This window comes from Pipistrellus kuhlii, unplaced genomic scaffold, assembly GCF_014108245.1.
Source record: "Pipistrellus kuhlii isolate mPipKuh1 unplaced genomic scaffold, mPipKuh1.p scaffold_m20_p_14, whole genome shotgun sequence".
Taxonomy (NCBI): Eukaryota; Metazoa; Chordata; class Mammalia; order Chiroptera; family Vespertilionidae; genus Pipistrellus; species Pipistrellus kuhlii.
Window position 1 is genome coordinate 30,819,520 of NW_023425449.1, and position 72,089 is coordinate 30,891,608.

General features: G+C 38.9%; 1 protein-coding gene, 1 long non-coding RNA gene and 1 other non-coding gene across 3 annotated transcripts; 2 read left to right on the forward strand and 1 right to left on the reverse strand.

Annotated features, from left to right (window-relative positions):
* Positions 1–6,108: 6,108 nt before the first annotated feature.
* VCPIP1 (valosin containing protein interacting protein 1) lies at positions 6,109–31,788 on the reverse strand. The gene is made up of 3 exons (XM_036437035.2): positions 28,787–31,788; positions 21,896–21,982; positions 6,109–11,483 (listed from the first exon to the last, which is right to left on the reverse strand). Exons 1-3 carry the CDS (start codon positions 31,500–31,502, stop codon positions 10,615–10,617), a joined length of 3,672 nt encoding a protein of 1,223 aa, XP_036292928.1. The 5' UTR covers positions 31,503–31,788; the 3' UTR covers positions 6,109–10,614.
* A 240-nt stretch (positions 31,789–32,028) lies between these two features.
* Positions 32,029–47,038, forward strand: LOC118718340. The gene is made up of 3 exons (XR_006741582.1): positions 32,029–32,262; positions 45,666–45,848; positions 46,792–47,038. It is a non-coding gene; the product is annotated as an uncharacterized LOC118718340 (long non-coding RNA).
* An 8,863-nt stretch (positions 47,039–55,901) lies between these two features.
* On the forward strand, positions 55,902–56,040 carry LOC118718728. The gene has a single exon (XR_004987907.1). It is a non-coding gene; the product is annotated as a small nucleolar RNA SNORA62/SNORA6 family (small nucleolar RNA).
* Positions 56,041–72,089: the final 16,049 nt, after the last annotated feature.

Below are 72,089 nucleotides of genomic sequence, written 5' to 3' on the forward strand. Positions count from 1 at the left end.
CTCAAACTCCTTTCAAGCCTGCTCCTTACATGTTGGCATTCCCAATATTGCATTTTTAGTTTTCTTCTTTACACTCTTCCTAGGCAATCTGAGCCACTCTATAATTTTAGTCATATGCTATGATTCACACATCTTTACTTCTAATCCCAGTCCACCTCCTGAGCTTCATCTTTCTTTATCTGGAAACATGTCCCAAGATCAAACTCACTTCCTATCCTACAATCTGTAACTATTCCTGGACCCTATCCCAAATTAGTAGCAGCACCATCCAGCCTTTCAAGTCAAAACCTGAGAGTCCAGGTTGACCTTTTTGCTCTCTCTATTACCCTCTCTTCTCCATTCCCACAGGCGCTTATCTCTGACCTCGTTACAACAAGTCTCTCATCCTCATCTTGTCCAATCTAATATATCCTCCACATGACCACCTGAGGAATCTTTAAAACAAATTTAAATATCTGCCTTGGGGAAGCTCCAACTTCTAGTTGTTGTCTCAGAAAGAAGAGAAAGAAAAAAAAGCCCTCTCCTTTGACATTTGGGGTCACCTCAGCTGTTTATCAATTTAGGCAAACTATAGGTTACTTTTAAAGCAATTACAGCTACAGAACATTTTTCGAACACCATAAACCTTGATGATGTAAAAGTAATAGTATAGCTAATAAAAGGTAGGAAGTAGAGCCCTGGCTGATGTGGCTCAATTGGTGGGAGCTTCCTCCCATACAGCAAAAGGTGGCAGTTCCTTTCAATTCTCAGGGTGCATGCAAGAAGCAACCAATCTCTCTCCCTCAAATTTCTTTTTTAATTTAAAAATAAAAATAAAAGTTAGAAAATAGAATGGAAAAATAAAGGATCTTAGAAAATGTGGAAATGCTAATTTCCTCATTTTACATACTGGAGAGTTAAGAGATGTGTAAAATTGGTGGCTCAATAAATAGAGATAAATATATTAAGTTATAAAGATAACCTAAAAAGGCAAGAGAACTCATATTTCATAGTTGGTAAATCAAGAGGATGAGAGGAGGGGGAACAGGGAAATGGAGATATCTGCAATACTACTAATAAAAAATACTTTAAAACTAAAGAGGCACTTAAAGTGTAAAAAATTATTTAAAAAATAATAATAGATAAGTGCTATCTAAAGTTAATAAATCAAGACATTAGACCTATAAGCATCTTATTTCAGTTATAGAGGTAACTGCCAAAAGGGAAAATGATGATTTAGCAGTTGAGATGGGGAGCTGATTGTCTTTCCCTAGTTGAATTTTTTTAACCATGTACATGCATTCCTTTGAGAATAATTTTTAAAAAGGAAAACAAGGGCTATTTTAATGAAAACTTTCATGGACTATTTTTTCAGATATTTCTTTTTCTAATCACTTCACTGTACCAAAAATAAGTTTAATAACATTGTAAAGTTTACTAAAGAAAAAGGCAAAGTCATTTGCCATAAGATAACTAAATGATAATCTTAACTTAAAAAGCAATATTGTAAGCATAACTTAAAGTATACATTGGTTACAGCAACTTAGGCAGCACTACTGCTTAATGGAAACAGAGGTGTCAGATACTAGAACAGGATCATGAGAAGCCAGAAGAATTGTAATTAATCTTCCTATAATCCTGATAATGTTGAAAGAAATCAGAATAATTGAGAGACACTAGCTCCTAATTTGATTCTTGCTTTACTATTTTGCTTACATTTTTGTTATATATCTATGCACCTAATTTACACTGGTCATATTCTGTAGCAGAGATATCTTTTAGTTTCGAAAGATAAACTCATGTTTCTGAAGTTGGCTATATACACTGAATTTAGAATCTCATTCTGTTACAATTGGTTTTTCTTTCCTTAGCAACCCTATTTGCACAAGTCTTCTCAAACCTTTTTTATCCTTACCACCCTCTTACAGGATTTAGGGTCTACAGTGTGGCAAATATAAGTACCCCACTCAATTTTGCTTGGACTGACCTAGTAAATAAAATATTTTTGGAGGAGCTGAATCTTGCCAATTTGATTTATACTTCCTATTAATTCTTTAGGTCTTAGCAAAGTACCTGACACATGTTAGATGCCATAGAAATAAGTTTTCTAGGTGATATGCACATAGCCTATCAACTGTACATGGAAAATCTCCCCACGAAAGCAACAGACCAACTTAGTAAATGACAATAATTATTCTAGGTTCTTTAAGAGAGGTGGTTTGACTTTTATCTAACCAATGGTTCTTAAATTTACCCAATTTAATCATTTAGGAAGTTCTGAAACCTTTCCTTAAAGCACCTCCAAATTTTGAGGAAGAAAACAAACCCAAGAAGGAAGAACTCAAGAAGATTGGGGTTCAGGAAGGGAACTTGTAAGAAATGAAATTAAAGATAGGCACTATAATTCAAACCAGGTTGATGTACCTGTACACAAGATAGAGTTAACAACATGTTTATAGACATGTGTTCACCAAATTTCACTCCTTTGTTAAATTATAAATGTAGCACTGAGCACAGCCCATGGAATCATGAACTTCTTTAGGTTTAAATGCCAGGTCTGCCACCTTTTAACATCAGGATCATAGGTAAACTACATAACCTACCTGAGCCTGTTTCCTGAAAGATTGTGACAGTGACGATACCCCACCATAAAGAATTGTTTTGAGAGTTAAACTAATTATTTGCATGTTGTGTTTTGCCTATTGCAAAGATATAGGGAAAGGCCCTAATTGGTTTGGCTCAGTGAATAGAGCATCGGCCTGCGGACTGAAGGGCCCCAGGTTTGATTCCAGCCTTGGTTGCGGGCACATCCCCAGTAGATGTGCAAGAGGCAGCTGATCGATGGCTTCTCTCTCATCAATGTTTCTAACTATCACTCTCCCTCTCTGTAAAAAATCAATTTGTATATATATATATATATATATATATATATATATATATATATATATATATATATTTTTTTTTTTTTTAAGATATAGGGGAAGGTTTATTAAATTACTAGAGGCATGGTACACGAATTTGTGCACCAGTGGGGTCCCTTGGTCTCACCTGTGGGATCAGGCTGAAACTAGCTCTCTGACATTCCCCGAGGAGTCCTGGATTGTGAGAGGACACAGGCCAGGCCGAGGGACTCCACCAGTGTACAATCGAGGCCGGGGAGGGACATGGGAGTTTGGCCAGTCAGGGGAGGAACCACGGAAGGGCTCCAGGGCATGTCTGGCCTGTCTCACTCAGTCCCAATCGGATGGACCCCAGCAGCACGCTAACCTACCAAAGTGTCTGCCCCCTGGTGGTCAATGCCATCATAGCAACTAGTCAGCTGGTCAACTGTCTACCTGCTGGTGGTCAGTGCACATCATAGTGAGTGGTTGAGCAGCCTTAGAATATCATTAGCATATTATGCTTTGATAGGTTGAATGGCCAACCAGATGATTGGACACTTTGCATATTAGGCTTTTATTATATAGGATAGTTATTATGAATTTTTATTGCTTATCTCCATCATTGGACTGTAAGCTCTAAAAGCCACATAGAATTTGTCTCATTTAGAATTATTTCTCTAGTTCATAAAACAGAAAACAGAGCATTTGATCAGTGCTTAATAGACTGTTTTATTTTTATTTTTATATATTTTATTGATTTTTTTTTACAGAGAAAAAGAGAGAGGGATAGAGAGCTAGAAACATCGATGAGAGAGAATCATTGATCAGCTGCCTCTTGCACCCCCCCCCCCACCAGGGATATGCCCGCAACCAATGTACATGCCCTTGACCGGAATCGGACCCGGGACCTTTCAGTCCGCAGGCCAACACTCTATCCACAGAGCCAAACCGGTTTCGGCTTAATAGACTGTTTTAAATGAATGACTCAATATGTTGATTCCATAAATTAAGTCATTTTATAGGCAGACCTCATCCTATACATATTTCTTTCTATAACAGGAATAATCCCCCCACCCCCCAGATTCTTACACAATCTGTTTTTAGAAAAAGAATTATGTAGTAGGATAAATGGATCAAAGACAGTTTTAGTTCCAACCAGGAAAAGTACAAGTTTTCCCTAGCTGGGTTGATTCAGTGGACTGAAGGGTCCCAGGTTTGATTCCAGCCAAAGGCACATGCCTGAGTTGTGGGCTTGATCCCCAGTAGGGGGCATGCAGGAGGCAGCTGATCAATGATTCTCTCTCATCATCGATGTTTCAATCTCTCCCTTTTCCTCTCTGAAATCAATAAATATATTTTTTTTTTAAAGAAAAAGAGTACAAGTTTGAAAAGCCCATAAGTTTTCCTCCTCAGTATACCATATATAATTTTAAAAATCAAATATTACTTCAGCCCTTTCAGTGTGGCTCAGTGGTTGAGCTTGACCCATGAACCAAGAGGTTCCCAGTTCAATTCCCAGCCGGGACACATGCCTAAGGTGTGTGCTCGATCCCAGTAAGGGGGTGTGTGGGAGGCAGCCAATCAATGTTTCTGTCTCTGTCCCTTGCCCTTTTACTTTCTAAAAAAAAAAAAAATCAATATTTTTTTAAATTAAGTATCTATTTCAAGCTTTCCATATGCATTTTTAATGATTAGAGTCAGAATTGCCGTTACTCGAGTTTGAAAATGCAAATCAATAAAAATAAAATCCATACTGAACTGTCATAAGTATGATGTTTATCATTTTACTCACTGAAGTTTTTGAGAGTTCTAAATTATATGGTATGTAACCAGTGGCCTGCATGTAAAGATCTCAAGTCCAAGTTTGGAACAAGTATAGCCAAAGCATAAAGCAAAGCTATTTGTTTAGTTTACTTGAAACTCACACACATATCACTTGTTTAATCAGCACTATGCTATCAGCAAGTGCGACCACAATGACATGACCAAGCAGAACAAGAAGGTAAATACTGTAGAACATGATTATAGTAGAAATAGAGGACTTGAAAGGCTCCATGACTTGCCTTTGTTCACAGAACATGTTAGAGCACAGCGGTCAATTCTCCAGATTTCCAGTATTGCATGTGGTAATAAAGCTTTGCGTAAATACCTGAACATACAACCATTCAATTTTTAGTTCATTAACTGTGTACCACAGAGTTTTAATGTAATGAAACAGTTTAAATAACGTGACCTACACATGAGGATTTATCCCACTTAAACCACAGAATTCTTTTGATAATACAAATTTAAAAAATTTGAATGTTTACTATGTCAGGTACTGTCCTAATAACCTATATTAACTCATTTAATCCTCACAACCCCAAGTATAGTGGTGTGCCAGGACTCATGTCCGAGGCTACGCCCTAACTGCTGAGTGAATCTACTCTAACAAAGTGGGTATGAAGCATATACACTAAAACTTAAAGTCTGTCATGCTGATTGTTAAACTATACAAATGTATTTTAGTGCTATTTTTTATATTTTCCTCCTTTTCCTCATTATCTCTAACGAGTGTTTTTTAAAAAACAGCACGAAGCCAAGTTTTATTAGAACATGTCTTTCTCTTTAAATACTCAGTAAGCCTGGCTGGTATAGCTCAGTGGATTGAGCATCATCCCATGGACCAAGAGGTCCCAGGTTCGATTCCCAGTCAGGGCACATGCCCAGGTTGCATGCTCAATCTCAAACAGGGATGTGCAGCAGGCAGCTGACCTATGTACCTCTCTCATCAATGTTTATCTCCTCCACTGCTCTCTGAAATCAATAAAAATATTAAAAATACTCAGTAAGCATTACATGACCCAATTATGTAATATGTCTGGAGAAATTTTGCTCCTCTTTTCTAATTGGATTTGTTTCATTTGCATCGAAATCTGACTTAGGAAATTACTGTCTTTATGTGATAACCTACTTAAAATAATTTTTAAAATTTTATTATACTAAGAATTCATTTATAAAACAACTACATTTCCATGCATTATAATATTAAGGTATGTCCTGGCCAGGTAGCTTAGTTGGTTAGAGTGTTGTCAAATACACCAAAGGTTGCAGGTTTGATCCTCAGTGAGGGCACATACAAGAATCAACCAATAAATGCATCAATATGTGGAACAACAAAATTGATGTTTCTCTCTAAAATCAATCACTAAATAATGTGTCATTCCAGGAAACTAAAAAATAACAATTTTAAAAAGCTACTGTGAAGTTGAGGGGAAAATCAGTATGTATTTTATTTTATTGATATAAAAGAAAACTACAAATACTGTACAGTGAGGTGTGCTGTAGAACACTATACAGTTATAATAAACTATTACCAATTATTTATTACTCAAATGTAATATATACAAGCAATCACAAAATCAGAAAATAATGGGTAACAGCCAGTGCCTTAGGGATGATGTAACATCTATACTATTTTATTGAGCAGTTAAAGCACTTGCCATTATTTCCAAATATTCTCACTATTACTGATTTTTACATATACTAAATAACATTTCCCTCCAAAAAGTAGACTCTCCAGCTCTTGGCACTAACTCTTAAAGTCAAATAGACCTGAAAATATTGATAACCTTTTCAGTCTTTTATTGCTCCACCACAGGCATAAAGGCTCAGGAAGGGACTTGTGCATCCTAAAGAAAAGTATGCAACACCTTAAAATTTTAAATACTAAGTACTTGATACTCACAAGCAGATAACATCAACTAAAACTTTTTTTTTGTAGTTTTTCTTTCTTTTACAAGAGAATAATCATTGTATTAATATTATACTACAAAAGCATGTAGACTCCATAATTTAAAATTAAATGTCAGATATACAAGTAATGGCATTTTCTCCAATAATTCACAATTTTTACAATTTCTGCTATTTTGGAACAAAGGTTAAAATTCCCACGATTTAAGTATGAACTGAAACACTTAGCATCTTAGAGAATTATTAAGAATGACAGAACTTACAATTAACTGTAAATCTTACAATTGGTGAGATAGCTCCCCTTTGTTATTTTATTTCTTAAGTAAACATTCTACTATGGTATGTTTTCAAGTGAATAGTTCTGGCTTGAAATATTAACTTTTTAAATTAACTGTGAAGTGCCTTGAAGTTGTAATAATTTTGTTAAATTATATAACCTTGTAATGTCTACCCAACTTACTTAGAGCATGTATGTACCTCACTACTACTATTATAAAAGGTCATTTTAAGTTCATATTAAGGTGAGTGGAGTTTAACCTGATTTTTGCAAAGTCTTTTATGAAAATCTTAATATGGGAACTTTGAGAACCTTGAAACTCAAAATCTGCTCTGCCATATTTAACTATGGGCCAATTAAAATTCCTATTGAAAAGTTAAGACAAATCTGGACTGGTATTTTATAGTCACTGGAGTCCCAGTGCACAAACTCTGTGCACAGGTACAGCCCCTAGGCCTGGCCTGTGATCAGGGCCAATTGGGGCCTTCCTTTGTTCCGCGCTGCCCCCTGGTGGTCAGAGCACATCATAGCAAGTGGTCAGACTCCCAAGGGGACAATTTGCATATTAGCCTTTTATTATATAGGATTATACTGACCAAATCAAGATGACAGAGGTTACAAGTTTATTTCATATCTAAAGGCTAGTTATTAGTGAGGTCTAAGTTTTTAAGAGAAATGTTTACCAATAGCCAGTATTACTAGATAACTACATAAAATACTTTTTTATAAACTTTGCATTTGGTAGCTAATGTGATGTCAGTACAATTCTCAAAAACCTGTCATTAGTAGTATGAGTTGCTAGCAAGTGATCTTCCCTGAGGTAAGAGACCATATGCAAAAGTCTGCTCATTTCCAATGAAGTTAGATACTCAAAGATAATGGCAATAAGGACCTGTGGCTGGAAATCACAGATGCATTTCAAGCAGAAGGCTTAATTGTAAAACCAAACTAGAAAGTTATCAGAAATTATATAGCAAATTTGCTAAGTTTCTCAGGTCATTATCCTGACACACAGTGAAAGAGGGTGAAATGGATCTTATGCTTGCCCTTAGACTAGTTCCTGAATAACCATTCCCTTGTAGTTCATTATATTCTAGCTTTTATTTGGCAACTGTCTTGTTTTTCTTCAGTATCAACCAGTTTCTCATTATCAGCATACTGGACATACTCTATCTTCAATTCTACCTGGACTTTGGGTCATCAATTCAAATTTGATATGTTTAACTGTAAAATGGATTAGTGAAGGAAAAAATTTTACTTTGACTTTCAGTGAAACACTGCAAACAGAATTGTTATAGTTTGTTACACCTAGGGCTAAAAATATTAACTGATTTATGATCTCCAGTTCTGGTGATCGTAAATAGTACTAAAAATAATCATTCTTTAGTCCTGCATTTTATTACAATAACCATATGAAAGGATGATATTTAAGAATTTAAATTTTCTAAAACTTCTTTGTAAAGATGATACCTGGGCTCACCTCTCAAACACCATTGATTACCCCAACCAAATTTCAGCAGCTTTAAAATAATTTTAAGAAATTTAATTATTCTCAGAATCAAGCCTTTTATTCTTTATCATGGGAGAACCAAAACTATTATAATACTTATACCTAACTGGCTTCTAAATAGCATTGCTGTGGTGAGAGAATTTAATATGTTTTAGAGATTAAACCCTTTGAAATGTTCACAGGTACATTCTAATTTGAATAAATAAAAGTATTTAATAGGGTGTTTGGTATTTTTTACTTCATACTATGAGAGTGTATTTGTCAGTAATTAACTAAACATATTAAGCCACAGGTGAAGAAAGTATTTGTTAAAGAAAAGGAGATTATATAATTTACCTGGTAGCAGTGCATTTTGCTTGTTAAAGTTTTCTTATATTTAAACTAAAAAAAGGGAGGCGTATTTCAATGGCTGAAAAGGCCAAAATTATAGTGGTTAGTGATATTTGTAACTTTTAGTTTAATACACAGAAGTCACCTATACTAAATGGGAAATATTAGTTGGCAGCTGCAGTTCTTTATGCAAATCTAGTGCACAATATAAAAATTCTACACTTCTCTGCTATTTAGATATAAAGACACTTCAAATTTACAAAAATGGAGAAAAACTTTTTTTTAAATGTGATAAACCCAATTTTATATCTTGGTCAGATGTAACCTGCGAATATGTAGATTTTCTATTCTTTCCTTATTCCAAATGGACTAGCTTATTTAGTAAGCAGATTCAGTCAGAGATACTTTCAGAGAAAGAAAAACAAAGCCTCCCTTATTTGGAAACACAAGTTAAAGTACTGTCTATATTCGTTATGAATCAACAGGTTGAGATTTTTAAACACCTGATAATTATACTCCCTGACGTACGTTTTCTTAAAATGAATACACAATTCTGCATCTGTTACATGTGTAAACAGACAGCCAGGCTTTGCTCTAGATAAGAAATTGTATTAACAGACATTTTGTCTTTCATCCATTCTAATTCAAATTAATTTCAGTGAACAGAAGAAAAAGATGTATTGAAATGTACATTCAGTATACAGGTTTGCAAAATAGAATAAAATAGTGGGATACCAATCTCAGGATAAACATTGTGTCTTTAAGGAATAAGCATGAAAGCTGCTTCTTGAAACTGGCACTACGATTTGATGAATACAAATGCCCAGTTGATCAGGGTATGAGGCAGTAAAATTTATATCCAAATCCAAGTGAAGCCAACAAGTAAAGAAAACTTTATGGATTCGGGGGGAGGGGGGGGAGTTTTGGTTCAAAGGAGGGGAGGTGTTAAAGATACTTAGCATATATATATATAAGTTTACATACCACTGATCAAAATCGTAGAAAAATGTAACTCATTCATAAAGAAAAATTCTCATTTATAAATTGTGAATCTGACAAACTCTGAAATTAGAGATTAACTACTGCTACAATAATTTTTACATTTTTCTACTACACTTTGCAATCAACTTTTCTGCAAGATTAAAGAAAAAAACAAATTTGGTGGTACTTGACTAGGCCAGGATTCAAAAAATAATGGTAACATATTATCCACAACAGAGCACACTATTGGCTGTGTTGACTCAAACAGCAACATTACTGAGTCACATTGACTTTATCATTCTAGAACAGGTATTTTCCCCATAACCTTGCTCAAATCAGCAAAATGTTTTATCATTACATTCTATCCTCAAGATATTTTCACCAAGAATACTATCTCTATGAATGTTTACGTTCACAGAAATGTCAAGATCCTATTATCTAAAAAACCCTTTTTATGAATTTTAAGATACAATTTAGTTCAGATAACCTTCAAATTTATATAAATCTTTGAGTCTAGGAAATATGTGGGATGGTTACATCAACAGTAGCAAATCTCATTCCCTCCCAGTCCTAGCTTTTTTAGAAATCAAACATGTTTAGCAAGAGAATTTTTATGTCTGAAACATTAAGACTTTCATAAAATTAAGATTACAAAGAACTTCCAAGGAACCACATATATGGAAAAAACTCATCTCAGCAGATCTAGTAACTAATTTGTAGGAATTCAGAGCCAGCCTGGGCAGCAGTATATTAAAAGCTATTGCCAATCACACACTTGCTATCATGCACTGAATAACAAGATATAATCTTTGAATTGTATACGTACAAGAAAGATATTTAATGACTAATCAAATTATGTGGCCCAGCCAACAAATATTACATATTCACAATAAACATTCTGCCTTTATTAGCCTCTAATTAAATCAAGAGTGATCCATTGGCTCAGTTGTGTTTGTCATCTCAGCATCTTGACTATCCATCTCTTCAGGCTCATCCACGGAATTTCCCTTTTGTGCTTTTGACCTTGTGGCAAATGCTGCTCCCAGTGCCTCTGCCACACAGCTTTCAGTTGTTTCTGTATTCAGATTTTCAGTGCCACCAGTTAAAGAAAAAGATTCAGGTAAGCCAGTCTGAAGACTCCCAGACTTCACAGAACTCATAACTTCTCCTTTCCTTTGAGGAAGATCAGATGTTGACTGCTCTGTACTTTGATCCCTCAAGTGCTTGTCCATTGAAGCCTGAATAGAAGAAACCATTTCCTGCAATTTTTTTCGCTGGGCCTCAACCAATTCAGGATCCAGCTGCCTGCCGTCTCTCGTGGTAACTACTCCAGGAGCTATTCGAATAAGCTCACTGTTACCTGGAGTAGCTGTGAATATAGGAGGCTCTGTTTTAATGGAACTATTACCAAAGTCTGTCCCTGTGTTATGCTTCCTTACAACTGGAGTTTCCCTAGCTCTTGGATCAAGTTGTAGGTTACTGGATGCAGTTCCTAGAGAATGCCCTTTTCCCTGAAAGGCAGTTACATTATGAAGTTGATCAGATTTCTTTTTCACTACACCACCACTACCTAGTTTTAATAGCCCATGTGAGGGACTTGATTCCCTACTTCTTGTAGTAGCCTCTGCTCGAACCTGACTTACAGCCTCTTTAACTAAGTCTTCCACATCAGGACCGATGGGAAAATGTCCTGCAGCATCCACACACAACTCCAGTCTATCTTCAGAAGCATTATAGACAAAGGTTTTGCCAGGTAGATGTGGAAAAGTACAATGCTTGCCATCAGCCATACCTAAAGAAGGGGAAAGATAAATAACATATTAAAATGTTACTTTAAAAGTACAATAAGGACAATTTTAGGTGAAATAGTAAATTTTCAATAATTTACAGATTACAGCTTTTAAAACAAAATTAGGAAATAAATTACTATCAATATAATTTAATACTACAAAAAAAAAATATTACCATAGACCTTAAAGTAGTTCCTGGGGAGATGTTTAAAAGAACATATCATTTTTGCATTATGTTTATATAAGAGAATGTCCTATTTTTAAGAGACTTGTCTATGTCCCCTCCCTGTGACCAGGCTGGCCAGACCCCACCCATGCACAAATTCATGCACCGGGCCTCTAACACACACACACACACACACACACACACACACACACACACACTCACAGTGGCCAGATTATTATGCATTCAAAGATCATAATTTGGCCACTTGGTGTATAGCTTCTAGACTTTTTACATTATTTAAATACTTAAAATATGTATTTTTTAAAAATCAATGCAAATATTTTAAGTATTGTAGTCCCTTTTAAGCATAATTATAACTTATAATAGAGGCCCAATGCACGAAGATTCATGCAAGAATGGGCCTTCCTTCCCACGCTGCCCAGAGGCCCAGAGCAGCTAGGGTGATGCAGAATGCCTGCATTGACATCATGATGACAACACAAGCATCCTGCCCCCTGCCGCTCAGCACCTACATAAGCAAATTAACCCATCTTTGTTGGGTTAATTTGCATACCCATTCCTGATTGGCTGGTGGGCATTGTAAAGGTACGGTCAATTTGCATCTTACTCTTTTATCAGTGTTCAGGCCACATGCGGCCCGCAGAGGAGTCTGATCTGGCCCGCCAGGTTTTTTGGGCAGTGAGCGCAGCCGAGGTGTTACAGTAGAAATTAGTAGTTCATATAGTCCGGCCCTCCAGCTCTCTGAGGGACTGTGATCTGGCCCCCACTTTAAAAAGTTTGAGGACCCCTGGAATAGTCCTTTGAATTTTAAGAATCAAGGTCTATTAAAATTTTTATATCACATATCAACAATTCCATTACACATATAGACCAAAAGACATGTATAGTAACATAGCTACACTCTTCCTTACATCCCCAAACTATAAAATACCAAAAATGCATCAGAAAAATGGATGAATTATATTAAAACTAGGGACTGGGTGAGACGGGCCAGACATGCCCCAGAGCCAACCTCTGTGGTCCCTCCCTGGCCAGCCGCACCTAGGGTGGCGCCGTAGCTTGAACGGTGTCTGTGGAGTGAGTAGGGACCTTCCGGCAGGTTGGGTGGTTGGGTCCCTTGGCCTGGCCTGCAGAGATCAGGCCAAAACTGGCTCTCCAAAATCCCGAGGGGTCCTGGATTGTGAGTGGACAGTTCTCGAGTGACACCCCCCAGAATCGGGCTCCCTCCTCTCTGGTTCCTGGGTGCATCACCCAAGAACCGCTGCTGCCAAGTCACCAGTTTGGCAGCTCCTGCATGAGTGTCTGCCCCCTGGTAATCAGTGTGTATCATAGGTACTGGCCAGTTGGTTGGACAATTGCTTAGCCATATATATATATATATATATATATATATATATATATAATCTCGAGTAGCCAGATTATTATGATCTCTGAATGCATAATAATCTGACCACTCAGTGTACTGCATCTTAGTTATCTAATCATTAGGTGATGGTAATTTAGGTGGATTCCACTTCTGACTGACCATGTATGTATGTATATGTATGCATATATATATATATATATATATATATATATATATATATATATATATATATGCCAAGTGACCAAACAGCGGAATGACCAGAACCAGTGGCTATGACGCATACTACAGTGGCCAACTGGCCCAATTAGGGGCAGGGCTGGCCAGCCAACCCCCACAACCAATCCTCCCTGCCAGCCCCCTCCCCCCGCCCCCCAATCACTGAAGTGTGCCCTTCAGTAATTCTAAGTAAGTAAATGCTCTCCAGCCTTCATAGACCGGGAATCTGAATGACAAGTGATCAAGAGAAAAACTGCTCACGGTCTGGACCATTAGGCAGGTGTCCAGGAGAAGTGCCCAGCACAACCACCATCTTCCTGTGTTCTCTCTCCACTGCTTACTACCGAAGAGGGCAGCCACATCACACCACAGCCCCTCTTTAGAGGGTTTGTCAGCAGGGAACTAACCCACATTATCTGTCTAGGGAGAAGCTTAGAAACAGAAGCTCTAAGTGTCCCTGACACTAAAGCGCCTTTGAAGCTTCAACTCATCTGAAAGGCAACAGCAAATGTGTATACACCCTGCAAAGATCTTTAACACTAATAACTACCCCTGGCTGGCCCAGCCCCAATCAGCTCTCTCCCACCCTGATTAGGGGCAGGCCAGCCAGAACCCACCCATGCACTAATTTGTGTACTGGGCCTCTAGTCTAAATACACTGAGTGGCCAGATTATTATCTCTAAACCCATAATAATCTGGCCACTCAGTGTGTGTGTGTGTGTGTGTGTGTGTGTGTGTGTATTAGGCCCAATGAATGAATTTGTGCATAGGTGGGTCCAGCCAGCCTGGCCAGGGGGAGGGGACATGGGCAGTTGGCCAGCCTGCATACTGGTCGAACTCCTGGTCGAGGGGACAATTTGCATATTAGCCTTTTATTATACAGGATATATACTGGTGGCCAGTGTATATAAAAGGCTAATATGCTAAGTGTCCCTGGGCTCATCTGACCAGTCGCTATGATGTGCACGGTCTGGACCATTAGGCAGGTGTCAGAAACTGCCAAGGTGCAGTATCTTGGCAGCGGCAGTTCTTGGGTGACATACCCTGAAACCAGAGAGGAAGGAACCAGATTCCTTGCGGGGCCATGTGATTCCACCTTTGACTGTGGGTCATGTTGTTGCTGGGACTCTGAATCTGGTTTACTGCACACTTACATTTGTGTTCTACATCCTGTACAACTTTGCAGAGTGCCCTCTCATACTCTGGGACCCCTCGGGAGATGTTGGAGAGCTGGTTTCGGCCCAATCCCTGCAGGCCAGACCAAGAGACCCCACCTGCTGGAGTTATCCTGCTCACTCTGCAGATGCCCCTTGAGCCACACCACCACCCCAGGTGAAGTGGGCCAGGGAGGGATCACAGGAGGTTGGCTCTAAGTCCAGCCCATCTCACCCAGACCCACCCCGCCAGCCACCTTCTAATTAATTTCCTTGCACGGGGTCACTAGTTATGTATAATGCTATTATGAACATTTCTGTACAGGTCTTGTGTGGACATGTTTTCATTTCTCTTGGGTTTACATCTAAGAGTGGAGCTGCTGGGTTGTAGAGTTTAGTCTGTTAAATCTTTCCAGGAACTACCAAACTGTTTTCCCAAGCAGCTGCACCATTTTACATTCCCAGCAGTGTATGAGGATTCCAACTTATCTATTGTACATCCTTGCCCACACTTCTTATTTTCTGACTTTTTAAAAAATATATATTTTATTGATTTTTTACAAAGAGGAAGGGAGAGAGATAGAGAGCTAGAAACGTCAATGAGAGAGAAACATCGACCAGCCGCCTCCTGCAACACCCCCCACTGGGGATGTGCCCGTAACCAACATACGACTGGAATTGAACCCGGGACCTTTCAGTCCGCAGACCGACACTCTACCACTGAACCAAACAGGTTTCGACATTTTCTGACTTTTTAATGGTACTCATTCTAGTGAGTGTGATGTACTATCACATTGTGGTTTTGATTTGCATTTCCCTGATGTTGAAGCATCAGTTCACATGCTTCTTGGCTTTTTATGTATTTTCTTTGGAGAAATGTCTATTCAGGTCTTTTGTCCATTTTTTTTTGTTGCTGTTGTTACCTTCACCTGAGGATATTTTTTTCCATTGACTTTTTAGAGAGAGTGGAAAGGAGTGAGAGATGGGAGAGAGAAACATCGATGTGAGAGAGACATAGCAATTGGTTGCCTCCTACACTCTCCCCAACTGGATCAAAACTGAAACCAAAGTACAATATGTGTCCTTGACTGGGAATTGAACCCGAGACCCTTAGGTGCAAAGGCCAATGCTCTATCCACAGAGCCACAACGGCCAAGGCTCCTTTGTCCATTTTTAATTGGGTTTTTGAGAGTTCTTTATGTTTTAGGTACAAATCTATCATCAGATATAATTTGCAAAAATGTTCACCTAGTCATGGGGTGTCTTTTCAAATTCTTTTTTTTTAAATATGTTTTTATTGACCTGACAGAGAGAAAGGGAAAAAGATAGAGAGATAGAAACATCAATGAGTGAGAGAAATGTTGATCAGTTGCCTCCTGCGTGCCCCATATTGGGGATTAAGCCCAAAACCTGGGCATGTGCCCAGACCAGGAATCAAACCGTCACTGTCAACCTCTTGGTGCATGGGACAACACTCAACCAACTGGGCCAAACCAGCCAGGGATCTTTTTACTTTCTTGTGGTGTCCTTTGCAACACAAAAGTTGGTTTGTAATTTATCTACTTTTTTCCTTTTGTGCTTGTACTTTTGGTGTCATACTAAGGTTTTGCCTAATTCAAAGTCAAAAAGTTGTCTTCTAAGATTTTTCTAGTTTTAGATCTTATATTCAGGTTTTAATAGAGTTTGAGTTATTTTGGTATTTGGTGTGAGGCAGGGTCAATTTTAGTATTTTTCATGTGGACATAACACTTATCCTATTACCATTTGTTAAAAAGAAACTATTCCTTTTCCCATTATCATAATCCTAATTAAATATTTACTTTTTAAAAATCATTCACTGGTATCAATATATTTCAGAAGGCAGAATAAAGTGAAAGAGGGAAAGTTAAAATAAAAGGATGCAAGAATGGGAGTGTCAGAAATTTATAGCTTTAAATGCTTTTGATTTAAATCTTTAAAGTTATAGCTTTATGTTTAAAAAAAACAAAACTTTATCATCAATATTTTAAGTTTCTACTTAAAGAAGCTTGAAAGAAGAGTGCAAATTAAATGCAAAGTAAGCACAAAAAAGGATAAAATAAAGAGCAGAAATCAATGAAACTGAAATCAGAAAAACAATAGAGAAAACCTATAAAACCAAAAGCTGTTTCTTTAAAAAGATCAATAAAACAAGTAAATTATAAAAAGGACTGGTCAGAAAAACTTGACAAGAGAGGTACAATATCAGAAATGAAAGACCTAACCAGACATTAAAAGAACAGTAAGGAAATATTATAAAAAATATTATGCCAATAAAATTGATAACTTGGACAGATATCTTCAAAGACAAAACTAACAAAGCTTACTCAAGAAGAAATGGATATCCTTATTAGGTATAACTCTATTAAGAAATTAAGTTCAGCCAAAACCGGTTTGGCTCAGTGGATAGAGCATCGGCCTGCAGACTGAAAGGTCCCAGGTTCAATTCTGGTCAAGGGCATGTACCTTGGTTGCGGGCACATCCCCAGTAGGGGGTGTGCGGGAGGCGGCTGATCGATGATTCTTTCTCATTGATGTTTCTAACTCTCTATCCCTCTCTCTTCCTCTCTGTAAAAATCAATATAACATATTAAAAAAAAAATTAAATTCAAAGTTGAAAATTACCCAACAAAGAAAACCCCAAGCACAATGGTTTCACTAGTAAATTCTACCCAACGTTTAGGAAATAATATCAAAACTATTACAAAATCTACCAGAAAACAGAACACTTATTATTTTATGAAAACCAACACTATCCTGATTATACTGTCATTACAAGAAAGGTACATGCTATTATCAATCATGAACATTGAACACATGTAAAAACACTCAGAATATGAGCAATCTGGATCCACCATGCAGTTGGTCCCTTTTTAATTGGGTTTTTGAATAGTCACAGACATGTAAAGTACAGCATAAAAAATAGTCAATAATAATGCAAAAACTATGTATGGTGTCAAGGGGGTACTAGACTTATCAGGGGGATCACTTCATAAGCAATATAAATCTATATTGTACACTTGAAACTAACATAATATTCAATGTCAACTCTAATTTAAATGTTAAAAAGGTAAAAATTAATAAAAGGTAAGCAAACAAAAATAGTGAGTCAATGCAATTCAACCCAACCAACAAACTAAAGATAAAAAACATAGGATCATTTCAATAAATGCAGGAAAAGAGACCTGATAAAATTCAGCATCCATTTACAATATAAACTTTCAACAAACTAGGAATAGAAGGGAATGCACCCTCAACCTGATAAAGGACATTTCTGAAAATCTACAGAACAGAATGCTTCCCCCTAAGATCAGCAACAAGGCAAGGATGTCCACTCTCACTACTCCTATTTAACACTGATCATACAGCCACAGTGCCATAAGGCAAGAAAAAGAAATAAAAGGCATACAGATTGAAAAGGAAGAAATCAAACTATGTTTTATTTCCAAAGGATATAAACAATCCCAAAATATCTGACAAAAAGCTACTAAAACTAATATGTGAGTTTGACAAGGCCACAGGATACAAGGTCAATGCATAAAAACCAATCTTATTTATGTGCACTAGCAATGAACAATAGGAAATCTGAAGTTTTTAAAAAGCATATTTTGCCCTGCCCAATTGGTTAGAGCATCATCTGATGAGCCAAGATTTCAGGTTTGATCCAAGGTCAGGGAACATACAAGAATCAGCCAATGAATGCATAAATGAGTGGAACAACAAAAATTGATGTGTCCCTCTCTAAAATCAAATTTAAAAAAATTTTAAAAAGCATATTTTACAATAACATCCCAAAACATGAAATATTGATATATAGGTATAAATAAATGAACAAAGGATGTGCAAAATTATATGCTGAAAATTACAAAATGTTGGTAAGAGGTATTAAAGACTTACGTAAACGGAGAAATATAATATTTTCATGAACCAGAATTGATGTTATCAAAATATCAATTGTCCTCACATTCAACACAATCACAACAAAAATCCTAACAGACATTTTGTAGAAACTGACAAGTTGATTCTAAAATTTATATGGATAAGCAAAGCACCTAGGATATCCAAAAGAATTTTTAATAAGATTCTAGAAAAAGACCCATTTGTACATGGTTAATTTATTTTTTACAAATAACCTTATTGACATGCATGTTGTATATAATTCACCCTTCTCAAGAGTATAATTCATGGGCAATTTTAAAAAATGTATTGATTTCTGAGAGGAGAGAAGAAAGGTAGAAACATCAATGATGAGAATCATTATTGGCTGCCCACTGGGTATCGAGCCTGCAACCTAGTCACGTGCCTGACCAGGAATGGAACTGTGATTTCCTGGTTCATAGGTCGATGCTCAACCACTGAGCCACACCAGCTGGACAATTTTTGATAAAGGTATCAAAGTAATTCAATGGATAAAATATAGCCTTTTCAACAAATGGTGCTGGAACAAATGGACATCCATACATTAAAAGAAAAAAGTCCTTGGCCAGGTGGCTCAATTGGTTGGAGCATCCTCCACTATGTCAAAATGTTACAGGTCCAATTCCTGGTCAGGGTGTTTAGCTGAGGCAACCAGTTGATGTTTTTCTCTCTAAAACTCAATAAAAATATATCCTCAGGTGAAGAATTAAAAAATAAATAAAAAAGATCCCCAGTAGTGGGTGTGCAGGAGGCAGCCAATCAATGATTCTCTCTATTAATTGATGTTTCTAACTCTCCCTTACTCTCTGAAATCAATAAAAAATATTTTTAAATGTTAAATTAGTTATCAAATTTAAAAAGTTATAATCTTTAAAAGGTATAATTAAGAAAATAAACAAGTTACAAATTGGGGGAACTTATTTGCAAAACACTTATCTAATGAATGAATATGTAAAGAACTCTCTAAACTCAATTTTTAAAAATCCAAACCAATTTTAAAATGGGGGGGAAAGATAGCAAATAAACAAATAAACAAAGAAAGAGTCTCTCGGCATCATCAATTTGTAGGAAACGCAAATTAAAACCATTATGAAATAGTACTATAAACCTTTTACAATGGCTTAAAAACAAAAACTGGTACTATCAAAATACTGACAAAGACACAGTAACTAGAACTCTAGGAATAATTAGAACTCTAATACAATGCTGATAGGAATATAAAATGGTCCATCCACTTGGAAAATAGTTTGGAAGTTTCTTAAAAAGTAAAGCAAATATTTACCACATGATTCAGCAATCCAACTCCTACGTATTTCCCAAAGAGAAGTGAAAACATATGTCCACACAAATGTTTTTAGTGGCTATATTTATAGTAGCCAAAAATTTTGATAATAAAACAACAAACCAACTGTCCTTCAATTGGTTATGAATTCTTTAAAATGTGATAATACATACAATGGAATACTACTCAACAATCAAAAGGAATGACTACTAACATATGCAATCAGACAGATGAATTGCAAAAGCATTAGGCTAAAACAGAAATTGGCAATTTTTTTCTGTCAAGGGGCAACATGGTAATAGTTTAGGTTTTGCAGACCGTAAAGCCTCTGTCACAACTATTCAACTCTGTCACTGTGGTGTGAAACAGTCACAGACAATATGTAAATATGAGTGTGGCTATGTTTCAATAAAACTTTATATATAATAGGCAATGGGCCTAATATGGCCCACAGGCAATTTGCCAATCCCTGTGCTAAGTCAAAGGAGTTAGACACAAAAGGTTATACTGTATAATTCCATTTATATGGTGATATAAAAAGGCAAACATATAGACACAGAAATTAAATCAGTAATTGCAAGGATTTGGGGGTTAAGGACAAGGGATTAATTAGAGACATAAAGCATCTTTTTGAGATGATGGAAACATCTTCTATCTTGATTGTGGTAGTGTTATATGACTATATGTTTATAAAAATTTATATATCTGTATACTTAAGAAGGGTGAATATTACTATATATATATATTATGCTTTAATATTCTCATCTTAGAAAGAAAGGGAGGGAGGGAGAAAGCAAGCCACTCTTTGGTCCCCAATTCAAAAAACTCAAGAAAAAATTATTTTTACATAATCAAAACTCAAGGAAATTTAAACACGGGTATCTAGTTATATTTTTTAAATGTGATAATGGTATTGCAATTATTTTTAAAAAAATAAAAAATATAATAGTTATATGAAGTTCTTATACATGATATTATATTATGTGTGAAATTTATTTTTAACAGTCCAGTTGAGATGGGGTAGAAATATACTGATAATTGTTGAAGCTAGGTGTGGGTAAATAGAGGCTCATTATACTATTATTCTTGCTACTTTTATATATGTTTGCACATTTCAACAATAGCCAAGTTGAGATGGGGATGGGGTTAAGAATTAAAAAAAAGTGAGAGATAAAAACTATAAAATAGAGATTATGCACTTAATGTCTACCGAGGTCAAGTAGGTGAAGAAGCAAGATAAGCCAGAGTGATAAAGTCTGAGGCCAAAAGCATTCACATCAAAATTTTAAAAACACAGGTGTGTTCCAAACACACACTGGCATCCTCTCTCTCAAAATCTTAAAACTATGAATATACAATTATATACTCACACATGCCTTTATAAACAATGCACACACAATGTGAAAAGTAGTAAAATGTAAAATGAGTTGTGTCCTAAAATCCAGAAAACACTAGGGTATGTGTAATAATTATAGCCAATACACAATACAATAACAAACTACATTGATCTGGTTCTGGGATAGTTACTAGCATTAAAACCAAACTGCTTCTGCCCAACTGGAATGACTCAGTGGTTGAGCGTTGCCCTATGAACCAGGAGGTCGCAGTTCAATTCCAATCAGGGCACATGCCAGGTTTCGGGCTTGAACCCAATATGGGGCATGAAGGAGGCAGCTGATCAGTTATTCTCTCTCATCATTGATGTTTTTATCTCTATCTCCCTCTCCCTTCCTCTCTGAAATCAATAAAAATATATATATATTTTTTAAATAACTACTGCCGAAACCAGTTTGGCTCAGTGGATAGAGGATCAGCCTGCAGACTAAAAGGTCCCAGGTTCGATTCCCATCAAGGGCATGTACCTTGGTTGCGGGCACATCCCCAGTAGGGGGTGTGCAGGAGACAACTGGTTGATGTTTCTCTCTCATTGATGTTTCTGGCTCTCTATCCCTCTTCCTTCCTCTCTGTAAAAAAATCAATAAAATAAAAAAGAAAAACAACTACTAATTTCATAAATTGTCTTTAGTTAAGAATCATATACATTATTTAAATGAGAAAATAAGAGCAAGAAAGTGATAGGATATTTTTAGTAATAATATAGCAGAAAACACATCTGAGCTTATCAGAATAATCCATTTTATTTAGGCAGGTTGCTAAAGAATACATATCTAAAATTAACATTAGAAATAGTTTTAGAATACTATCTGAACTTTATCTTCTAACACCCTGAGTAAAGATATTATCTAAAAATAAAATCAGAATTTTACTATACCCATGGTTTTCTTCATAATATTGTAGAATACGCCACCCCTTTGGAACATGTGAGGAAGCCCTTTTGCATAAGACCATACATCTTCTCCTGTAAGATAAAAACACATACAGTATCAGCAACAAACAAAAGTGTTCAACCCAGGGTTGTTTTATATGGATTAGCCACTAACAGAGATTGCAAGGCAGCCTGGTATAACATATAGAGAGATGAAATAATATGGAATGATGAGGCTATAGCATACTAGGAAATGCATGACCCACCTAAAAAAGATGGCAGCCACTGTCAGCTACTGTCATGGAAAATGTAGGCCCAATGTTTCAAGACAAAAATGGCTTTTCAGCTGAAACTGGTTTGGCTCAGTGGATAGAGAGTCGGCCTGAGGACTGAAGGGTCCAGGGTTCGATTCTGGTCAAGGATATGTACTTGGTTGCGGGCACATCCCTGGTAGGGGGTGTGCAGGAGGCAGCTGATCAATGTTTCTCATCGATGTTTCTGACTCTCCCTCTCCCTTCCTCTTTGTAAAAAATCAATAAAATACATATTTTTTTAAAAATGGCTTTTCATAAGAAGCCAGAAATCTGGACTTTGTAAATGTGAATTTTTAAAATATATATTTTTGTTGATTCAGAGAGACAAAGGGAGAGGGAGTGAGAGCTAGAAACAAGGATGAAAGAGAAACATCAATCAGCTGCCTCCTGTACACCCCCTACTGGGGATTGATCCTGAAACTGGGCATATGCTCTGATCAAGAATTGAATCAGCCAAAACCGGTTAGGCTCAATGGATAGAGCGTCGGCTTGGGGACTGAAAGGTCCCGGGTTCGATTCCGGTCAAGGGCATGTACCTTGGTTGCGGGCATATCCCCAGTAGGGGGTGTGCAAGAGGCAGCTGATTGATGACTCTCTCGTTGATGTTTCTAACTCTCTATCTCTCTGCCTTCCTCTCTGTACAAAATCAATAAAATATATTAAAAAAAAAAAAAAGAACTGAATCAGAAACCTCCTGGTGCACAGGATGATGCCCAACCAACCAAGCTACAAAGACCAGGCAATTCTCTCAATTTCTTTAAAAAAATATATTTTATTGATTTTTCACAGAGAGGAAGAGAGAGGGATAGAGAGTTAGAAACGTCAATGAGAGAGAATCATCGACCAGCTGCCTCTTGCACACCCTCTACTGGAGGTGTGCCCGCAACCAAGGTACATGCCCTTGACCAGGTGTGCCGAAACCAAGGTACATGCCCTTGACCGGAATCGAACCCGGAACCTTTCAGTCCGCAGGCCGACGCTCTATCCGCTGAGCCAAACCGGTGCCGGCAATTCTCTCAATTTTTAAATGTGGGAACTAATTGAAAAATGTATTCACAATTACACAACTCAATATGAGGCATATTAAACAAAGTAGATATGAAAACTGAATACAGCTCAAAGGATACTAATTTATTTTAAAAAATATAAAATTATATTGTCTATATTTTTGTTAAAGCCAAATAAAAACAATGGAAGGGGCTAGGGAGAAAAGTCAATAAGTAGGCTAAAGATAAGTAATTAATGTTTTGGCTAGATCCCCAGGGGTCATGCAGGAAGCAGCAGATCAATGATTCTCCCATAACTGATGTTTCTATCCCTTTCTCCTACTCCCTTCCTCTCTCTGAAATCAATAAAAAAATTTTTTTAAAAAAAGAATGGAAAGAACATAAAGTTACTTTTGGCTTGTAGAATGTAGTTGTTTTGTTTCTTTATACTTTCATTGTTTTCTAATCTGATAATGTACAGTACTACTTTCATAATCAGTACTTTTAAAATTTACTTTATACATATTTAAATTCCTTAAATTAAAAAAAAATCTTATAATTAAAAAAATATAAAAGAAAATAAAAGGTATCAAAGTAATTTGAGTATAGTCCAGCTGATGTTGCTGAGTGGTTGAATGTCAACCCATGAACCAGGAGGTCATGGTTCGATTCCCAGTCAGGGTACATGTTCAGGTTGTAGGCTTGATCCCCAGTAGGGGATGTGCAGAAGGCAGCCTATCAATGATTCTCATCACTGATGAAATCAATAAGAAAAATAAATATTTTTTTAAAAAGTAACTGAGTATAGAAAGGAATAAAATCAATGTCTAACTTAATCTTCAGAGCATGGTATTATAAAATCATCATTTATTATAATATCCACATTCATCTTAAGATACATCAATATGCATTATTTTCTTTTTATGTTTTTATTGATTTGAGAGAGAGGAAGAAAGAGTGAGAGGAGGAAAGAAGGATAGACAGAAGCTTCTATGAAAGAGAAACATTGATTGGCGGTCTCCTGCAGGCCACCCCTGGGGATTGAGCCTCAAACTGGACATGTGCCCTGGCCTAGAATCATACTGTAACCTCCTGTTTCATAGGTTGACACTCAACCACTGAGTCACACTGGCTGGGCAAGCATTATTTTTAAATCAATTTTATAACTGCTCTACTAGATATATGCTATATATAAATCAATTAGAGAGGTAATCAGAGGGCATGTAAAGAATAATAATATACACAGACTGGCCAGATTATGATGATCTCTGAACGCATAATAATCTGGTCACTCAGTGTGTGTGTGTGTGTGTGTGTGTGTGTGTGTGTGTGTGTATGGCCCGGTGCATGAATTTGTGCATGGGTGGGGTCCGGCCAACCTGGCCAGGGGTAGGGGACATGGGCAGTTGGCCAACCTGCCTGCTGGTCGAACTCCTGGCTGAGGGGTCAATTTGCATATTAGCCTTTTATTATATGGATATACACTGCATTCAGAGATCATAATAATCTGGCCACTCAGTGTATATTAACTACTATCTAGAATTGAAACTGTCCTCTATCCAATATTTAAAGAAAAAAAAAAAAAGATGTAATAATGATGTTTAGACCCAATGTCATCTAAAATCACAAATGTTTGAACCCCAGGTGTAATTCTGAAAAATCTTAAGGCAGTTATAACATCAACAGGCACTATTAAATTACAAAATACTGTACACTTTAAATTCTCTCACTCTCACTCTAGCTTGCATTCTCTATCTCTCCCTCTTTCTCACCCCTTTTCTCTAAGCGTATCTTTGAGTGAGGATTTAAAAAATAAATACCACTGCATTAAAAATGCATAGTTATTTTTTTTTCAGGAAGAAGAAAATACACAAAAATCAAACAAGTTTCTCAACTCCTAAAAGGTCGCTCAACTTTGTAGTGAATGGGGTAAATATCACAAGTAGCTTAACTCCATTTAAAGCAACTCAAACAAATTGTTTCTCACAAATCTGTCTTTATCTTTTGAAAAAGAAAATTAAGTAGAAACTCAGTAGAATACAATATTGAGAAAGAATTAATTAGTCTAGTTTTTATGATGGATGCTGTACCATCTATCATCTCTACCACACAAGAAAATCCATAAGGAAACAATAACCAGAACTAAGTGTCACTCCACTACTACATAAATAATAAAGATTACAGCCTGCAAAAATTGTTCAATAACTTCCAAATGGTCTGGATAAAGCAGATGTGAAATAATTACAGGTAAAATATTATTTCATTTTAAAACTACCATCAAAAGATTAAAGTGACTAATTCCATGAATTGTTTATACTGAGCAAAAGACTCATGTACTTAATGTCTTATTGATATACAGAAATAGATATAAACTCTATTCAATAAATGTTCTACTTAAAAATAATGTAAGGAAAAACACATGTCCCTGACTATTAAGCATTCAGCCTATTTAATGAAGATATAAAAGCTATATGATGAAAACTAAAGCTATGAAAGTATGGGATGCCCTCATCTGGGATCCTGCAGGTAAGTTTATGGAAAGCAAGGACTGTGTCTCATTAATCCTGTACCTCTAGCAGTTTCTAACTCACAGCAGACATTCATTTTGTTGAAATAATCTGCATTCTTCCAGCATTTTCTTAGCACCTTATAAGTGTCATGCCCTATGCTTGGTGATAGGGTTTTCATTGGTGAATAAAACAAGCTACTATCTCTTTTATGGAATTTATAATACAGTGGGAGAGGCAAATGAATAAATAAGCCAACAAATGAGATAATGAAAACTTGTAATAGGTGCTACGAGAGAAATGAAAAGGATAGAATAATAGAGGGTACCTATTTAGAGTGGTAAATAAAAGTCTCTCAAACCCTTATATAAGGTGATCAGAAGGAGAAAGCCTCTCTTAGGGAGGTGATATTTAAATCTAAACCTAAATGAGGAGGAGCCAGGTATTTGAACACATAAAGCTCGATGAGTTATTTTCTAAAGCAAAACAGTAGCTTAGTTCACATTTGGTAATTCACAAAATAATTTCTGCACTTTGAAACTTGCAATTTTCTAAATAAGCTCTGTCACTTCATTTTCCAGCCCAATCCAATCCAAACAGCGAGTTTCCTGGCACTCTTTACATAAGGTTGTGTGTATATAACTATCCCCAAGTTGATATTCTTACAAACACACCACTTTTTACTAAGAGTATCTAAATACAGCTAGAAGTAGAGGTAGAAAACTGACATTTATGGAGGAACTATTATAGGCCAGGCACTGTGTTAGTACTTTAAAGCAGAAAGTCTTTCAAGTGTTACCACTATAAAATCAGCAAAACACTCTTTTTATATTCAAATTTTGTGTTTAGAGTAAAAGGAGAAGATTTAAAGAAATTTGTGATTTGTAAGGAAAACAACATAAATATTGGAAGTGAAGAGGGAAGGGATCATAAAAGAAAGACATTATCTTGGTGAACTCATGGCACTCCATAGTTTACTACTCAAATATTCAGGTTCAGAAACCTCAAACCAAAATAAAAAAGGTGACTAATTATAAACCAGAATTATATCGTACTAATTTTTGTTACAAAATATATTATCTTATTGACCAGACTTTTAGACTACTGATCACAATCTCATCCACACCACATAATCCTCATTTGCACTTTCAACTGTACATCAATATTTATATCAGGAAGCAAAATCAGTGATCAGAATTGATACTTGATGAATATAAAATCAGTAAAGGGATATCAGATCTTTCAGCCAGGCCAAGGTGAGGACTGACCACACATTTCTGCCCTTAAATAGAGATTACCTTCCAAGTTACCAGAATTTTCATGAACCACAGGTTATTTATCTTTTTCTTTTGTGCAGCAGAGTATAAACAGAGCCAAATTCTGCTTTTCAAGTCTTTTTCAATGTTCTGTGCTGACCATCCATTCCATTTCTGCTCGAATAGCCTTTTTTGAGATATGTTAATGTCATGTATTTAATTCAAAAACATTTCAGAGTACCCATTATCTGCTGGGCACTATATTAGGTGCTGAGCATCCAAGGTTAGTTATGATCTGAACCACATTCTCAAAAATTCATCTTCTATTGAGGAAAGCTTCCTCTTTTCTGTTTTTAATTTAGGAGATTGCTTTTTGTTTTTAAGTGCCTTCTGAAAATATCTAATTTATCCATTTTGTGCTGATGTTATTTAATTTTCAGAGTCCTGGGAGTAATAAATTTACTTTGTATACTAACTACAAGGGGTATTTTGTATAGAGGAGGAAACTTAAGTACTGGGAAGTTAAGCAGCTTACTTGTAATCACAAAGTAAGTAGTGGAGATGAGATTAAAATTCTAGATCTTTCTGACTCCAAAGATCACACAATATTTCCTCTATTCCATGCAGTCTCTAAGAAACTAAAAGCTCTAAGACAGAAATATATAAAATGCCTACATTTCTTGACATATCCCCCAATTCAATGACTGCTAAAATAAAATCAGCAATATCAAGTTATAAATTTGTACAGGATTTTGAGATCTATTAACTACAACCCCTCCTCCCCCCTTTGGCTTGTTAAAAATAATTTAACAAGCCAAGAATAAATAATCTTCATTTTGGAAGGTCAAGGTCCAATTCACTGATATTTAGCATTCTTGGAAACATATTCAAATCACAGATCACTTTTCTAGGTGGAAGCTCTAGTATCAGAAAAATAAGGCCCTTCTAATATGTAAGAGATCTAAATTTTACTGCTACTTTAAGCCTCATTTTCATTATCATCTACATCTGTTCTTCATGTTTCTTATGAGTTACAACAGTTCATTACAATTATGGCAGTCACTGAGTAAGGAAATTACTTGAACACTAATCCTAATGTACAAATAAGAAAAATGTGATGAACTAGGGAAGGGAGAACAGGAAATGGAGGAGAGACACTATCAGGTGGGAGTGTGGTGTGAATAACACCAGAAACTGCAATTCATCAAACAGGAAGTCCTGAAATCACATGACATGCAGGAAAACAAAATTTAAAAATAAATGAGAAAGGGAAAGAAAGGTGGGCAAGTTCAATAGAACCAAGGGGGGAAATGAAAAAGGCTTTAAATGGATACATTACAAGCCTATTTAAAAGATTAATAAGTTATTGGGGTGATGAACACACATATAATATAAAGATGAATTATAGAATTGTACACCTAAAATCTATATAATTTTATTAACCAATACCACCCAATTAGGTCAATATTTTTTTAAATTAAAAAATATATATTTAAATAATCTGGTGATAGTTAACAGACTATTTTCACTTTTTAGTTATGTTTTATATTTGCTCAAATATAAGAGAATGTTCTGTCGAACATTCGAATTAGTTCTGTCCCCATCCTAATACACAATAGACCCATCTCCTATTTTCACTTTTTAGTTATGTTTTATATTTGCTCAAATGTCAGAGAATCACACAAATATCTAGCCATTAACTGTCAAAAAGATTAAAAATAATTTTCTTCTAAAATAGTTTTTATGATGACCACAGATTTTTTTTTACAGAAACAGAAAAAAAGTGTATTATATTCACCATTAAGAAATACCATCTGAGTTAAATTCATCTTACCCATTAACGTTGCTAAAAGACACAAGGAGTACATTTCTTTGTCAGCTTGCTCCTGAAGTTCCTTAGATGACAGTTTACCGGTAGCAGCAATCTCTTCTTGTTTCACAGTGTGAGCAGAGTGTGCTGCAGAAGACTGGCCACCTTCTGCTTTACTTTTTAGAATTTCTATTGTAATTCTGTCACCATGCTGCAAAGGAACTGGATCCTTTTCCATTCCTGCCTGGGGTGGCATTAACTCTTTAGGAGGAAAACCATATCGAATACACTGTAAATATGGAGGAATGTTGAATTCTCTGGCTATGCTTTCCTGAAGTTCAAAAAAAGTTGTTGTAGACTTAAGTGTAACCATGGACTGCCGTCCATCATTAGTTGTTATTCGGATTTTCTTCTCTTTAGAAGTTGTGGGTGAATAGGGAGATTTGGTAGGGGTAGCAGGTGCAGAGGATGGACCATCCCGAATGGCACTGGGAGAAACAGTCCTGGGCTGCCCTTTTTGTTCTTGTTTTAACTTCTCTGTTTTCCGTTTCTGCATTACAGAAGCCTGTTCCGTAATAGTCTGTTGAATAGTTCTTTCTGTTTTACTCATGTTTAACTCCTCCTTGTGCAAAGTTTTTGTTTTCTGTCCAGTAAGAATAATTTTAGTTGGGAGCTGAGACTCTGACTCTTGTCCTTGTACATCTTCAGCTCTTTGAGCATGAGCACCATCTATATTTACAGGAGTATAATCATCAGGATTCTTTTTGGCAGTCTGATGCAAGATAGTGTGGACAACTTTCTGAACTAAGATTTCACTCCCAAATTCACCAGGAAAGTGCTTGGTAACAAGTTTCATTGCAACATCATAAACATTACTATTCAAAGATGAATCACTTTCATACTGGAACCAATATACTGTTTCTCTGACCACTCTGCCACCCCATTCCAAAGTAATAGGAAAAGCTTCTGGTAGATTGTCATACTCTTTACCATCCCAAAAATGTTTGAATCCACAACCACACTTGCCACCAGTGGACCTCGAATTAGTTCTGTCCCCATCCAAATACACAATAGACCCATCTCCTCTGACCCTTCGCACGGATGTTCCATGACACCAATTACAAGCTGGTAGGCTACTCAGCCCATAGTCTGGTACCAGTACATCTTTCACTGAGTCATATGAGCAAACCACACTGTTCACGGGAAAGCTATAATTTTTGTCAGGCCTCAGCTGTCCATGAGTACTTTTGGCCAGGTTATATAGCTTTCCTCCTGGAACCAACCACTCTGAAGGAACATGAAGTTCAGAAAGGGCACCACAGAGCAAACATTTGTGAAGGCGATTATCCATTACTGCTTTTTTAGCAGCTGCTGTGACTTCTTCAGGCTGCACTCCTATCACCCCAGTCCTCCTGTAGAAATATTGATGAACATCAGCAACCAAACTGGGGTGGATACCATGTTTGTCCATAAAGACTTCTTCCATAGCAGCAACAAGCCTAAGTAGGTATTTATCCTGTAGGCTTCTGTCTCCTCCAATAACACAACCACCATCCTCCTCAAGTTTGATGTACTTTTTAATAAGGTCCTGAGGCACACCCCATGCTTTTGGAAGCAAATTCATAGGCAATTTGGGCAAGGCAGCCCCTTTTATACCTACCAAGGGAATATAATGGTTTCTACCAGAGCTACTCCATGCAATACAAATTGGTTTGTTCAAATGCCCATCTCTCCCAGTGCACTTCTCTGCAGGGATGAGCCCAGGCAGAAAGGTGGCCGAATAATCACCGGAGCTTCTCATGCCACTGAGAGAATCTAATAGAATAATAGGGCGATGTAACACATTGGCAAGACCAAATATGTGGATATTCCTCAGGCCCAAAGGAACACCCTCCGGAGGTACAAACAAAGGGTCACACTCATTGATGATGTCTTCCCACTCAGCAGCATCAATGAAGTCATGGAACAGGGCTTGGTATCTGGGCAGGTGCTGTTGAAAGTGTTGTTTCAGATTCTCTCTCAGGGCATGCCAGAAGAGCTCCCGGCCCACCAGAGCCCGGGACACCGCATGCACCAGGCAGTGTCCATCCCCATCCACATGCACTGGAATGAGGCATTCCTGGCTTTTGTTGGCCCGCTTGATGTCCTCAAGGGTGTCATGCAAATAGAGGAGGCTTCCGGAGCGGTCCTTGCCATAGCCCACCGTGTTAACGTGCTCCGGTTCGATGAGGAAGGCGCGGTCACCCAGTAAAGCGCAATCGAACAGTTCGCCCTGGTTCATGTCCCGGAGAAGCTTGGCCCGGCCCGTCTGTTTATCCATTCCATAGCGAGCTAAAATGGGCGACAGCAGTTTGCAGTGGTAGTTGGAAAGGCCCATCACCTTCACCAGCTCCGTGGTCTTCTTGGGCGCCCCGGTGACCCCCAGCAGCGCGTTCCGCAGCAGGTTGTGGAGCACTACGTCCGGGTCGGTCACCTCCTCCACCCCCAGCAGCTGGTGTTGCTCGTGCCGCTGCCCGCACTCGGTGCACTCGATGCTCACAGAACCGGAGGCCGGGAAGAACAGGCGCGCCTGGCACTTGGGATCCGGGCAGCTCCCGGAGAGGATTCTTCGGTCTCTCCGCTTCGAGAGCATCCCCGGAGCGGCCGCCGCCGCCGACAGGGACGGCGGGGTGTGCGGTGCCTCGGGGGGAGGAGGCGGCGGCGGCAGCGGAGGCGGCGGCGGCGGCGGCGGCTGAGACATAGCTCTCGGGGCTCTCGAGTCTCGGTTCCGCGTCCCAAGCGACCCTCAAAGGCTCATAGCCCAGACCCCCACCGGCCCAACTCGGTCTAGTCCGGGCCCAGGGCGAATCGCTTTCGTTTTCCTACCAGCTCCTCCTCCTCTTTAGGCGAAGGCGGAAGCGGCGGACGTTGTTTCTCTTCTTACTTCTCCTCTGCCGGAGCCGTTGCCCCGAACGTAACGGCCACCACCCTATCCCGCACTCACACTCACTCACTCACTCTCGCTCTCTCTCCTCAGACACACAGACATACACGCCCTCGCTGACAGTGCGCAGGCGCAGCTTCCGCTCTGCCCTCTGGGAATTAAAGTCCTCCAGCCTCCCTCTTGGCCATCGAATGCCAGAAACCTAAGACCTAGAGGAACTACAAGTACCGAGAGGCCAGGCGGTCCAGCGTCCGCGGAGAGGAGGAAGAGGAAGGCCATAGGAAGGGGGGGCAGAAAGGAAGTGGTCGCTCGCGCTGCCTGCCGGGAGTTGTAGTCTTATCTGGATCGGCTTTGCTGTCTTCCCCACTCTGGGGCCCAAGGAAAGGAGTATGAGAGACCATCTTTCCTAGGATGCACTGCGGTCCATTCAGCTTCACTTCCTCTCCTAGCGGAGGAAGGATACACAGGGAAGCTTTCTCGTCAAAGCCGAGTTAAAGGGGATGGGTGTCGGAAGCTGAGGGTCTCAAGTTCACGGCTTCTAGAAGGGGAGGGGGAATAAAAGACTCTCAGTGAGAAGGTACAGTAAATACATGTCCAGCGACATGACGGGCTGGGAAGTTGAATGAAATGGTCTTCTCTAGGCTAGCGGTCATAAGAGAAAAGGAGAAAAATAGTGGATTGATTCTCGGAGTGTTTAATGCCCTTTTTTTTTTTTTTTTTTTTTTTTTTTTTTACTTCCATACTTATTCTCATTCTTCCCGCTATTCCAAGCCACTGAGGCGCCTGCGCCCCATTTTCTGCCTTTTTCTGTCTCTCTACCGAGGGTCGCATTTGTTTCCTCCTTCCTTGTACGACTGCAGTTTACTGTATGAATAATACCTCCTTCCCTCAGAGATAGTGATAGCAGCCATCATGACGTTCTTGATTTATGTCTGTCATAGCCTAGCCATACACCATATCAGTCGCTCTTCGTCTTAACCTTGTTAGAAAGCAAGTCCCGAAAGGAAATGACTTGCTCAAGTTCACAGTCCAGTAAGTGACTGGATAGGTACAAAGCTAGATCTGAACCTCTTTTACAAACAGGGACATGGACAGGAAAGGTAAGGCTAGTATTAATAAAATAGTATCTAACTTCTGGTTCCTATTATAGTTGTTGACAAAGAACAACCAGCCTAAGGGGGAAAAAAAAAAAAATCTTATAAGAGTTTGAGCCAAACTGACCCAGTTGCTGGGAAGCAAAATCTCAATGGATTGAGAAAAATGTTCCAGGGAATGGCTGTTTCGAAGCTTTATTTTAAGCATTTTAGAACCAAAGGAGGAGATGTAAGAGGGTTATATAAAACTCATTGTTGGTAGCTTAGAGAGGTGGGAGAAAGCACTGCGGGAAAATTTCTGAGATTCGATAAGAAGTAAAATGGAGAGACATCTTTTACTTTGGGAGCTACAAGAATGACATTTACAGCACATAGAGACGGTATGCGATCAACAAGATAGCAACATGGTCTCGTGTCCTGGTGCCGGCGGTTGTGCCTTTTAGTGGTCTAGAAAAGAAAATTACACTTCAAAGGTATGTTATCCTTAGATGCACAAAGGCGCAGGCAATTTGAGAGGTAAAGACTGACCTTTGTCAAGGAATAAGCTACACGCCTAGGACAGGACTACTTACCATGGCCTGCTTTATGTTAGGAATGTCTACATTCAGGCAATGCTGTGTGGTTACTCTGGTCTCTTTGGGTTTGTAAGACCAGCTATGGAGACCTGCCCTGAGCTTGTCAAGTTTAGTATGTGTCCCCCTTTCATCCACAGAGAGTATATAATATGCTTGAATACATCATCTCACCCTCAGATCAGTCCTGCCATACCTTTACCAGGTGTGGCTGACTTCATTTACAGTTACAGAAACAGACTGGAAAGAAGTGAGTGACTTGTCCAAGGTCAGATCACCAGTGTTATCTCAGACTCAGTGTTTTTTATAGTACTTTAAAATATATATATAAGCCAAAACCGGTTTGGCTCAGTGGATAGAGCGTCGGCCTGCGGACTGAAAGGTCCCGGGTTCGATTCCGGTCAAGGGCATGTACCTTGGTTAAGGGCACATCCCCAGTGGGGAGTGTGCAAAAGGCAGCTGATCGATGGTTCTCTCTCATCGATGTTTCTAGCTCTCTATCCCTCTCTCTTCCTCTCTGTAAAAAGTCAATAAAACATATTAAAAATAAAAATATATATTTTTTATTGATTTTTTTTAATAGAGAGGAATAGAGAGAGAGAGTGTGTTAGAAACAGCAATGAGACATCGATCAGCTGCCTCTTGCACACCTCCTACTGGGGAAGTGCCCGCAACCAAGGTACATTCAATGTGCCCTTGACCGGAATCGAGCCTGGAACCTTTCAGTCCGCAGGCCAACTTCTATCCACTGAGCCAAACCGGTTTCGGCAGTACTTTCTTTACAAAAGAAAAAAAAAAGAGCTGTTAAGGTCAGACCTTTTGTTAAGCCTCAGGGTCACCTTAGTGACTCCAGAAGTTGTAAGAACTAGAATCTATAAGGAAGTGTAAAAGCTTTATTTTATTGTGTGCTAAGAAACTACCTTTTTATGCAAAACACACATGTTAAAATTGAAAGCTAGTGTTATTAAAATTATTTTACAGTATGTCCCTTTCACTTACCATTCTGTAAATTCTTGTTTTCAAAGCCTTAGATAAATAAGCATGCTCAAAATTTCCGAAACATTTGGCACAAAATAGATAATGTAAGTGCAGTCCATGAGATCATTTGAGTCTTCCATAGCTGCCAAGGTAAGGTTAGGTTTTTGGAGTAAACAGAATTACATGCTTGAAATGAACCATCTGTAAGACTCTCCTAAAGAGTCTTAGTATTGACTTTCACCTGAATTGTGTGTAATTTTCTTCAAAAGAAATAATACGTTTGGAAGAGAAAACCTTCAAAATTTCATTATTTTCTCGCCCAATTCTACTTTATCCATGCAAAAATAATGTTACCTTTAAATAAGATACCCATCTTGTTTAAATGGTCTTACCGGTGAGACAATGAGACCTCAGTTCTTGCCTTCTTGAAGGAAAGACTTCAATCAAGAGACCAAGCATAGAAAAGGAATTTATTGACTGTAGCAAAAACACACTAGGACCGTGAGACAAGTAAGGGCATAGAAAAGCAACAGGAGAGCGCAGGCTGGTCTGCTTTAGGCCACTGAGAAATCAGAGAAAAGGGGGCCTTGGAGACAGATTCAGGGGGTTAGCCAGGGATGAGCTGTAGCTGCCCATTGCTCCCCCGGTTGCAAGTCCCTTGAAGTTTAGGAAATAATGTGCCTGTGGGGAAAGGGAGTGGCATGGCGTGCTCCCTGGAGGGAGGTCTCACTGGGACCTGAGTTTTCAGAAGTTTTAAAGGCTGGGCTTTTAGAGGAATTCTTAGGGGATCAATAGAGTTTGCACCAGCTTTATGCTAATGTACCAAGATGAGATTTATCCTCTTAATTTGTCTCTTGTTGGGTGCGGTTGGGAAATGGCACTAATTGGATTTCTGTCTCCCTGAATAGGTAATTTAAGTTATTTACCCTCTGGTTGAGAGAAGTGCAAAACATTTACTCTTTCTTTTACACACACACACACACACACACACACACACACACACACAGGGGCACCTCACGCCCACATATGTGTCTAAACCATTTCCTCTTAAGTTTCCTTGGTTTAGGGAAGATATGACTTATTATGGGGCTGCAAACTGCTGTTTAACTATCTTCCTTAGTTTTCCTATTCTGCTTGTTCTGGAATTTTCCAGACTTCTTACTATTCTATAACAATGGTGTTTACCTTGAAGGGGATAATTTTCAATAAAGTTTTTCATAAAGAATTAATTTATGCAGGAAAAGTGGTTTATATCTGTTTTGACAATAGTTTGGTGGTAATTGCTTACATGATCTAGGAACTGATTTTCAATTGAGTGTTTATAAGTTGAGAAATGGGATGTCCTTTAAGTGGAAATAATTTTGCCATGACTGAGAAGGTACACCTGTAGTAAAATTTCATTTTTCTCATTCAGAATTCTAATCATTGAATTATTAACACCTCGGAGCATGTGAAAGCTGGCAGGCAGCAGTGTGCAATTCGAACACTGTCATGCATTTTTATGTCTTATCTTCACCAAGCCAAATTTTCCTTATGTGTGATACCTATGAACAGTGAAATATATTTTTTTAAATTGAACCTGAATATGTCATTCTGAATCGTACTTGACAAAATAACCACTTCCCATCATACTGAAAAAACGGGCAGCCTTTCTCCTTATGTGGGGCCTTGATTAGGTGGAAGCATTCTTCTCAAACTAAATTTGATACTTAAACCCTTTTGTTACTATAGTTCTTCTAGTTTTAAGAATTGTACTTTTGAGGGGGGATAGAAATACCCTGGTGTAAAGCATATTTAAGAGTCTCATGCTCTACCGACTGAGCTAGCCGGGCACCTTGGTGTAAAGCATATTTAATTGGTGAGGGGAGAGTAAGTTTTTAGGCAATTCTAGAATTAAATTAGATCATTTAACCTGAAGATCACTTCATTAATGAATCTGTAAATGCAAAGTTCTCAGAGTAAGGAAGCTAACATAAATAAAGGGGTGATGATAGTAACCATGCCAAGTTCAATTTGTGAATCAGTTGGCTGCCTCCAGCATGTGTCCTGACCAGGGTTCCAACTGCCAGTGCATGTGCTTTGTGCTCTGACCAGGAATCCAACTGGGGACCTTCCAGTGCACAAGGTGAGGCTCAACCAATGGAGCTACACTGATCAGGGTGCGTAATACTGTTTCTTATAAGGCCGTAGGAGTGCTGAAAGCTTTTAATCTATTTATATGAGATATATGTGCTTCCTTCCTCTTCCTCCAAAATTCCATGATCTTAATTGCCTAATAATGTTCATAAGATCTTTGTGGGATGCATAATAGCTCTTTTTCTTGTCTCAGTATTACAGATGGGAAAAATGAGCTAGGCACCTAATGTTAGCTGCTCTGATATATAACTCTTCTACCACCATCACTTGTATCTGAATTACAAAATTCAGTTAAAACTAAAATTTGTTTATCCCCCATAATTTCTAGTATGGCACTTTTAAACTTGCTGGATTGCTTTTAACAAACCTAGTAAACGTAAAATCTAAAGACATCTACTTAACGTAAAAACAAAAGGCATCCACTTCACAACGGAGCAGGTATTGTTTTTTCCCTTTTAAATTGCACAAGGAAGTGAAGTATCACAGAGAAGTTATATCCAAGGGTGGAAGGAGGACTTTAGGAACAAAATTGCAGAGAGTATTTGAAGAAGAGTGATTGGCAATATTTGGGGATTGTTTTAAGTCAGCCACATTCTTCCTCCTATGGAATGCACATCTGTATACTAAGAGCAGACTGTTTACTCCAGATCCCTACCCCAGACAATCAGATGTCAAGTTACAATCTTTTGTTGAAGTTTGGGGTGGATGTGGGAGGGACTTAATTACTGAGGTAGGTATTATAGGAACTTAAAGGCCAGCCCTATCCCAAAGGAGCTTACATTCTAATAGAAGAAATAGCCAGATCTAAACTCATAAATACAAGTCGAATAAAGCATATAATCAATCAAAGCTATACAGGAAAATAAATATCACAAATTCCATGTTACTTTAATCTTTATTTTTTTTAAGTTATTGATTATGGTATCACATAATTTTCCTCATCCCCCCATTTTCATCCCAAACCCCTCCCCACATATGCCCCCATCCCCTTGTTGTCCATGGCCACTGGTTAGGCTTATATGCATGCACACAAGTCCTTTGGCTGATCTCTCCCCCTTACCCCACCTTCCCCTATCCCTCTGAGGTTTGAGAGTCTGATCGCTGCTTCTCTTTCTCTGGGTCTGTTTTTATTCATCAGTTTATGTTGTTCATTATTTCCTCTAGATGTATGAGATCATGTGATCCAAGAAATACCCTTGTAAGAACCGAAACTGAGACAAGCCATAAAGGTTATGCTGAGAGGCAAATGAATCATCTGTAGTGAGTTTCTTTCTGGGCCAACAGTTCTTTTGAGTACCAATTTCAATGTCAAACAGTTCTTTATGTGTGCATGTCAGCCATGATATTTCAGATCTGATTGGTGGACAAATGATGGTAATGCAGGTCCGACCATCTCTGGTTTGGTCCTGGGCATCCTTCAGTGACACGCAGCTGCTGTCTGCTGGTATGGCGAGGCGTCATCGGCATCTTCCATCTCTGTACTATTTCTCTTCTGTCTTCATGGCTGGAGCACTTCTGTCTATTCCTCTCTGTTACAGGAATCCAGATGGTCTCGGAGTTGTTTTCTGAAAATATACAAACATATTCTCGACCAAAAGTTAATAAATTTTCTGTAAATTTGACTTGGTCCTTTTACTTTTCTTTTCTTTTCTTTTCTTTTTTTTTTTCCTCCCCCAAATGATTTTCCTCTGGCTCGTTTTGACATCATGTGTGTATTTTCATGGGTATCTTGCTGTTAGCGTTTTTAATGAAGGTTAATTTTCTGAAGTACAAATTTTTTAGATGTAATTTACTCGCAGGATATTTTTCCTTACATGATATTCTTCCATTGTCACCCCTTTTTTTAATTTAAATAATAGGAGGCTTTTGGAAATTTTATAATGTAGTCTTGATAGCTTTTACATTTTAATAATTTGCGCTAAACTATGACTGCTTTAGGTTCATTACATGTTATCCAATTTTATCTTGAGACTCTCTGCTAATCAGAATTTTTGTTAACACTTTAGGAACAGCTTTTTGTACAATACAATCAGTTTTTCTAGAATATTCGTTTATTTCCATTAGCCAACTTAATTTCCTCTGAGAAATTGGCTACTATTCAACTGTCAAACTCAACACTCTAACAACAATCTTATTTACCATGAGTGTATTAGTGGAAATCATTATTTGCCTTCTTGAGAAGGGCCTGAGCATTCCTGCTACTACCCTGTTTCCCCGAAAATAAGACAGTGTCTTATATTAATTTTTGTTCCCAAAGATGCGCTAGGTCTTATTTTCAGGGGCTGTCTTATTTTTCCATGAAGAAGAATACGGTGCACATTTATTGTTAAATGAAAATAAAGGAAATTTATTACCTGTATACGGTATGGTAGTATAGTAGTTGTCAACACAAACCAGACAAACTGTGAATCCTACAGTATCAAGAATTTACTCATTTATTCAATGAAAATCATGTCATCATCTTCTGGAACATCATCATAACAATCCAATTCCTGAATTTCCTGGTGAATTTCTTGTGACTCCATTTCTTTCAGAATCAATGGACCAAATCTCTCATGTTTAGCAATAGCACTGTCTTTAAATGAGTACTTCTTGTCAAGGTTGCCTGCGACCAGTTTACGGTAAATTAATTTTCATTCTGAGACAGAGCCTGGGGGGATGCCTTATATTTCACTCAGAAGGAAACCTGTAAGTAGGTCTTATTTTTGGAGGATGTTTTATTTTCGAGGAAACACAGTAGGCTGGACTTGGATATTAAAAACCCACTTGCCCACACCATTGGTACAAGACCACTCAAACAAGTCTTGTTTCAGTTAGAGGGCAGCTGCTGTCAGCCAAGACTCTGTCTGTTACCTGGGTCCCAATTTGAGCTGTGCATGGGAAGCGAAGCAGTCATGGGGGCAGGAGACCTCCCTCAGAAGGGGTAAAGGATCAGGCGGCTGCCAAGTTGCAGGGGGGGTGTGTTACCTTAATCTTTAAAACAATCCTGTGAGATAGGTAATAATGTCCTTCTACCTAAGAGAAAATGTAACAGAAAGGTTAATATTATCATCATTATTACTAGCCAACTAGCAAGTAGCAGAGCTGGGCTTCAAATCAAGGTTTTCTTCCATGTTCAGCCCTCCCTCTTTCCACTACCTCACAACTGCTTAAGTGATGTGAGAGAGAATTAGCCAAAAAGTGAGTGCAAACTAGTGGCCAATGGCCAAATTTGGCTTAGTTGCGTTTTTATTTGGCCAGCAACTATTTTTTTTTTTTTTAATATGAACTTATTTGAGCAATGGCCAGCACTTCACTCTTCAAAGTTGTACACCAGGTGCCCTTGACACAAATTACCTGCCTGGCTTCAAAAAAGCATTTTGTGCTTTCTGTAGCAGGCAGTAACGGGACGGAGAGGAACTGTTCTCAAAAATTTCACAGAGAAGTTATATCCAAGGGTGGAAGGAGGACTTTAGGAACAAGAATTGCAGAGAGTATTTGAAGGAGAATGACTGGCAGTATTCATCATAATATAAAAGTGAGAGGGGTCAAACACAAAGCTATAAGTTATTTATGCCTTATCACGGTAGTTCTCAAACTTTAGTAAACATCAGAATCAAACAGAAGGCTAAAACAGGTTGCTGGGCTCCATCCCAGAATGAGTGCCTCTGGAATGAAGCTTAAGAATTCCCATTTCTAGCAAGTTCTCTGGTACTGTTGTTGTTGGGTGCCCTGGCCAGCGGGACAGCAACGTGGGAGCGAGGAGACACCTGGAAGGGAATGAGGGAGGATAGGAGACGTGGAGAAATGGAGGCAAGACAGGGTTCTGATCAAGCCTCAAATTTTATTTGTTGCAGCCGCAATATATGTACACAGGTTGTAGGGGGAAGTTGCCGTGGAGACTTTCCAGGGCGGGGAGGGTTGTGTATCAGCAGGATGTGCCTGCGGGGGAGGATACAGCAGAGATTCTTCCGGGCGGGGCGAGTAATCACAACAGGTGTGCCTTGCTCAATGGCCAGGTATGCTGCTAGGCATTTAGATTGTTTCTAGTTAACTGCCACACCGCAGCTTGTCACATGAGTTCTGGTAAGTCAGAAACTCAGTGTCTAAGATGGAGGTGTCTTTTAAGATGTAGTCACTAATTCTTTTTCAGCTCCCGACAGTTGGGCAAGTATTATACTTTGAGAATCTCTGTCGATCAGACTGTAAGGCACTTAGGGGGAAGGGCTTAAGCCAAGGTTTTGCTTTGTATAAGTACAAAAGGAATTTCTTGATAGAATGTTTTAAAAAGAAGAAAAGTCTGTTATCAATTAGAATTTATAGTTTTCAACATTTTTGATGGATCCTCCAATTTCTTTTTTTCTTAAAAAAAAAAAGTATACTTAAAAAGCCCCACAAAGTTGTATCATCATCATCATCATCATCATCATCGCTATTAACACTTAATGGGGCATCTACTATGCACCTGGGTCTTTACAATATATATGTACTTAATCCTTATAATAGCCTTATGAGCCAGGTACTGTTATTATCATTCTTATTTTACAGATGAGGAAACGGAGGCACCGAGGAGAGGAGTTAACTAACTTGCTCAGTGTTTCACTGCTGGTCAGTGACCTAATTAGTACTAAAATCCAGGCACTCTAACTCCAGAGCCTGTATGCTTAGCCATTATGCTATACTGACCGTCATGCTATTCCACAGTGCACACTGTTTTTAACCTGTGTTGTTTAATCACATTATGAACAATCTTGATAACTCTAAATATTCTTGTTCAATATTTAAAATAAAAGCCTACTTTTTTCTTTGCTTCATTCTTGGCAACCTGCGTCAAGGAAGTCTATCAGTGCCCTTTTCTACAGCATTTACTCACTTAGTGTCTCTGTGACCATTGTTGAAATGACAACAAAGGGTTTAGAATATCACATAAACTTCGTTGAGAAAGCCTCAACATTGTTTGGGAAGATTGACTCCAGTTTTGAAAGAGGTTCTCCTGTGGGTAAAATGCTATCCGACAGCTTCACATATTACAGAGAAACCATCTCTGTAGGAAGGAAGAGCCCATCAAGGCAGAAAATCTCCTTGTGGTCTTATTTTAAGAAATTGCCGTAGTCACCACAACCTTTAACATCCACCACTCTGATAAGTCAGCAGCCATCAATATCGAGACAAGACCTTCCACCAGTAAAAAGAGTATAACTCACTGAAGTCTCAGTGATGGTATTTTTAAGTTAAGATATGTATTTTTTTTAGACTTAATACCATTGTACACTTAAGAGACTACAGTGTAGTGTAAACATAACTTATATGCACTGGGAAACCAAACAATTTGTGTGAGTTACTTTATTGCGACATTTGCTTTTTGTGATGGTTTGAAAACCATAATGTCTCTGAGGTATGCATGCAATAAATTTCAAACATTGAAAAGTCTGCAGCAAAATAATATTTAAAATATTCAGCCTTAGCTGGATAGAGCATTGATCTGCGGACTGAAGGGTCAAGGGCATGTACCTCGGTTGCAGACTTCTTCCAGGCATGCCCCTGGTTGGGGCGCGTGCAGGAGGCAACCAATTGTGATCAATATTTCTCTCTGTCTTTCCCTCTCTCTCCCACTCTCTCTAAAAATCAATAGGAAAATATCCTTGGGTGAGGGTTAAAAAAATAAAATATTCATGCACTCACTACTTGGTTTAACATATGTCAATATTTTATCATATTTGCTTTAGAATCCTGCCTTCGGGGGGATTGGGGACACACACACACAAACATAAATAGAGCATGGCCAGCGTGGCTCAGTGGTTGAATATCAACCTATGTACGAACCAGGAGGTCATGGTTTAATTCCTGGTCAGGGCACATGCCCATGTTGCAGTCTCAATCCCCAGTCGAGATCATTGATGTTTTATCTCTCCCTCTATGAAATCAAGAAAAATATATTATTTAAAAAAAAAAAACACCTCACCTCTTTAGAAAAACAAACAAAACACAGATATAGTCAGTATGATTTTGAGGTTTAACTTCGCTTAAAACAAAATTGTGCCTTATGAGTTATAAGGGAAATGACCATTTCCCTAAATAAAAATAGGATATTCAATAAACTTAATAGTGGAGGAAGAATTTCTGTGGTGAACAATTTCATAATTACTATTGCCATTATCATGCTATCCCAGTAAACACTCCCCTCCCATACCCATGGGCTTTATTATTAATTACTTGGTGATAAATGTAGTAAACACAGTAACATAAAGCTAGGTAATGTGACTTATATGGTTTACACAGTTTTCATGCTGCTTGTTCTACTTCCATGTGGTGGAAGTCAAATTCCAACAAGGTAACATCTCAGCTTTGCCCAATAGAACTGCCCGTAGTGATGGAAGAATCCTATGCATGTCCTGTCCTATGACAGCCACTAGCCATGTGTGGCTTAAAAAACTGAACTCGTTTTGTTTAAATTTAAGTAGCCACCTGTGGCTAGCGGCTACCCTATTAGACAGGACAGAACTAAGTCCTCCAAGTGCACATTGAAATTAATGAGTCCCAAACTCCAGTGAGTCCTGGCTCTGGTAGAGGGTAAAAGAATGGGGACTGACAGCAAAAGGAAACAAGGAAACTTTTGGGGAGGATGCAAATTTTCTTTATCTTGATTATAATGATGGTGACATGGCTATATACTTTTGCCCAAACTCATCCTGTATTCAGAAAGTGGGTGTGTTTGATGTACAGACATCATATCTAAATAAAGTTGACTTTACAAAGTAAAATAAAAAAAGTTGAGTTTTAGAGACATAGTTCCCCCTCGTGTCTATCGTAGGGGTGGCGAACTCAATCAGAGAAGGGGCCAAAATCTAAAATCCAGCCTAAATCGCGGGCCGAATGGTTTACTGAACAGTCATAAACTGTCACTGTGATGGAAACACAGCGGAGTGCAGTGATGACAGCGCGGTGCGGGCCACATTGCAAGGCCTGGCGGGACGGATTTGGCCCGCGGGCCTTGTGTTTGACACATGTGATAAAGCATGCCTTCTGCAATCCCATTTTTTCCCCCTTAGAACCACCAAAGTCATGACTACATTACTGACCCTGTGCGATTTGGCCCCTGCTACTTGTTTGACATTTTTTTTTTCCTGGCTGTGCTTCAGCCACACTGGCCTGCCTCCTGGTTGGTCTTCAAAGACTCCAAGTACATTCCTATCTCAAGGCCTTTGAACTTGCTCTTCTGCCTGGAAAACTCTTCCCCAAGCATTCTTTTAACGTCTGCTCACATCTCAGCCATGATGCCATTCCTGCCAGCCTTTCTAAGACAGTACCCCTGTCCTTTCAGCTCTCCATTCCTAGTCCTGCTCACTTTCTTTACAGCACTAATCGCTATCTGAACTTACATGATTACTTGTCTATTCTCCTCTTTCCCCATTAGACTGTAAGGCTGTTCATAAGGGCAGGGAGTTTGTTGATTGTCGGACTCCCTGAGCCAAGCACACAGTATTGTTCAGTGAATGAATGAATGGCTATCATCCATGACAGTGTTTCTCAGCTTGAGATCCAAGCATATATTTGTAGAAAATCCACAAATTCTCTGCAATATTAAAAAAATTGTGCTGCCCAGCCAGTGTGGCTCAGTAGTTGAGCATCGACTGTGTATCAGGAGGTCACCATTCAATTCCTGGTCAGGGCACATGCCCGGGATGTGGGCTCAATCCCCAGAAGGGGACATGCTAGAGGCAGCCGATCATTGATTCCCATCATTGATGTTTCTGAAATCAATAAATACATTTTTAAATATAAAAGTCCATTAAAAATGTTTTTAAAAAGAACTAATTATCTAGAATGAGTAGCAAAAGACCTGGGAAGTTAGTAATATAACATATTTGTAAAATAATTTGCATTGATGTTTTAAAGTAAACAATACAGAGATACATTTAATATAGATCAGAAGTGGAATAAAAATGCTCATAAATCTAACACTTCACAATTCAAGTTAACATGAATTTTAAGTGGCTGGGCCAAATAACCACTGCAATTATAGTGCCTTTGCCTCCTCTTCATTTGCCCTTTATTTAGAACTCAATGGTTACTTTTGATGTAAAAGAAAATAAATTTCACGAATTTACTACTAGTGAAAGAAATACCTTTTGCATCTTTATTCCAGTAACAACTTTATGTTTCTGTAGAAATGGACAGACCTCTTTTCCTGTTCCTTCTAGCTCTGTCACAAATACTGTCTAATTCAGTTTCTTTTAAAAGTAAGGGAAAGGTCAGAACAAGTACTGTCAGACACATTGTCCGAATGTATAGTTTCATAAGTCATATTTAATAGGTGCGAGAAGAGCATACTTGTTTAGCTCTGTGGATCATTTACACACACATTTTATAGTATTCCAAGGTATAAGTGCATTGTAGTTATGATGTACACGAATTTAAACCCAACACAGTTTGCAAGTAGTTTTTTTTTTAAATATATTTTATTGATTTTGTACAGAGAGGAAGGGAGAGAGATAGAGAGTTAGAAACATCGATGAGAGAGAGTCATCAATCAGCTGCCTCTTGCACACCCCCTACTGGGGATATGCCCGCAACCAAGGTACATGCTCTTGACCGGAATCGAACCCCGGACCCTTCAGTCCCCAAGCCGATGCTCTATCCATTGAGCCAAACCGGTCTTGGCTGCAAGTAGTTTTTATCTAATTGGGCAGCAATATACGTACTATTGTAGCCCTGGCCAGGTGGCTCGGTTGGAGCATCGTTCAGTGAACTGAGCGGTTTCAGGTTTGATCCCCAGTCCTTGGTAGGGGTACTGGGGGAGGCAACCAAGTGATATTTCTCTTTCACATCAATGTTTCCCTATCCCCCTTCCTCTCTAAAAATCAATAAGCATATCCTCAGGTAAGGATTGGGGAAAGGAAATATAGATATATAAATTATTGTAGGAAATGATATGTATGTGCTAAATTAAAGCATTGGCACTAGTTGTCAGCGAATCACAATATTGGAGAGCACCTCAAGTTGAACATTGGTAAAATAGCAATAAATGGACAGTATTTCACAAGGACTCCTCTCAATCAACGTTTTCCCATTCAAATACTAATTTCATATATCTTGACATTTGTGAAGGTGTGCTCCATGAATTCAATGGATAGTAACAGATGTTGAGGGAAGAGTCCTATAAGAAAATAAGTTTAGGGAATGATGAGTATACTAAGTTTTCTTTTTTTTCCCACTTGTAGGTCTTCTCAGAACCCTCTATGCTGATGACATTGTGACTGTTTGCAGAGAGCAGCAGTGATGGCTCCAGAATGTCTAGGGAGAGGAAGACCTTAGTGTCAAGAGTCTGCTCACAGAATAAGATACTAGGATATGTCCTTCAGCCACATCTGTTTTGCTCACTGTTTTATTTAGAGCTATACCAGGTATTTGGGGGTGATCTGGAGAAGCTAATAGAGATAATGGGGTGTTTAGTGCCCTAAGCCATCCCTTAGCACAACTATTGATATATAGCATTTCCACACTTTGACTGTAAAAATGTTTTGAATCTGTATCAGAGGCACACATTTTAGAAAAAAACAGCTGAACAAATAGTATCTCTCTCTATGTTCTCTAGTTTTATCAGTGTGCTTGAAAAGGAGTTAATGCCCATATTTTCTGATAATTTAAGGAGTTTTTTATTTATTTAATGTTTTATATTTCTGTATGTATGTGAGGTATTCAACTTATTTATCTTTTTATTTTATATTGCAAAATACCAATTGTCCCAAAATCTTGCTTTAAATGTGGTTTTGGGCCCTAGCTGGTTTAGCTCAGTGGATAGAGCACTGGCCTGTGAACAGAAGGGTCCTCAATTCAATTATGGCCAAGGGCACATGCCTGAGTTGTGGGCTTCATCCCCAGTAAGGGGGCATGCAGGAGGCAGCTGATCAATGATCTCATCATTGATGTTTCTATCTCTCTCTCCTCCCTTCCTTCTTTTTGAAATCAATAAAAAAAAAAATCCTATATAATAAAAGCATAATATGCTAATTGACCAAACCATTGAACAGTGGAACAACCATCCAGACGACTGTCTGGGATCATACTATGACACCCACTGGCAGGTGTGATGCAATTGGTCAGGGGCCCCGGCCATCTCCCCATGATTGTCCTGCAGAAGGAGACCCAGGCCACCAACCAGTGTGCTGCTGTGGGTGGGTGGGGCCTCCCTCCGCGAGGGAAGCCCGGGTGCTGGAAGGAATCGAAGCTGGTGCTGGCAGCTGGGGGAAGGAAGGCCTACTCACGCATGAATGTGTGCATCATGCCTCTAGGATTTAATAAAAGGGGAAAAAAACTTAGTTAAATGTATTTTGATTTTGTTTCCAGGTTCAGAACCCTTCAGATCAACTTTAAGTTCAATATGTAAAATAGATAAATGCAGTTGAAATGGGGCAAGGTAAGACTTATTTCAACCTGATAGCATCCCTGCCCTTATTCCTACCCTCCCCTCCTTCCCCCCCTAGAAGAAGCTCCAGAGGGTACTTTGGAAATCATTGGAAAAATTCATCCCATCATATATAACTTAAAATGCCACATCTTTAATATGCTACATTAAAATTTTTATTTCAAATTTTTTTTCAAAAATTTTTATTTCAATTATTTTCCAGCAAGCTCATACTCTAATTTATGGAGTCTAAGAACTTTATAATATAACTAAAGAAGAAATTGAAACATCTAATAAACAAGTAAAATAACAACATGGGGGTTTTTGGGGGCCTATAAAATTAGCATATTTCTTTAGAATTATACCCATTATTGGCAGTAGTTGACTAAATACCTTCAACACAGAGATTAACTTGGTAAAACTATGTGTTGGTTGATAATTTTACAACAGTGATATTCTTCAATCCACCAAAGCACTATGATTTAGCCCTAAAGAAATAACCACAAATGTATGAAAATGTTTTTATATTCATAGTATTGAAAATGAACCAAATGTTTAATAATGAGGGGCTGGTTAAATAAATCCTAGCTCAGTCATAACACAGAATGCTATTCAGCCATTACAATGATGTTGTAAAGAAAATGTACCATACCAAGCACCTTAATTATTATATATTGTCTTATTTTAAGCCTAACTACCGTATTTTCCGGCGTATAAGACGTCTTTTGAAACGAAAAAAAGTCAACCGAAAATCGGAGGTCATCTTATACACCGAGAATATCCTGAAAAACGTCTGGATATGCCGCTAAACGAATTTTCCAACTAGATCCCGTATCAGTCACTGCAAGGCTGCTCAGACCACCTCTCTGACTCAGCCAATCCAAGCAGGCTTTTTATGCATGCAAATTATACATGTTCTGTACCCGAAGCTACACTGTGTTCTAGTAAAAAGCCTGCTCAGATTGGCCAGAGTCAGAGAGGTGGTCTATTAAAAAAAGAACTGGTGTTGCCTCGGAAGTGGGGGGTAGTCTTATACAGCGAATATAGGCCTAAACCTATGTTTTAACTGTAAAATTAGGGGGTCATCTTATACGCCCAATAGTCTTATACACCGGAAAATACGGTATATCTCTAGATGATGGGTATTATTATATTATTCCATTTATAGATGAGAAAACCTAGAAGTAAAGTTCAGACAGCTAGTAAAGTTCAGTTGCTAAAATTCAGCCCATTCTGCTCTTAATCCTTGTTCTTAATCACTGTCCTACTGATATGGGAAAATATTTTTTTTACTAAGTTGGTTTCTTGTTGTTTTTTTTAATCTCATCTGAGGATATTTTTCCATCGATTTTTTAGAGAGAGTGGAAGGGTGGGGAAAAGAAATAGAAAGAAAGAGAGAAAGATGAAAGAGACACATCAACTGATTGCCTCCCGCACTGGCTCTAACTGGGGATCACACCTGCAGTCCAGGTATGTGCCCTTGACTGGAAATCAAACCTGAGACCCTTTGTTGCTGGGGGCTGACACTCTAACCATTGACTAACCCATGCCAGGGCTAAGTTCTTATTTTAATGCTGTTTACTGACTTTAAATAAACAAACAAAAACCTTTCCTCCTATATGCAATCTCTTCTTTCTTTTCAAAGTTACTGATGTGTGGCATTTCCCCCCCGCCCAAGTGAATCTACTTTATACAGTTTTAAAATTGATTTTGGAAGTATTAAATGTCTGCTCTAAGAATTCAAACAATACTGAAGATTATAAAGTAGATGCATCTTTAATCATAAAATATATAATATATCTGCATATGACTGGAAATACTTGTGGGCCCTATTTGATATTCCATCAATTCTCTTTCTTCTTACTCTAATGTCCACTTTATAGGCCTGGTTGGAGATGGAAACAGACCAGAAAGGCAATCTAGGTGGAGGAATGTAGGGCTGGATAACTAACTTTAACAAAGAAGCATCCATTCTGTACGTGGTATACCATGATGGTTTTGGAGCCGGACTGGCTAGATTTAAGTCCCAGCTTTTGAACTTGGGTAACTTGTTTGTCCTCTTGGTATCTCCATGTCTTCATAAAATTAAGGTGGTCATTGAATCTACCTCATAAGATTGTAGTTAGGAATAAATTAATTAATTCATGCATGACAAGTGCTTAAAACAGTGCCTGGAACATAGTCAGTACTCAGTCATCCTATGTAATAAAAGGCTAATATGCAAATTGTCCCCTTGGAAGTTTGACCAACTGGGAGTTTGGTCGCTCATTATGATGTGTGCTGACCATCATGGGGCAGCGCAGAACGAAGAAAGGCCCCAGCCAGAAACCAGAAGTCCCCAATCAACTCTGATTACCAACCAGAGGTAGGGACCCTACCCATGCACCAATTTTGTGCACCGGGCCTCTAGTTAGCGATAATTGTCAGGATGGTGATAAAGAAAGAGAAGGAGAAGTGCAGAGATGCACAGGTGCAGAGATGAGTGCTTACTATGTACCATACACTTACATGATGTCCCGATTTGATTTGAGTTATATATTTTCATCATTCCATTTTTCTGAGATGAGAAATCTAAAATTCAGGAAGATTACATATGGAAGCATAGGTGGAATCATTAGACCCATTTCAAGAACTGTGAACACGATAAATACTGAAAGCCACTGGCCAGGAGATAGCAAAATACTGAGGAACGAGATGAAGATAGGCCTGCAGAGTTGTGACACCCTTTAGGACCAAGGGAGCAGTGTTTAACATTCAGGCCTGGTTGCGTGCCCAGTCTGGTATCAGAAAACTGTGCTTTGGGAATCCAACTGGTGTATTTTCAGTAAACATTTTCTGTTTTGCTGAAACCGCTTTGGCTCAGTGGATAGAGCATCGGTCTGTGGACTGAAAGGTCCCAGGTTCGATTCCAGTCAAGGGCATGTACCGTGGTTGCGGGCACATCCCCAGTAGCGGGTGTGCAGGAGGCGGCAGATGGATGTTTCTCTCTATCTCTCTCCCTTCCTCTCTGTAAAAAAAATCAATAAAATATATATTTTTTAAAAAAACATTTTTTGTTTTGTTTTTCCTTAGTTTGTGCTAAAATTATTTCTGAATTATCAGTCTATTTGATTTGTGCTTTGAGGGGGCAAAAAGGAAAAAGGAGCCCTGGCCGGACGACTCAGTTGGAGTGTCATTCAGTACACCCAAAAAGGATGCAAGTTCAATCCCTGGTTGGGGTTTGTACTCAATAATCCTCAAGTGAGGATTTTTGTGTGTGTGTGTGTGTGTGTTTTGTTTGTTTGTTTGTTTTTTACATAAAAGGGAATCTGTGGCCATCTTCCACTGGAAGTGCGTGTCAGTTAGACACCAGGTGTGCTGGGCTTCCAATGCCGGAACCCCAAGAGGGAGGAGAAACGGGGAGGAGCAGCTTCCTCCGCACAGGCTTTGGAGTCCTCTCTGCTCTAACCTCGGAGACTGTGAACAGTGTTTCCTGCGGGCGGCCTTTCCCTTATTCATCTGTGCAGCATGACTCATCCCAAGAGTGTTGAGTAAGTGGAATTTTATGGTATTTATATTTTTGTGACTTTTATAAACATGGTGATGTGGAAAGAGCATGGACTTTGGAGTCAGGCAGACCTGAGGTAAACTCCTGGCTCTGTCACTTAGGAGTTGTGTAATGTTGGCCCAGTCACTAACTTCCCTGGGCTTTTTCCTCTACAAAATAGGCATAATTAATTGTACTTAACAGAAGTGGTATGAAAATGAGATGAGGCAGCAAAAAAAAAAACGCCAGTGGGCAGCATAAACTCTGGCACTCTTTCTCTGGCAGACTGTGGGTTTGGATATGCCTTTGGCCATGTCTTGTGTTGATTTTTATACTTTTCTTCTGTACCAGTGCAGTTGTAGAGCTAACACTTCCTCATTTCACCCGTCCCCTCTCTCCCTTTCTGTCTCTTCTGGTCTGTGTCAGTGAACCTGCTATCTTACTTGTTTTGGTTCTTTTACTACCTTAGCTATTGAATTTTTGTTATTTGTTGAGACTTATTTGTGACCTGGTACAAGATCACTTTTATAAATAAGAATGTGTACTTTTTAATTCTTTAATAAGCTGCTATAAACCACTTACAACAGTGCCTGGAACATTGTAAGCACCATATAGTGTTAAACTTTTTTTTTTTATAATATATTTTATTCATTTTTTTACAGAGAGGGGTAGAGAGTTAGAAACATTGATGAGAGAGAATCATCGATTAGCTGCCTCTTGCACACCCCCTACTGGGGATATGCCCGCAACCAAGGTACATGCCCTTGACCGGAATCGAACCCGGGACCCTTCAGTCTGCAGGCTGACGCTCTATCCACTGAGCCAAACCGGTTTTGGCTATAGTGTTAAACTTTAAAAATAATCACAAGGTGTGCAATTATATATAAGTCCAGTAGCTCAAAGTTGTTAACTGTCTTGTTCAAATTTTGTATGTTTGAGCTCTCAATTTTTAAACTAGTGTGTTAAAAACTCCCTGTGATTAAAAAAAAACAAAAACACAAAACACTCTGATTGTGGATGTATACGTATTTGCATGTATTTTGCCAACTTTTGCTCCCTGGCACGGGAGTGCGAGATCCCAGTCAGTTGTCTGGATCCCTTCCCTGATCCTTCCCCCTGGGGGTGGAGGGCTGTGCTTCATTGCACAGCAGAGGACTAGGACAGAAGTCAGGGCACTGACTGAGAGGAAAAGGCATCACAGAGCAATACAAGTTCATGAGCTGAAACACACCGAGAATCACAGTGGGCTGACTCCTTTTTGTTAGGTTTCGCTCTGCAACTGAATCATCACTTGCTGCATTAATATTTCTCCTCTCAGATGCGCTCTGCTCCCTCCGCCCTAATTTCTCTGAAGAATAAGTCAACTTTTTGGATAATATTCATCAAATTCCTTCCATCCAATTTCAATATTCATATGATACCTATGGGGCTGGAAGGTTGGGAAGAAATATTTCTTAACTGAATTCAATAAAAATAGAATCTTGTTGACTGTGGTAATCAGAACACACATGGAGAACAGTGGGGTAAATAGACATGAAACAAATAAACCCAAACAAATTGTGAAAATTGCTACAGGAGAAAAGAACTATTTCTATCGATATAAGGTGAAAACAATGGGTGCACTGTGGAAAAGTGAGGGGAGGATGTTCCAAGAGGAGTGACCAGCTCAGGGAAAGCCATGGCCAGGATAGACCTTAGCCATTGAAGGGCTGAAAGAGGCCACTGAGGTGGGAGCATAATGAGTGGCCCAGAGGAGGCAGTAGAGATGCAGGGCTACCTCACATAGGGCTGTATGAGCTGTGTTAGAACTTTTTATTTTATTCCAGAAATTGGAGTCCACTGAGGGTTTTAATCAGAGAATGAGGTGATTGGAATTACGGTATGTCTTTAAAAAAAAAAAAAAAATATATATATATATATATATATATATATATATATATATAATAAATTACATATATATATATATAATTGATTTCAGAGAGGAAGGGAGGGGGGAGAGATACAGAAACATCAATGATTGGTCAGCTGCCTTCTGCATGCCCCCCACTGAGGATTGAGCCCGCAATCCCAGCATGTATGTGCCCTTGACCAGAATCAAACCTGGGACCCTTCAGGCCAACACTCCGTCCACTAAGCCAAACCAGCTAGAGTTGGAATTATGGGTTTAAATATAATTCCAGCTAGAGGTGGAGAATGACTAGAGATCAAGCATGAAAGCAGGGATGCCATTCAAAAGAACTTTGGCAAATGGAAGTTTGTGGTGACTTCAGAGTACATTTCCCTCCTATAATAGAGTTTACTAAAATCAACTGACTTAATCTGTCAATAATTAGATATACAGTTCGTGATTGATCATAACAGACACTTCACAGGTCTAAAAGGTCTAGAGTTACGACCTTAACCTCACCCCCAATTTAAATTTGTGGATAATTTGTAAAAAAAAATATTTTAAATTTAAACTTTCATAAAAAGAGTACAGTAAATTTCCATTACTTTGGAAATTACACAACGATTGTTAAGTTTGCTGAAATTTACTTCACCTTCCACTTTTTTTCTTCCTTTGCTGAAATATTGAAAAGCAAATCCCAAGTAGGTAATTTCATTCCTTCACATATTGAGAATCCATCTCTAAAATATGAGCATTTGCTTATATACCTCAAAACTGACAGTTTATTGCTAAAATCTATTTCCAGGTCTATAACCAACATTTTTTTGGTTATAGAAAGATGTTTATAATAGCAAATATGTATTTTCATAGTTCATTTGTTCAAATCAGAATCTAATTAAGATCCACACTATTATTTGATCTTTTAAAATCCAGAGCACTGCTAGTTTCTCTTTTTTCTCCTGTTTTCTTCTTTGTTTTTGCCTTTTTTTAAAAATGCCACTGACTTATAGATTCCTTTTCCTGGAAAATGTCTAAATATCCCATATAATAAAAGACTAATATGCAAATTGACTGGACAGCGGAATGACCCGTTGCTACGATGTGCACTGACCACCAGGGGGCAGACACTCAATACAGGAGCTGCCCCCTAGGTCAGTGCGCTCCCACAGGGCGAGTGCCACTCAGCCAGAAGCCAGGCTCACCACTGGCGAGCGAAGCGGTGGAGCCGGGAGCCTCTCCTGCCTCGGCATCAGTCAGACATCCCCCAAGGGCTCCCAGACTGTGAGAGGGTTCAGGCCAGGCTGAGAGACCCTCCCCGTCTCCCCTCACTGTGCACGAATTTCATGTACCAGGCCTCTAGTTTCATAATAAAAATAAAAAAAATTAAAGCCCTGCTGATGTGGCTCAGTGGTTGAGCATCATCAACCTATGAACCAGGAAGTCACAGTTTGATTCCCGACAGGGCACATGAAGGGTTATGGGCTCAATCCCCAGTAAGGGACTTGCAGGAAGCAGCCAATCAATTAATCTCACTTATTGATGTTTCTGTCTTTCCTTTTCCTTCCTCTCCAGTCAATAAAACATATGCATATATATATTTTTTTTTCATGTATTTTATTGATATATATATATTTTTTTACAGAGAGGAAGAGAGAGGGATAGAGAGTTAGAAACATCTATGAGAGAGAATCATCAATCAGCTGCCTCTTGCACACCCCCTACTGGGGATGTGCCCGCAACCAAGGTACATGCCCTTGACCGGAATCGAACCCGGGACCTTCCAGTCCACAGGCCGACACTCTATCCACTGAGCCAAACCGGTTTCAGCTATATATATTTTTAAAAGGAAAAAACATGGGGTTTGAGCCTTAATTTCCAATAAGTTAGGCCATCTCTCTGGAAGGTTTCTTCTAAGTGTCTGGCATACAACACAGTCCAGTGAACCATAAACATTCCCCACACTTGGCACATATATGCAGTCTGTTAAATAAGAATGCTTGGGCTTAACGTTTTAATTTTATCATTGTCTTCTCAGGTCCTGACCTGCTTACTCACTGTGAATTGTCTACTATTACTAAATTAACATAACCTGAAAACAGCACAGTTTGTCAAATGTTTTTAAAAACAATTAAGATAATGCTTTAACTTGCTAACCTCAGCTCTCTTCACCTCAGAAATTAGAAAAATTAAAAATAGTTTGAACTGGAGATAACATCAGTAAAAGCCAAATTTGGTTCCACTTTAACAATGCATGTTTTTTTCACCTCAACGTCTGTCTCTGAGCAGGAACAACTTTGATTTCTTTGCTATCATTAGCCTCTTTTGCCAGGGGAGCTGAATCTAGTGACCTGCAGTAACTAGAATTAGATCACTAGTTCTCTTTGCTTTGTTGCTTCAACAGGTTATTGTGCATGAATATTGCCATTTTAAAGTAAAAGGATTTTTTAAAAATCATCTACTGTTAATCCTTTTGAATTATTTATTAGTTTGATTCAAATGCAAGGTGTAATTCCAAATCCAGCATAAACCATATTTGCATTGATATCTAATGTAATTTCATTTATTTAAAAAAAAGGGGGGGGGGCAGTATCTTCATTGAACCTGTGCTTCCACATTCTAGACTTAATCCTGGTTCTGCCACTTACAAGCTAGAGAAACCATTTAATTTTTCTGATGCATAGTTTTTTTTCCGTGTAAGATGGACATACCCTACTTAACTTATATAGACATAAGGGATAATAGATGAGACTGATTTTAAAATGTAGTTTAAGTAAATTTGGCTATTAGATCAGGCCCTAAAGTAGGAGACGTTTGATAGAAACACATTAGATATTTTGAAAGTGACAGAGGGTTGGGAGTCAGGATTCTTGAACCCTCAATCTACTGTGGCTTCAGTTGTCCTCTCTTAGTCCTATAACAGATAAATGTACAGAGCAGTAGACCAGAAAGACACTAGCCATAAACATGGGCTGGAGCCTCAAGGCAAGGTCTGGGATGAATTGGCCTAAATTTGGAAGAGATAGAAGAGATTTGAGGAGTTACCTAGTACAATCTCCCAGCCATTTGAGAATATTCTGCCATGGACCATAATTTATTTACCCACTCCCCTAGTGGTTGGCATTTAGGTTGTGCCCCCATCATGCCCTTTACAAATTTTATGTGACTTTTTTGGGGGGTACATATAGCTTTAGGGTCATGTAGGAATATTTCAGTACACTAGATTCCAAAAAGTAGAATTACTGGGTCAAAGAAACATGTAAAATTCTAAGTCCTTCCAATTTGCCATCCCCAAAACCTGTGTGCTTATGCCAACAGTGTATGGATATAAACCAGCACAGGATGTTATCAGTCTTTTGTATATATTGTGACATCACAATAAGTCTGGTTAACATCCATCACCTCATAGTCACATATGTTTATGCCATTTTTAAAAGCGTTAAATCAAATTGATTTTTAATTTTATCTCTTTTTAATTTTATTTTTATTTTAACACTTATGAAGAACCTAGGCATCTCCCTTGTCTATCCTAGCTTCTCCTACCTCTCCGTTGGGAAAAGGGTTGTCTCTGGGCATTGCCATTCTGGCCTCCAGGGGGCAATGTTTCCCTTTTAATACTGTGGAATAAGTATTACAGATAACCTGCACATCATTAGAGCCTGAGTTGGCCCATTGACTCTCAAGTATAGGTAGTGTGTTACACAAGAAGAAGGTTTTTGCAAACAACACAAGGGTCTCTCGCCCAATGAGTGGAATTTGATAGTACTTCTTGCTACAAGTATGTGGGGGGGAAAAGTATTACAGATAAGACCCAGAAAATATTTAAACAAAAGTTTACAAAGGGCTCCAGCTGAACAGAAGGCAAATGAGTACAGGGAGCAATATACAACTACATAATGTGGTTCACTAAATGCAGTATAGGCACGTCAGCTTTTGACACCATAAGAGGATTCCTCCCTACTTTGCTTCCCACTGCATACACTAAGCACATGCCTTTTTTTTTTTTCTTCCTGCACTATGTCCTCAAGCAAACAAGATTCTTCAAAAATTAGTCCCCAAATGGATAAGGCTAGTTCCAGCTAAGGACTTCCTTCCAAATTCTAGTTTCCAATCTCATTGTCTGCCTCTTTCCTAGATATTGGACCCTAGGCATGTCAGCCCTTTTCTAGGAAGATGGTATTGTCTACCCCTTTACAGAGGTTGTAGCTTCCCCTTGTTGGGAGAAACTTATCTATGGATCTCCCAAGCCCCTCTTTGTCAAGCATGCAAGACCCTGACCACTTGTATTATCTACTATCACATAACAGATTACTCTGAAACAAAGGCTTAAAACAACATTTCTTTTCTTTTCTTTTTAAATATATTTTATTGATTTTTTTACAGAGAGGAAGAGAAAGAGAGTTAGAAACATTGATGAGAAACACCGTCCAGCTGCCTCCTGCACACCCCGCACTGGGGATGTGCCCGCAACCAAGGCACATGCCCTTGACAGGAATCGAACCTGGGACCTTTCAGGTCTGCAGGCCAATGCTCTATCCACTGAGCCAAACCGGTTTTGGCAACAAACATTTATTTTTTGACAATGTTGAACCCTCAAGCTACTGTGGCTTCAGCTGTCCTCTCTCAGTCCATATAACAGGTAAGTATATACCAGAAAAACATTAGCCATAGGTATGGGCTGGAGCTATCTTCCCCAGAGTGAGCAAGGGAGAGTGTGTCCAAGACAGAAGCCATAGTCTTTTTATAACCTCATTTCAGAAGCAAAATCTTTAATTGCAGGAGTGAATGCCAGAAGGCAGGAACCATTATGGGACATATTGGAGGCTTTCTACCACATCACTCTATTTATCCACGGTTGTGTTGGCAGCAATCTTGAGGGACGAAGTAACATCTCCCTCCGGGATAGAGCAAGCTTAGCTTCCCACCCGCTAGAAAAGCAGTGGGTCCTCCCAAGCTCGCTGTTTTCCCACTGCACATCTGGCATCTATTCAGCCCTTTTCATCACCCCCGTGGACCTTGGGGGCAAGAGGGATTCATGCAAGCATTCTGATGTGCATGCTTTTCATGTTGTATTGTGCGTAAAACAAATCTTTTTCTCTGACTCACATTGTCTCCTGTCTTCTTTCAGCATCTGTGAAAAAGTAACAGGCTAACTTGTTGGCTTGTAGGTAGAGGGGGAAAAATCAATTAGTAGACCTGAATGTTTGACCCAACTGAGAAACCTATAATCAGAATATGTACAGGCCTTTGAGACCAACATTCACATAAGAGATCCAGGCACACATTATTCATTTTATTTGACAAACATGTATGTGTCAGGTGTTATTCTAAGAGTTTTTATGGTATAAACTCACTTAATCCATGAGGAAAACACTACTAAAAATCTCTGTTTTACAGATGAGGAAGAGGAGACACAAAGATGGTGAGGAAATTGATTTAAGCCATGCATCTCCTAAGTGTCAAAGCCTCATATTCAAGCAGACACAAACGTAAACAACTTGCCTACAGTATCCATTGATCCACTATTTCATGCTGTGTTAAGAGTTGAGGATTGCAGAAGGAAGATAGGGAGAAGTGACAAAATAGAGAGCTAATTCCTCAAAACATTAGTTGAGATAATCTTTTATTTCTAATACTAGAGGCCCTGTGCACGAAATTCATGCACGGGTAGGATCCCTAGGCCTGGCCCGCAATCAGGGCCAATAGAGGCCTTCCTTTGTTCCTTGCTGCCCCCTGGTGGTCAGTACATGTCATAGTGAGTGATCAAACTCCTGATCAGTCCAACTGCTGAGGGACGGATTTGCATATTAGCCTTTTATTATATAAGATGGCAGTATTTTTCGATTTTGTTGTTTCATTGCATATGTGAAGGATAAACTACCATCACATTGATAAATATTTTGATTTGGTGTGCTGTATTCGGCTTGTTAGGATGCAATTTTTAAAATGTGCTCTAATATTCAGATTGTGAAGGTAAAAATGCATTGCCACATAAAAGCCTGCACATGGAGTTTATAACAGCTTTACTCATAAATGCCAAAACTTGGAAGCAACCACGATGTCCTTTATTAAGTGAATGGATGAACTGTGATACAAAGGAATATTATTCAGTGCTAAAAAGAAATGAGCTATTAAGCCATGAAAAGGTAGAGGGAGTCTTAAATGCATATTATTAATAGAAGTTCATCTGAAAAGGTTATATATACTGTATGATTCCAATTATGTGACATTCTAGGAAAGGCAACACTTTGGATACAGTAAAAAAGATACTGTAGGTTACTGTAGGTTACCAGAGGTTAGCAGGAAGGGAGGGATGAACAGGCAGAGGGTTTTTAGGGCAGTGAAACTATTCTGTCTGGTGCTATAATGGTGGATTAATGTAATTATACATTTATCCAAACCCATAAAATATACGCCAGTGAACGCTAATGTAGTCTTTGGGTGATAATGATGTATCACTGTAGATTCACTAATTTTAACAAATATACCACTATGTCAGTAGTAGGGGAGATTGTGTATGTGTGGGAACAAGGGTATATTTGAACTCTGTGAACCTGAAACTGCTGTAAAAAATAAAATGTACTTTTTAACATGCTTTGAAAATTGCAGTATACTTTAAAATGTAAAATATAATAGTGTATGTGGTAAGTTTTTGGTAACCTCATTTTCTAACTGTTTAAGTCCCCTGTGCCCTTGACCTTGACTTTCTGCCTGTTACCTCCTTTCCTTATCAAGTGTAAATGTCATGGCCTTCACTCAGGCTCTCTTCCTCTGATTTATTGTCATTTTCTTGAGCCTTCACAACCCAGGTTCAGTCTAGCTGACTGCCTCCGCATGGCTGTCCCAGTGTTGCAGAGCTTTGCTGGGGAAAAGTCACATTGGTGAAGTTGATGTCTACTATATCACCTGCAGCCTCCTACATCTGCTTATTCCTCAGTGTGTCCTGCAACTAGGTTCTCACATCAGAGCTTTCTACTTCAAACGTATATCAGTAAGTTTTAACTGTAGTTTTCTGTTTTTGATATTGTACTATTTTGAATAAATACGTTCAACGTTTTGTGCCATTTCCTCTTACTCTACAGCTGCAGTCATGTGCTGCTTAACACAGGGATGCATTCTGAGAAATGTGTTGTTGGGTCATTTCATTGTTGTGTGAGTCTTGGAGAATGCACTTACACAGTGCCCGTATGGTATAGTCTACTATTATAATTGTATGTGCTATGCTTTTATACGACTGGCAGTGCAGTAGGTTTGTTCACATGAGGCATCACCACAAACACATAAAAGTAATAGTGCAATGGCTACTGTGTCACTAGGTGATAATTATGAGCACCAACTTCATTATGATCTAATGGGATCTCCATGGTATATGTGGATCCCATCCGTTGTTGACTGAAATGTAGTTATTGGGCACATGACTGTAGTTTACTTAAAAAATTGGATTCACATTATTAATTAAGCTGTTTTTTTATTAAAATAACTAACATAATCTTGCTACTAATTATCATGTAGAAATATGGCAGGTAAGCATATCTATCAATGAAGTGCTTATGCATTAGCATAGAGGCAAGGGAAAAATAACGTGGGTTCATATATTTAGAGTTGCTTTAGTTATTGGTTAGACAGGTCTCTTTAAGAAGATTCTGGGAAAAGGTTGAGTCATATTCCCTTCTCTGATGTGCTTCAGTGCCCTAGAATAAGCGTCCCTTGTTCAAAATGAGGGCACCTCCTCACTCAAGGAGCTCAATCAAAACCAGTCCAATCCACCCAGGGCTTCTCTTTTTGCCTGGCTGTGGACCACTCCCTGGGTCGGTATGGATCCCTAGGGCCTCGAACTGGCAGCCCCCGGAGCAGATTTACCGGATAGATGTGGCTTATTTGGCCTGTACGGTATTTTAAGAAAATTTGAATTTGTTCCTAGCATTTTTAAATTATGCCATCTCACATTAAGATGTATACTGCTAGCTTGTATTGAAAAATTAATGTACCTGGCCACATCGGGCCCGTGATCTTATATAGCAACAATCAGCTGATAGCTGCTATTAGCCGTTCCCTTCAGAGAAGGCAGACAGCTCCTGCCACTCACAAAGACTGATGTCAGTTGCCATTTCTCATCTTACTTTCACCTCTTCTGACCCTCAGCATCTGAGGTGCCTCCCGGGCACTTTAGGCATTTGCGTTTGTAAACTCTCTACATGTGGTCTTAGGTGCCTTGCACCCAGCACCATCCTTTCACCCAGCACCACACATTGGGTGCTCTGTGAAGCTCTAGAAAGATCATGGGCTTCAAATGAAATGGACTCAGCTCTGCCACTTTCCTGCTGTGTGGCCTGGGTAGGGTTATATATCTCTTTGGACTTCTGTTTCTTTATCTGTGAAATGGGAATATTGATGCGATGGGGTATTTGTTTGTTTGTATGTATGTTTGTTTGTTTTTTAGAGAGACAGAGAGAGATAGATCCTTTGCAAGCAATGGGCGGTTTTGAAAATTAAAGGCAATAGTATAAATAATATGCTTCTGATAGAGCTGAGAGGAGGCAGGAAGCACTCGAAGAGTGCGGCCTGCCTCCACCAACAACTTCAGGGAGATGACAAGGCCACTCCTGTTAGACGCAGGCATTGTCCACTCATCACTTTGTGTGATACTCTCAGATATCTAGCCACAAATAAGAAAATCATAAGAAACTAAATAGTACTTAAGTAAAATGTATTTCCTATAATTGTCAGCTGCCATCATCAAGGAACCATAATGGGTTAAGCTGTTAGCCAGTAACAATCCTATTGCTTGAAGGATAATCTTATGGTATGGTAAGTTAGTTCTTGCAATTAGTTATGTAAAGAAAACATAAATTGCCCGACCAACATGGCTCAGTGGTTGAATGTCACAGTTCGATTCTCAGTCAGGGCACATGTCCAGGTTATGGGCTCAATCCGCAGTGGGGGATGGGGAAGGAGGTGTGTGTGCGCAGGAGGCGGCCAATCAATGTTTCTCTCTCATCATTGATGTTTCTATCTCTCTCCCTCTCTGAAATCAATAAAAACATATTAAAAAAAAAAAAAGAAAAAGAAAAAGAAAAGGAAAAGAAAAGTAGGGCCCTAGCCAGTTTTGCTTAGTGGATAGTGCTTCGGCCTCTGGACTGAAGGGTCCCAGGTTCAATTCTGGCCCAGGGCACATGCCCAGGTTGCAAGCTCAATCCCCAATAGGGGGTGTGCAGGAGGCAGCCCATCAATGATTCTCTTTCGTCATTGATGTTTCTATTTCTCTTTCCCTCTCCCTTCCTCTCTGAAAGCAATAAAAGTATATTTTAAAAAGGAAAAAAAGAAAAGTAAGGACTCTTTCCCCCTCCCCACCTGGCAGTCTGTGCTGTGAGATTCTTTCCCCTTCCTCACCTGGGAGTCTGTACTCGTTCTTCAATAAATTTTCATATTGCTATACAAATAAATAAATAAATAAGTCTATTTTTTAAAAAAGAAAACAAAACAAATATTAAAAAGCTTATGAGTTAGAATGGTTTCCAAAACTGGGGAGGAAAAAGAATTCTCCACATGCCCACATTTGCTCACACACTGCAACCTTTGTAGGGCTCTTGATATGGCTATATATCTAATTTGTTTTCTATCTGCTACTATAACATATTACCACAAACTTAGAGATGTAACACAACACACGTGGATTATCTTATAGCTCTGTAAATTGTCTTATAGTTCCGTCCCCGAGCTACAATCAACGTATCAGCAGGGCTACACTCTTTTGGAGTCTCCAGAGTGAATTCATTCCCTTGCCTTCTCCACCTTCTAGAGCAGTGGTTCTCAACCTTTCTAATGCCTCAACCCTTTAATATAGTTCCTTATGTTGTGGTGACCCCCAACCATAAAATTATTTTTGTTGCTACTTCATAACTGTAATTTTGCTACTGTTATGAATCATAATGTAAATATCTATGTTTTCCCGTGATCTTAGGTGACCTTGCTAGCAGTTTAGAACCACTGCTGTAAAGCCTAAGCCAGCCATGTAGCATCTCTGTGACCTTTTTCCATAGTCACATCTTTCTCTGACTTTGTTCTATTGCCTCCCTCTTTCACTTAAAAAAAAAAATATATATATATATATATATATATATATATATATATATATATATATATATATTTTTTTTTTTTATTGATTTTTTACAGAGAGGAAGGGAGAGAGATAGAGAGTTAGAAACATCGATCAGCTGCCTCGTGCACACCCCCTCCCGGGGATATGCACCCAACCAAGGTACATGCCCTTAACTGGAATCGAACCTGGGACCCTTCAGTCCACAGGCTGATGCTCCATCCACTGAGCCAAATGGGTCAGGGCCTTTTTCACTTTTAAGGACTCTTGTGATTACCTTAGTCCCACCCAGAAAATCCAAGATATTCTTTCTATCTTAAAGTCAGCTGATTAGCAGCTTTAATTCCATCTGCATCATTAATCCCTTTAAAAAGATAATTTATGTTTTACATTGAGGTATTTTTGACATATAATATTATATGAGTTTCAGGTGTGCAACATAATTATTCCATAAGTGTACATATTGTGAAATGATCGCCACAATAAATCTAGTTAACATCCATCACCATGCATAATTAGAACTTTTGTTCTTGTGATGAGAAATGTTAAGATCTACTCTCTCAGTAACCTTAAAATATACAATACAGGGTTGTTAACTACAGTCACCATGCTGAAATTACATCCCATGACTTATTTATCTTGTAACTGGAAGTTAGTTCCTTTAGACCATTTTCACCATTACATTCTCCCTACCCCTATGGCAGTCACTAATCTGTTCTCTGTATCTACAAGATCTTTTTTTTTTTTTTCATATGGTATTTGTCTTTCTCTGTCTTACATTTGACTTAGTATAAGGCCTTCAAGGTACACCCATGTTGTCCATGCAACCGTAATTCTTTGCCATGTAATGTAATATAGTCACAAGTCCTGAGGACTAGGATGTGACTTCTTTGGGGAACCATCATTCTGCCTATCATAATGAGTATGTATTTTTATATGTAATTTATAGATAATATAAATTTATCTATATAATTTAAATTTTACCATCTATTGTGTCCTTTCTTAATTATTTTACTGTAATTATTTTACTTAATACTCACAACAGCCCTATGAAATAGGAACTACTTTTATGAATGAGAAAACTGGGAGTTAGGAAATGTGCCTGGGTCCAGAGCTGGTCAGAAGCAGAGTAAGAAGATTCAAACCCAGGCCTGTTTTCTTCTGGAGCCACGCTCTTCATCACTACATTGTATTAAAATCTGTTCAAATTGGTTTTTTTTTTTCTTTTTATTTTCTAAGGAAATGGTTATCATAGTAAAATTGGATTTTTCTGTGGGAGGGATAGTTCAGGAAGTATGTATCAGTTAAAATTCAAATGAAGATACTGGTTTTTTAATTGTCTGAATGTGCTGCTTATGTTTTTCTAAATTTAATTATATAATATCACAGATTTTTGTAACTGATTTTGACTTTTCCTTCCATGCCCTAAATTTCTGAACTGTTTGTACCTCTTTTAAAAGTCAAACAGATGTAGGTTCCTCCTAAGACTGTGAGCTTGAACTTTGCTTATTTGCAGAGTTTAAATGTAAACGAGACCCCAGGAAGTCATGTGGTTGTTTTTCTTGCTTTGAATACCTCAAATCACCATGTTTTCTTGCTATTTAGGGAAATGGTATAGGATTCTATTTTAGGCATGCAAGAAATTTTAATTTCTATGATCTTAGTTTTCAGCAGTACTTCCCTCTACCTATTCTTCATGTGATTGTTCTACTATGCAAAGAAGTAGCAATTAAAAATAATTTATCCAAAAAATAATAATTTAGCCCAGTCACGGGTTGAAATTATATGTAATAAGATGAAATTTGAAAGAGGTGGTTGAAATAAATAACATGCCTGTAAAACTTTTAACTACCGTAGTATGGTACTAAGTATGAAGAAATACAGTACAAGACAAAAGGATAAGATAGTTAAAAAGACCATGTACTAAGGAGTACATTTAATAGTGAAAGCAATCCACATAGCAGAAGGACAAAATTAAGGTGTTTTTCTCATTTCTCATTTTCTCATGTACCGTTATGGATATAAAATCTCCTTGAAAGCACAGTGCATCTTTGTACCTTGAACCTTCCCTCAGTCTTAACCCAGTGCTTTGTAGAGGAAATGTCTGTTGAATTAGAAATATTTATGTCCACATGATTACCTTAAAAATACTTTGTAGATATCTAGAGGAGAAAATAAGAAATAAATGGTTATTTAAACTACATGAAAACTAAGTGGGTGTTCAAATGACCAGTTTCAAATTCTAATCCCAATCCACAGTAGATCATTATCTGTGTAAAGGCCTAGGAGTGGTGGCTAGGTGAAGGAGCTGAGAAGCAGATGATTCTGTGGGTTTTAGTTGTGGGAATAGTTCCTTATTATATGTTTCATAAATTATGTAAACTACTCTTGTGGGTGGGAAGTATATTTTTTATTTCTTTTTTTTTAAGAGTAAATCATTCTTTTTTAAAAAAATTTTATTGATTTTATACAGAGAGGAAGGGAGAGGGATAGAAAATTAGAAACATTGATCAGCTGCCTCCTGCACACCCACCATTGGGGATGTGCTGGCAACTAAGGCACATACCCTTGACCGGTATTGAACCTGGGACCTTTCAGTCTGCAGGCCGACACTCTATCCACTGAGCCAAACCAGTTTTGGCTATATTTTTAATTTCTATCTCTCTGAGCCTAGCCCAATACCCGGGGCACATTAAATACTCAACTAATAGGTCATGACTAAGGAGGAAGAGAACAAAAGGCATTAAATTCTTAGATGACACCAAACCAAGCAATAGAGATGGAAGAAGTTTACTAACATCCTGCTTTCTGAATATGCACTCCATCCTTTTAAAATGTTTCAGTATACACACCTATGTATAAATACATATTTGTGACAGCCAATACTAATATATGTATGCACTGTAAAATAGAAATTTCACATTAAAAGTACAAAATAACCAATATATTTAAAATAACTTAATGTTATTTTATTCATTAGTATAAAAGCCTTTTTGCCCCAGCCGGTTTGGCTCAGTATATGGAGCATTGGCCAGCAGACTGAAGAGTCCTGGGTTTGATTCCAGTCAAGGGCATGTACCTTGGCTGCAGGCTCGATCTCTGGCCTTGGTTGGAGTGCATGCAGGAGGCAGCCAATTGATGTGTTTCTTTCACATTGATGTTTCTTTCTCTGTCTCTGCCCTTCCCTTTTATTATAAGTCATAAAACACACACACACACAAAAAAAAAAAGGTGTGAGAAAAATTTAAAGAACTGAAGTTGTTTATTTTAGAAAACATAGGTAATGTAAGGGTCTTTTGGCATGTAAAGAGTTATAATCCCTTAAAGTCTGTTTAAGTTTTTAACACACCTGGTTGAGCCAGACACAGATTCCTTAGAGATTTAGTTGAAAAAGTAACAACAACACACTTCTTTAAGCCAGAGCATGTGCATTTGAAATGAGATTAATCATTAATTGCACATAATTGACAGTAAATAACTGAGTCATCAAATGACGTGTTTAAGAAAAGCTATTATTTCCTACTGATAAGCAACAAAAATAATTATTATCTTCAAAGTCCACCTTGTAGGTTTGAGCTCTGAGGCCTAGTCTGATTCTCTGAGGAGCATAGTAACTGCTGACATGAACTTATGTAAATAAGTTATTGTCACCTATTAACACACAGAATTTATGTATGTAATAGACTATCCAAACAAGAGGCAGAAAAAAAAGGGGGAGATTTTTATTTTATTCTTGATACTCATAATAACTAGATTGGGTTTCCTTGGGGGAAGAATAATAGTTTTACTTCAGATAATTAATGGTCTTAGCAATACTTAAAGTAATTTCTAGCAATTTTTTTAATAGCAAAAAGTTGATGTTAGCAGTTTGAGATTTCAGATCTCCTGACCTAACACTTCCCCTTGGTTTTTTTCATGAGTCTAATGTAGAAAGTGAAAAAAGCCTATGATATGAAAAGCCTTATATTTGACCCTGGAGTACTCTTGCTTTTAAAATAGAGTTTCCCTTTATTACAAAACACACTTGAACTTTAGGCATTTCAGTTTTGAGTTTGAACATGGCTAATTTGGCTCAAAAAACATGGTTCACATTTGGGCCGCTCCCACCTCAAATACACAAAATGAGCACTCTGAGCCATTTTCTAGATCAAGAAAACAAGTTAATTCTGCTCTGAGCTAAGGCGGAATAAACGGGTCTCAATTTCAGTTCCTATGAATATCTGAGTTTTTCTAACTATAGCTTGGGTTGCTTTGTGTTTTATTACAATAAATTGTTTTTGTTCCGAAATTCAATAAATTGGTCATTGTAATTCTATTTTTACAGCAACTTTTTCTTGTTAATTATTTCCTGAGTCAATTCATGGCTAGGACTGTGCTTTAAAGTACCTTCCCAATAAAAATGGTTTTCTTCTTTTTTATTTTTAAAGAGTTTTTTTTAAATTGATTTTTAGAGCAGAGAGAAGGAGAGAGATTCATCGATGTGAGAGCAAAACCTCAATTGACTGCCTCCTACACCAGCCCCCAAGGGGGGATTGAACCCAAAACCCGGGCATGTGCCCTGACCAGAAATTGAACTCATGACCTTTTGGTGCACTGGACGACGCCCAAAAGTGGTTTTCTTAATTTTGAAGTTGTGAGATGCTGCGATTGCAATGTCAATGGATAAACATAGCTAGAAACTATAGCAACAACTCTTCATTTCTGACCCACTTAAGTAGATGAGTCTGTAGTAGAATGAAGGAAAAGGTGCTGTAAAAACAGTGCAAATAATATGAATCAAAAACTACTTTTGTAATCTGTAGTTGGTACTATTACTCATACCTCTCTGGTCTTGGTGACTTAACTGCTATAAAATAAATATTCTAATGAATACCAGCCCTCACTTCCACTACCAGCTGACTTATGAATAGATCATTCAGGTCCTGTGATTGCCATTATATCAAATCTTCTCCCTTAAGGAAGTGATATTTCTTGTGTTATAATGCCCTTCAACTTATCCAGAGGAACTACAAAAAACACAGGACTTTATTCTGATATTAAAAAGTCTTGATGATTCCATACTGGACAGCAATTTAGAGAAAAAATTTTCCATTTTGAATATAATGAACAACATAAACTGATGAATAAAAATAGAGCCATAGACCTAAAAGCATCGAACAGACTGTCCAACCTAAGAGGGAAGGTGGGGGCGGGGGTGGGTGGGTAGGAGAGTAGGGTAAGAGATCAACCAAAGGACTTGTATGGACACAGACAGTAGTAGTGTGAGGGCATGTGCTGAGGGGTGGGAGCAGCCAAGGAGAGTTCAATGGGGGAAAAAGGAGACTTATGTAATACTTTAAACAATAAAGAATTGAAATTATTTTTTTTTAAAAAGGATTTCCATTTTGAAAAGAGGATGAAAAAAAGTAAGCACTCATCTCATCTACACTCATAAAAGAGTAAGATACAAATTGTACCTTCATGACATCCACCAGCCAATTAGGAATATACAAATTGACCCAAAAAAGATGGTGGGTTAATTTGCATATGCAGGCACCATGTGGCCAGGGGCAGGGTGAGGCAGTGCTACTCTGGGCCTCTGGGCAGTGTGGGAAAGGCCAGAGTGAAGGCAGTGCCGGCAGCCAGGGGAAGGAAGGCCTGTTCTTGCACGAATCTTCATGCATTGGGCCTCTAGTTGTAATATATTATCTTTAGAAAAAATACTATATTACCTGGTTAGGTAGTTTTTTGTTTGCTTTTAATGTTTGGGCCAGCAGTTTATAGTATTGGCAAGTCCAATTTTCTAAAGTTGTGAATATAACTATATTTTATGATTTTTTCCTGTTACTTTTAGGACTTTTACAAAAAACACAAAACTCTAAAAGTTGCCCATTCTTTATCATTGGACAAATGAAATATAAATAATTGGCATTTGAACATGTGTTAGAGATAATGATGATGATGACAATAGCAGTCAGCTGATGTTATGTTCCATGTATTCTACTGTTTATTTGAGCCTCATAGTAATTTCATGAGATGAACACTATTACTACCTCTGTTTTACTGAGGAGATAAAAGTACTATTATTATCCTCATTTACTGATAAAATGAATGCTCAGAGAGGTTAAATAATTTTCCCAAAAGAGAAAGTGGTAAAGCCAGAACTTAAACCCGAGTCTTTCCAATTCTAAAATTTCTGCCCATAATCTCTACATCATAGATAAAACAGAACAAAATGTCTGTCCTAAAAGTATGAAGAGAATCATATTTCCAAACAAAATATTGGATCCCATAGTCTAGAAAAAAAACTTTAACATTTTATTTACATAAAACCTTATGAAGCCATAAACATCAACTAGACATTTAGCTGAACATTTGACAACTTGTACAGTGTAAACTTGAAATTGGAAGCATGATGGAGAATAGAGATATGATCTATACCTATAGGTATGATTAAGTAATCAGCTTTAAAATATGCCCATAAAAATGAATTTTAAGTGAAAAAAACAATCCTTGAATCATTTGTGAATAGATTTACATCCTCTAGTATTCTGAGAAATCAAGCTATTAAATTGCAGCCCTCAGATTATAAAGGCAAACTACACAACCTTGTATCAGTTGAATGTGGTCCATTCACCTTCTTGCCTTAAAATATTTGTGGGAGGTGGTGTCGCAGTGGTGTGTGTGTGTGTGTGTCTGTGCGCGCGTGTGTTCTTCACAGCAAGAGGACAAATTTATCTTAGAATTGTAATGGTTCCCAGATGTTTGTTTTTCAAAAAGAAATAAAAAAGTTTCAGATGTGGTGATAGCCAGGTATTGGTTTCTAAAGCAAGAATGATGTCATTTTACTTGGAGTTTATTGACACAAAACTTCCTTTTGGCTGAGATTTTCAGCACTGTGAATATGGCTTTAATTAAGAGGAACACTGATCACTGTTGATTTTGTTACAAGGGAGGAATGTCTTTGGGCATTGTGTGGACTGTTTTGTGTATGGATCACAATGACTTCTATCTACTGTACTTTATATCCATTTCTGTATGCCACTGAACATTATTGTTTAGAAAGTTCTTTAGGCTTATGATATTTTGAAGTATGAAACCATTGGATTCACATTTTCTTTCTTTCTTTTTTTAAAAGAAGGCCATGCAGTGATAACTGACATTAAAAATGAAATGTTCTGATTTTACCTCTGAGGTAAAAATTCTATTTATTTTTTAATCCTCACCCAGGGATATATTTATTGATTTGAGAGAAGAAGAGAAAGGGGTGGAGCTGGGAGCAGAGAAACATCCTTTGGTTGCCTCCCTTATATGCCTCTGACCAGGGACTGAACCCGGGAAACCTATTCCCCATAGCCTTTTGGGGCAGGGCCAAGGATCCAACTGAGCCACCTCAGCCAGGGCTGTCGTGCAAAATATTTAAATATCATTTTAAAATGTAAGGAAGTGTCCCTTGAATTTAGGAAAGTCACAATAAATCAGTTTCTCTAATTACCTTGGAAGTTCGATTATTCATAGATTTGTGGCAAACCCTCTCTAGAACCATATAACCTGAAGTAATAGATCCTGGCCTCAAAATCTGAAGCATGATAATGCACACAGGAATCTTTTTTTTCTTTTTAAATATATTTTATTGATTCTTTACAGAGATGAAGGGAAAGAGATAGAGAGCTAGAAAGGTTGATGAGAGAAACATCAACCAGCTGCCTCTTGCACACCCCCTACTGGGGATGTGCCCGCAACCAAGGTACATGCCCTTGACGGGAATCGAACCTGGGACCTTTCAGTCCGCAGACCAACGCTCTACCGCTGAGCCAAACCAGTCTCAGCGTGCACACAGGAATCTTTAAATAGTTGTCTATCTTCAAGTGGTAGCCAATAAAACTTGAATTGCATTAATGTTGTGAGGCAAAAATCCCCTCTACTTCAAAATCCTAACCACTTTACTCCACACTCATCGTGTCTTGTAATTCTTAGTTCTCCATTCACTTTCTGTACCTCTTTTTTTAAAAAATTTTTAATTGATTTTTTTTTTTTTTTTTTTTTTTTTGCAGAGAGAGTAAGGGAGAGGGATAGAGAGATAGAAACATCCATGAGAGAGAAACACTCATGTTTCTCATGATCAGCTGCCTCCTGCACACCTCCTACTGGGGATTGCCTGCAACCACGGTACATGCCCTGGACTGGAATCCAACCGGGATCCTTCAGTCCGCAGGCTGATCGCTCTATCCACTAGCCAACTTCTGTACCTCTTTATTGTATTAATAACTGGGGGGGGGGGGGGGGGGGGGGGGGGGAGGAGAGAAAAAAAAAGAAGAAAGAAAGAAAAAAGAGGAAATCCATGGGTCTAAAATGCAACTTGAATCGGGATGTGTAATGTATGCCCTCACCTGACTTGGAGATTAATGGGAATGAAAAAAAAAAAAAAGTAGTTAGTAGATAAAAAGGGTATGTTGAAAGGACATTTCTCTGTACACACAGGATCTGCCCATTTGTGGCCAAACCTTGGTTGATGATCAAGCAGAAAACTTCAAATAATGCTAAACGAAGCATAGTCGTTGCTACATGATTTGGATTGTTGTTTGACTTCTCGGAGTCGCCAGCGCACACGGAGCCACAGGCGCACCCCAGGCCCTTCTTGGGGGCGCCGCGGTCCTGCTCTCCGCACACCCCGGGTCACCCTCCCCGGCCCGGCCCGGCCCGGCCCGGCGGCCCCGTGCGCTCCCCGAGCCCCAGGGTCGTCCCGATGAGCTCTCCGCGGGGAACCCCTGGGAGTCCGAGCCTCTCGCCGGGACCCACCGGGGTCCCCCGGGGGCCCCTGAACTTGGCGCGCGCGGCGGGGCGGGCACCGCGCCCTCGCGGACGTCCCGGGGGCCGAGGCGCAGCGCCGGGCGCCGCGGAGGGAGGGGGCCCCCAGCCCCGGCTCGCAGCGGGCGCCCTCCCGGCGGCAGCCGGCCGCCCACTCGCTCTGCCCGGCCGCCCCGCGCGCCGCGGGAGGAGCCGCCGTGACGCGTCAGGGAGGAAGCGCGGCGCCCGGGCCCCGCGGGAAGGAGGAAGCGCGAGCGCCGAGAGCGCACGGCCCCGCGCCCGCCGCCCCGGAGGCCGCCCGGAGCCGGTAAGTGCGGGGCGGCGGGGTCCCCAGCCCCCGGGGCGGGGCCAGGGGTGCCCGGGCGGCGGAGCACACGCGCCTCCCCGGGAGCCTTGGCCGTGCCTCCCCCACCCTCGGACCCCCTCAGCCCGCCGTCCCTCGAGTCGGTCGGGAGGGAAAAGTGCTCCGGAGAGTTTGTGCGCTTTGTGCCCTCGAGGTGGACGCAGGCGGCGCTTTTGGATCCCTGCCCTCCCGGGGGTGTCAGCGGACAGACGGACGGACGGACGGACGGACAGTGCGGGTTAACCCGTGCGCGGCCCGGAGCGCGGAGGGGCGGCCCCGAGGCCGGGAGACACCCCCCCCTCCCCCCGGAGGCGGGGACTGGACGCGGGCCACCTGCCTGGACGGGGCGCCGGGGGCCTGGGGTGAGGGCGCGGGAACCCTCCCCTGTGCTGGGGGACCTGTGGTCTGCCGCTTCGGAGCGTGGTGACCCTGTGTGTTTTCTGTGATCGGAACCCTTTCCGTCTCTTTTCGGGTGACTTTGACCCTATGTGGGTTCCCACAGTTTGCACATCGAGCTGCACCAGCTAGAAAAGTGCTTTGGGATTTAAAAAAAAAAAAAAAAAAAAAAAAAGATTTGGTTCTTTTTTCATGGTGGTTCCTTGG

Bases quoted from the DNA above. Each gene is read 5' to 3' on its own strand.
- VCPIP1 (XM_036437035.2), bottom strand. From the start codon at position 31,502: ATGTCTCAGCCGCCGCCGCCGCCGCCGCCTCCGCTGCCGCCGCCGCCT. The intron at 21,983-28,786 runs GTAAGATGAATT...TTTATCTTACAG, and splicing joins TCTTTTAGCAACGTTAATGG to GAGAAGATGTATGGTCTTAT. The intron at 11,484-21,895 runs GTATAGTAAAAT...CCCCTTCTTTAG, and splicing joins TATTATGAAGAAAACCATGG to GTATGGCTGATGGCAAGCAT.